At 47.1% G+C, this 72,089-nt stretch overlaps 1 protein-coding gene across 2 annotated transcripts; it reads right to left on the bottom strand.

Moving 5' to 3' along the window:
• Positions 1–12,250: 12,250 nt before the first annotated feature.
• On the bottom strand, positions 12,251–31,359 carry TRIM16 (tripartite motif containing 16). 2 transcript variants are annotated; one of them, XM_081109954.1, is made up of 6 exons: positions 30,749–31,359; positions 24,811–24,906; positions 20,985–21,218; positions 18,183–18,348; positions 17,625–17,720; positions 12,251–13,507 (listed from the first exon to the last, which is right to left on the bottom strand). In XM_081109954.1, the coding sequence occupies exons 1-6, from the start codon at positions 31,232–31,234 to the stop codon at positions 12,924–12,926; spliced, it is 1,662 nt and encodes a 553-aa protein (XP_080966080.1). In that variant the 5' UTR covers positions 31,235–31,359; the 3' UTR covers positions 12,251–12,923. The 2 variants fall into 2 exon arrangements, with proteins under 2 accessions (XP_080966080.1, XP_080966081.1); XM_081109955.1 differs by lacking the exon at positions 20,985–21,218 and having other exon boundaries at positions 12,270–13,507; positions 30,749–31,268.
• Positions 31,360–72,089: the final 40,730 nt, after the last annotated feature.

Here is a 72,089-nt window from a genome sequence, read left to right as displayed (position 1 = left end):
GAGGATTAACAACAACAAAAAGCAGCACCATGGATAAGGGGCTCTACTGTATTGTTATCGTGAGGGAAAATGGGAAAACTGTCATGTTTGAACCATCACTTTCCCATCATGTGAGTTACACTTGATGACCAAGTTAGACGATAACGTCTCTGTCCATGAGAAATCATTGAGTTTCCAGGTCGCCGATTTGCCCGTTGGCTGTGAAAGTAACAGATAAGAAATAAGGGCACTGGCTAGAAATGTTTTCTATCCAGAACGGGGAGAACCGAGAGAGCACAGAAAAGTTCTCAGCCTCGCTACAACCGCTGAATCCCCAAGAAGACAGTGTATCCTTGGGGTGGCCAAGGCTTCTTCCTGTTTGTACTAAAACTTGTGGGCACTTGCTATTGGTGGCTGGAGAGCAGACCGGAATGAAGAGAACAGAGGTAACCAGTGGCTCTCAAACCTAAATGTGCATCAGCTTCCCTGCAGGCCTTGTGAAGGCAGTGCTGGGCCCCCTGGAGCTTCCGAATCAGTACACCTAAGCTGAAGCCCAGAGCTGGCATCACTAATAACTTCTCAGCAGGTGCTGCTGCTGCGGAGGAAACCACACTTTGAGAACCACTGATATAAGCTATGTCTGTGTCTCAATACCTGTAAATATGACTTCACTTTAGAAGTAAACATAATGTTTAACTCTTTCAAAAGGTATTATTGAGTGTCCTTGACTGAGATACTTAACCTTCTGAGCAACCAGTTTCTCACTTTTGTTCCATGAAATAGAGAAAATATTATCTATCTCACAGGGCTGCAAAGATTAAATGAGAAAAGAGATGGGAAATGGTATCTAAAAATGGTACTCCCGATGTTACAGCCCTTTCTTCTCATTAATCTTTAAAAAAATCTAAGCTTTTTGGAAGATACCTATGGACCTCGGCAAAACTTCAGCACAGGGACATGTCAGCCAGAGGTAGGTTTGAAGAGAGAAAGAGGACCCAGAACCTCTGATGTGTCTGACCAGCTCAATACGTTATCATACATTCTTATTCGTATTTGAGGAGTTATCAGAGATGGTGAGGGCTTCTGTGTGGCAGTTGTTTAGTTATTTTTTATCCAGGCCCTAAAAATTCATTTCACAGTAGCTTTCATGGCTTCTTATGGGTTCTGGCTCTATGTTTATCACAGGATGTGTTGGTTAAGGCTACAAAAGTGACTATGAAAAGGGCCAGGTTTGTGCTCATTTCGGCAGCACAGGTACTAAAATGGGAATGATGCAGAGAAGATTGGCATGGCCCCTGTGCAAGGATGACATGCAAATTCTGGAAGCCTTCCATATTTTTGAATTGACAGCAGTAGGGTGATTGCCAGAAGAAAAGGGTGGGGTGCGGGAGGTAGAAGAGGGTAAATGGAGGATAAATGGTGACAAAAGAAGACTAGAATTGAAGTAGTAAACACACAATGCAATATACAGATGATGTTTTATAGAATTGTACACCTGAAAGCTGTATAATTTTATTAACCAATGTCATACCAATAAATTAAGTAAAATTTATTTAAAAAAATTTTAACAAAGGGCCAGCTTTTAGATCTGGATGACTCTAGGAGACATGTGGGGACAGCAATGCTCCCATTTTATATATGGGTAAGCTGAGGCCCAGAATAGTTGAGACAGCCAAATACCACCAGTAGAATGCCTAAGCTGAAGTTCAATGATGAAATCTAGAGTGACAAATTAATACATTTCATAGGACTTGGCAGTCTGGGGTGAAGCTGGAAGTTTACTTCTCTGAGATAGGGCCCAGGAAACCCCAAAGTTACAGTAGCCAGTTTGAGGAGCAGGTCAAAAACAGCATAAATAGAATAAATGAGGAAGGAAAGAGAAAAAGAAAGGATGGTAGGAGAGAAGATGGAGAAAAAAAAGTAAGAAGAGTAATGTTCACCTGGCAAACCTTTCATCCAACTGGATACAGAGTTGGGGTCCTGGCCCTGGCTAGTACTAGCCATGGCTACTGAGATAAGCACAGAATTTATGTGATTAAAAGTAAAAGGAAAACTAAACTGAAGAATGGATGAGAACAATGAAATGAATAATATTGCCAAGTGGAAACACTGGTTGTTGAAGAGTAAGCAAACTTACTAACAAGCAGACTCCATACTTTTTGGGTTATTGTTCCACTTTATATTGATTTTACTGACTAATAGGACAAATGAGCTCATCGCACAGAACCAATCATCCTAGTCTTCCTCCAGAGGGAGCTGGATAAGACAGACCAGGAGTCAGACACTTGAGTGGACCCCTAAGGTAGTCCCCATTTCCCACCACACCTGCCACCTCATACAGGTTTCCCTGGGCCCTTCCAGCAGTGAGGGCCAGCGTGCCAGGGCAGAGCCAGCCACCAGGCACACAAAGCCAATCCCACTGCCTTACCATCACAACATAAAGCCTGGAGCATCCTGTGGGAAAATAAAGGTCAACTTCAAAATTAATCTTTAAACTGACTGAACTGAAGGAGGAGCAGAAAGAAGAATCAAGAGGAGTCTGAGAGGCATGGATGGAACAGAAGAATAACAAGAGTTTTATGTAAACGTCTGGAGAGTGCATTATAATTTGAAAAGGCTGTGAACACCCAATAGCAGCTTGGTAGGATTTTTAAAGATTTTTTTTTTATATGAAACACATACACACACACACACACACACACACACACACACCTCTTTTCAGGTTATCATCAAGGTCACTCTCTATGAAAGTCTTTAACTTAGGGTGAAAATTTGAACCTCAAATGACTGATCACTGCTTTGTCAATCCTCAATCCTTGTTAGATGACCTGTTTTTCTTCTTCCTTTCCAGTACCTGGTCTCCTCCTTTCAGAGAGATGGTGGAATTTTCTCAACAAGGCTATGGAGCAAACCAGAAATAGAGATAAAGACTAAGCATATTCCAGAAAAGTTCAGATGGCCAGTCACTCTACCTGAGCCAGCCACAGTATGTGCCTATCAGATACATTGGGTACAGTGAATGTCCTGCAAGGGCTCCTGCTTCACCACCATGTCTCATAACAGGTGTGTAGTGAGGGGGAAGTCAGTGCTCAAACTGGAGGAAGCTAGGAGAAGCTGGGCATGTGCCCACTACTTTTTCTTGCATCTTCTATTTAAGGCTAATGGGGCTGGATTGGTGGCCCCTGGAATAGGGGCAGTTGGTATAGAAATGGGAAGCAATCAAGGAGTAGGTCAGTCAATGACACAATACAAAACTCAGTCACTGAAGATGGCCTGAGAAAATGTTACATTAGAAGGACATGGAAATCAGGAATTCATTTCATATATTGCTTTATCTATAATTGTCTTGAATAGTAGATTCCTATTTAGCTCTTCACATATAAACACTTTTCACTTTAATTTATACCAACTTCCTTATTATTGTCTTTTTCTAACATATTTTTCAATTTTATATTGTTGACAGTATTACAAATGTCCCTCATTCCCTGCCCTCCCCCATTTGCCCACCTCCACCCAGCTCCTGCCACCCCTCCCCTTGCCTCCACCACTCTGTTGTCTGTGTCTATAAGCTATGTATATATCTTTTTTGGCTACTCTCTTCATCTTCTTTTACCCAATTACCCCCATCCCACTCCCCTCTAATATCTGTCAGTCTATTCCATGTATCCATGCCTCTGGTTCTATTTTGTTCGCCAGTTTACTTTGTTTATTAGATCCCACATATAAGTGAGATCATGTGATACGTCTTTCTCTGACTGGCTTGTTTTGCTTAGCATATTACTCTCCAGGTCCAGCCATGCTGTCACAAAGGGTAAGAGTTTCTTCTTTTTTTATAGTGTGTAGTATTCTGTTGTGTAAATATACCACAGTTTTTTATCCACTCATCTACTGATCAGCACTTGGGTTGTTTCTAGATCTTGGCTGTTATAAATAATTATGCTGTAAACACAGGGGTGCATATATTATTTCTGATTGCTGTTTCAGGATTCTTGGAGTATATTTTCAGAAGTGGGATCTCTAGATCAGAAGGAAATTCCATTTTTAAGTTTTTGAGGAAACTCCATACTGTTTTCCATAATGACTGCACCAGTCTGCATTCCCACCAACAGTGCACTAGGGTTCCCTTTTCTCCACAGCCTCACCAGCACTTGTTTGTTGATTTATTGATGGTAGCCATTCTGGCAGGTGTGGGCTGATAAATTGTCATTTAATTTGCATCTCTTTGATGATTAGTGACATTAGCATTTTATCATGTCTAATGGCCAAAATCAATTTCTTGTGATCAAAAGACACAGCTAGTTGTCTTCTAAGTTACTATATCTTAGCAGCTAACACAGTGGATGTAATTAAATTGATTTGAAGACAGTCATTGCAAAAACATGCTGAATCAAGTTGAAGAGATAGGGGCTTTAAGATTGAGCAAGTATTCACATCTCATCATTTTATCCTGGGTCTTGGAAAAATGTGGGAATTTACTCAGAATTAATAAGCTATCCAGAAGAAAATGGCATATACCTTTGTATTTCAAAAAGTCCAGCCAAGAAGGTTCAGCATGTAAATGCAATACTAACATCCTCTTGCAACCACATCAAAATTACAACTGAACTACAGAGCAACCATCATTGAGAATCACCTGAAATATAGCTGAACAGAAATCTTATAACTGAGGATATAAAGAAGAAGCCATGTGGAGACTAGTAGGAGGGGACAGAGATGTGGATAGGTGGGTCCTACTACCACATGTGACTGCTAAAATTCCAGAGGGATGTTTCAGTTGCACAGTCCCCTTTGAGGAGCAAGACATTCCAACCCCACACCAGGTCCCCAAGCCCAGGATTCCAGTGCCAAGTAGAGAAGTCTCCATAATTTCTGGCTATAAAAACCACAGGGATTGTGGCTGAGTGACACAGAGGGCTTCTGGAGTCACAGATGTTCCTCTTAAAGGGCCTGTGCACAAATTTACTCAGACTCACTCACTCTAAGCTCCAGCACTGAGGCAGAGGCTCGAAAGGGGCCAGGGACATATAGGGAGAATTGAATTGTCTGGCATCAGGGCAAGGGCTAGAAGGGCAGCTTTCTCCCAAACAGAAGTATTGGCAAAGACCATTGTTCCTTTGCTGAGCTCTCACAGAGCTGGCAGGTGGGCACCATATCTGAGTCTCCATCAACCTGGCAAACACTGTTCCCCCCACTCTGGTGATTCCCTGAGACCATACCCCACTCAAGTTGCAGGACAACCCAGTGCCTTTCCATGCAAGCCGCCAGTCTTAGCTCATGTTGTAGACTCCCTAAAATCTCTCAAACAAGCAGCATTTGGCCTTGAAGTGCCCCAAACCACTTGCTAAGTGGCCCCAGGCCTGGCACTAGCATCAGCCAGCCTTGGTTCACAGCTCGGTCTCTCCTGGGCACCTCTAACCTCAGCACAAATAGCAGCCATCTACAGATTGCTTTGTAGCTTATGCTGGATGGCCCCAGGCAAGACACAGGTGTCATCTGACTTTGGCCTGCATCTCCCAGGAGGCCTCAGAGCCAGTGCACCCAGTGAACAGCTCAGACCACACATAAACACTAACCAACCACCTCCACTAGCAACACACTCAAGGGAAGGACTTAGTGGGTATTGGAGCCTACTGAAGTGCCATGATTCTGCAGAGTAGATCCTCCATGGTAGTTTTAGCCAGTCCTCACAGCCAATTTGCCTGAAAGTAAATACCTCCTATTAATGTTCCAGCAGCAACCAACACTCAACTACAACAGGAGGGTGCACATAGACCACATGGAGAGCACACCTGAAGCACCCAGCTCAGGTGACTGAGGGGGCTATGCCAATGGGACCTACAGAACACCTACAACATAAGGCCATTCTCTATTAAGTCTGGGAGACCTAGCAGATCTACCTAATATAGCGAAAAAAAACACAGGGAGGCAGCCAAAATGAGGAGACAAAGAAACATGTCCCAAATGAAAGAACAGACTAGCCCTGGCTTGTGTGGCTCAGTTGTTAGAGTGTCAGCCTATTCACCAAAGGGTCATGGGTTTGATTCCCAAACAAGGGTGTATACCTAGGTTGCAGGTTTGATCTCTGGCTCCAGTTGGAGCACACATGAGAGGCAACCAATTGATGCATCTCTCTTACATCAATGTTTCCCTCTCTCTCCCTCTCCACCTCCCTCCCTCCCTTCCACTCTTTAAAAATCAATGGAGCATGAACTGGTTTGCTCATGGATAGAGCATCGGCCCATCGAAGGGTCCTAGTTTTGATTCTGATCAAGGGCACATACCTCTGTTGCAGGCTTGAACCCAGGTCATGGCACATGTTGGAGGCAACCATTCCATGTGTCTCTCTCACATCGATATTTCTCTCTCTGTGTCTCTTCCCTTCCCTTCCACTCTCTCTAAAAATCAATGGAAAAATATCCTCAGGTGAGGATTAATCAAACAATAAAAATAAATAAAAACCAATGGAAAAAATATCCAGAAAAAGAACTAAACAAAATAGATCAATCTTCCTTTTGTATAGTTCAGAACACTGGTTATGACAATGCTCAATGAACTTAAGGGAAAAGTAGAAGAACTTCAACAAAGACATAGAAAAAATAAAGATGCAGATAGAAAACATAAAGAAGAACCAGTCAGAAATGAAGACTACAATAACTGAAATGAATACATTACAGGGAATCAACAGTAGAGTAGATGAATCACATAATCAAATCAGTGATTTGCAAGATAAGGAAGTAGAAAACACTCAATCAGAACAACAAAAACAAAAACAAAAAATAATCCAAAAAGTGAGGATATTTAAGGAGCCTCTGAGACAACTTCAAGTATACCAATATTTGCATCCTGGGGGTGCCAGAAGGAGAAGAGAGAGAAGAAGGAATTAAAAACCTACTTGAAAAAAAATGGTGGAAAAATTCCCTAACCTGGTGAAGAAAATCAACTTCAAGTCCAGGAAACACAAAGAGTTGCAAATGAGATGAACCTAATGAGGCCCACACCAAGACACATCATAATTAAAATACAAAAGGTTAAAGACAAAGAGAAAATCTTAAAAGCAGCAAGAGAAAGATAGGTAGTTACCTACAAGGGAGCTCCCCATAAGACTATTAGCTAATTTTTCAACAGAAACATTTCAGGCCAGAAGGGATTGCCAAAAAATACTCAAAGTGGTGAAAAACAAAGACCTACATCCAAGATTACTCTATCCAAAAAAGAAAAAGCTATTATTTAGAATCAAAGGACCGATAAAAAGCTTCCCAGGTAAGAAAAAGTTAAAAGATTTCATCACCACCAAACCAGTATTTTAAGAAATGTTAAAGGGATTTATTTAAGGAGAAGAAAAATATATAAAAAAAATATGTGAATAATAAAATGGTAATACATATCTATCAACAATTACTTTAAATGCAAATGATTAAATGCTCCAATCAAAAGACATATGGTGGCTGAATAGATAACAAAACAAGATCCTTACATATGCTGTGTACAAGAGACAGACTGAAAAAAGGGATAGTAAAATATATTTTAGAAAAATGGAAACATGAAAAAAAGTTGGGGTAGCAATACTTACACTAGACAAAATAGACTTTAAAGCAAAGACTATAACAAGAGACAAAGGATGACCCAGCAAATCCACTTCTGGGTACTTATCCAATGAAACTCAAAACACTAAATCTAGAAGACACATACATCATATGTATACTGCATTATTTACAATAGTCAAGATATGAAAGAAACCTAGTGTCCATCAATAGATGAATGGATTAAGAGGAATATATATATATATATATATATATATCTCCCCAGTCGGTTTGGCTCAGTGGATAGAGCATTGGCCTGCAAACTGAAAGGCCCCAGTTTTGATTGTGGTCACCGGCACATACCTGGGCTGTGGGCTCGATCCCAAGTCAGGGACTTGCATGAGGCAGCCGATCAATGATTCTTTCTCATCATTGATTTCTCTCCCCCTCTTCCTTCCTCTCTGAAATCAATAAACATATATTTTTTTAAAAAGCAACATTACTAAACTTATTAAAAAGAATATATATATATATATATATATATATATATATATATGATTTCACTTATATGTGGAATCAAAAAACAAAATTAACAAACAAGCAGAACAGAAACAGACTCATAGATACAGAGAACATTTTTTTAAAATATATTTTATTGATTTTTTACAGAGAGGAAGGGAGAAGGATAGAGAGTTAGAAACATCGATGAGAAACATTGATCAGCTGCCTCCTGCACACCCCCTACTGGGGATGTGCCCACAACCAAAGTACATGCCCTTGACTGGAATCGAACCTGGGACCTTTTAGTCCGCAGGCCAATACTCTATCCACTGAGCCAAACTGGTTAGGGCCAGAGAACATTTTGATAGTTGCCAGATGGGTGGGAGTTTTGGAAATGGGTGAAAAAAGTGAAGGGATTAAGAAGTACAAATTGATAGTTACAGAATAGTCATGGGATATAAAGTATAGCATAGGGAATATAGCCAATAATCTACACTAATAAAAGAGAAACATGGTAATTGGCGTACAACCGCTACCCTTCCCATTGGCTAATCAGGGCAATATGCAAATTAATTGTCAGCCAAGATGGCGGCCGGCAGCCAGGCAGCTTGAAACTAACATGAGGCTTGCTTGCTTCAGTGACGGAGGACTCCAACGTTCCCCGCTGGCCGCTGCAGGCCTCTGAGCCTGCAGTTTCAAACATTGTAACAAATGTAGACACTAAACAAAACCCCAGAAACCAGCTTTCAGCCTGCTGGGATCTCAGAGCTGGAGTTGATACAGAGTTTCGAGAACCGAAACAAACTAGATACCTGTTTTTAGGAGCGGAGGCCTAAGAGCTGGAGCCTCAGAGCTAAAGCTGGCCCAGAATAAAAAAAGAAAAAAAAGGAGCAGTTGGGAGCTTCAGTCCCAGCCTGAAAAGAGCCCTCAGCCCCTCACCCAGTCTGGCCAGGCACCCCAGTGGGGACCCCCACCCTGATCCAGGACACCCTTCAGGGCAAACCAGCCGGCCCCCACCCATGCACCAGGCCTCTCTATATAGTAAAAGGGTAATATGCCTCCCAGCACTGGGATCAGAGGAGCTGAGAGGCCTCCCGGCACCGGGATCAGTGTGACAGGGGGCAGTGCCCAAACCCCCTGATTGCCCTGCGGCTCTGTGTGTGACAGGGGCCAGGGCCACAACCTCCCTATCGGCCCTGCTCTGTTCGTGACAGGTGTAGGCGCCCCAACCCCCTGATCGGCCCTGCTCTGTGGGTGATAGAGGGCGGCGCCCCAACCCCCTGATCCGCCCTGCTCTGTGTGTGACAGGGGGCAGTGTGCCAACTCCCCTATTGGCCCTACTCTGTGAGTGACAGGGGGGAGCTCCCCAACCCCCTGATGGGCCTGCTCTGTGAGTGACTGGCGGGGGGGGGGGGGAGCTTCCCCAACCCCCTGATGGGCCTGCTCTGTGTGTGACTGGGGGGGGGAGCTCCCCAACCCCCTGATCGGCCCTGCTCTGTGCATGACAGGGGGTGGTGCCACAACCTCCCCATCGACTCTGCCTTGAGTGTGACAGGGGGCGATGCCCCAACCCCCCAATCGGCCCTGCTCTGAGCCCGACCAGGGGCTGCACCTAGGGATTGGGCCTGCCCTCTGCCACCCGGGAGCAGGACTAAGCCAGCAGGTCGTTATCTCCCAAGGGGTCCCAGACTGCGAGAGGGCACAGGCCGGGCTGAGGGACACCCCCCCCCCCCCCCGAGCGCACAAATTTTTGTGCACCGGGCCTCTAGTATTGTAATAACTATGTATTATGTCAGATGGGAAATAAATTTATTGGATGATCACTTTGTAAGTTATGTAATGTCTAATCACTGGGTTGTGCACCTAAAACTAATATAATATTGTATGGCAACTGTAATAAAAACTAAAAAAATAATTAAAAAAGAAAGAGTTGACATAGAATACATTTATGTAGTGGCTAAAATCGCATTCCGACTTTCCAGTCACAAGTGATCTGGTGATGGAACCAAATAATCTGGCACCAAAAGGAGCTCTTGATGAGTTCAGTTTTTGTTTGTTTTTCTTTCCAGAATGAGTCTACATAATGAGAGGAAATAAAGGTGGGTAAATACAGAAGAATAACACACACAGTTGGGGAAATGACAGAGAATATAAAATAGGCCTTTATTTTCTTTCAAAAAAATTATTTGTGTGTTTTAGGCAATTTTCAGGTTGGGAGCCAAGAAAAAGAATAAAAAAAGCCTTATCAGTTGAGGCAATGACAGAAAGAAAGCAAATATCCCCAACTCTCAATTTTGCTTTGATCTTTTATATCAAGAAGAAAAGTTTTAGAACTGAGAACAGATGAAAGGAGCTGAGAGGGAACAAAGTTCACAACAGGTAAGGAGACACCTGTTGTGAAGACACCCAAAGGGTTCCTTTCATCTGAGCCAAGTATTCTGGTCTAAACAGATTATAACTCATGACAGACACATCTTGTCAATGTGACTAAACACTAGGTTTTATTCTTTGAGAAATTAAGGAGAATTGGGAACAGGAAAATCGTTTTGATTTTTAAAAAGAAAAATAAGTTAAATTCTGGAAACAACAGACTAGGAAATGATGTTAGCCCACAGCAGAATTCTTAAATGGTTTATTAAATATTTTCTGAGCAGTTAGAGAAGTGACAAGCACCATAGCCCACAGGGGCTCAATAAAACTAAAGCAGGCCAAGCGGATCTCATTTTCTCTTTTGAAAGCATAGCTAGACAGGAGCAGCAAGGACTGCAGACATAGAGATGCACAAGGAATGCTTCGCTTGATCTCTGCCACTGAAAAGGGGTCTTCTTTGGGTTCAGCGGATAAAGGGGCAAAAGTTCTACCGATGCATAACTTACTGAGTAATTAAACCCAAAGAGTGTTGACTGCGTGCTGCAGGATTCTGTATTTGGCCTTACCCTAAACAATGTAGGTATCAACAAGATCAAGACTTAAGAAGAAAAGTACAGCAGCAATTGTACAGGTGACTTCAGGCTAGGAAGGAGAGCTAATATATTGGAAATAGTCATTAATCAAAACCATCTCAGCAAGCAGCAATAACGTAATGAAATTTAAAATTCAAGTAAAAAAATAATTCAAGGCGTAACCAGTTTGGCTCAGTGGATAGAGCGTCGGCCTGCGGACTGAAGGGTCCCAGGTTCGATTCCGGTCGGGGGCATGTGCCTTGGTTGCGGGCACATCCCCAGTGGGGGGTGTGAAGGAGGGAGCTGATTGATGTTTCTCTCTCATTGATGTTCCTAACTCTCTGTCCCTCTTCCTTCCTCTCTGTAAAGAATCAATAAAATATATTTAAAAAAAATAATTCAATAGAATTCAAATTTAAAGAATTCAGTAAAGATGCCAAATCCTACACCATATATATTCTCAGATACAAATAATACAGGGTCTCTGGAAACAAGTCAAGTGATGCTGTAATAATGTACTCTTCAGATAGGAGCATCAGACTGCTCAAAGGCAAGACATAGAGAACAAGAGATGCTCTTCCTGCTCTTATCACTTAGGAAATTACAAGGGTTTCAGGAGCTCTGTGCCAGGAACAGGGGCGGTGGGGGTGGGGGTGTGGGTGGGGGGGGTGGCAGAGACCAAGTACGTATTTCTTATTATAAATCACAATATCACATTTTTGTTTGCTTTTCTCACCTACCTCTTTCCCAGGGGATCAGCAGCTGGGTGAACACGTTTGCTTTGACACAGAACCAGAATTTACATTTTCTACAGGGACTTTCAGTTATATTCTCAGAAACTCATTTAAAAATAGTTTGTCATTTGCCTAAATAAAAAAAAAAAAGTGAATGTTCCCCATAAATCTTATGGATTTCCACATCTGTGGAAAGGAGGGTGAAATGGCTAGGGGAGTGAAAGACCTGGAAACCATGAAGGAAAATGGTAAATAAAATGTAAAAACAAGAAAAGTGAGGAATACAGTGTGAAGAATTTCCTGGGAGGGTGTGTTGTGAGAACCACCCTTAAATATGTGAAGAACTGTCCTTTGAAAGAGAAATCACAAGTCCACATACTCCAGGTGACTTCAGAAGAGAGGAATGAGACCCTTGCCCAGAGTCATGGGCGTCTCAGACTTGGATACACTAACACACTTCTTATCACCCTTGCTGTCCCCAAAACGCACGAGTGAGCCGTCTGCTACAGCACAGCTAGAGTCCCGTCAGAGGTGGGGGCTGCAGAGAGATTTGCAAACGCTGAGAGGAGGGTTTCGGATGCTCTGTTGCCATGTAAACAGGTCATCATGTAGTTTATTCCCTTGTACACAACACCCATGATCTAGTGAGGAAGGCAGCGCGGTATAGTGGTTAAAAGTTTAATGTGACCCCTTCAAGTCTGAACCCCAGCTCTGTCACCTACTCACCATGTGACCGCAGTGACCTTGAGCAAGTTAACTATCCCCCCTGGACCATAGTTTCCCATCTTCAAATTGGGGCTGATATGAGCATCCACCCATGGGATTGGAATATGAGAGCCACTGGGTTGATGCACAGGAAGCACTCAAAACAGTGTCTGAGACCCAGGAAATGCGTGATAAAGTTAGCAATTTATTGCGATTATTCTGTGATTTTTTTTTTTTTTTATCTCCCTGAAGATTCCTGGTTACCAGTTATAGGTACAATGTGCCGCTCACCTGAGCAGACAGGAGCATGTCACGCAAAGACTGGAGACTCGAGTATCACTCAGAAAGGACTTTCACCTGAATAGGACTACAAACTCCAAGACCAGCACAGCATAGAGCAGAAGGGAGAAGCCAGCGACTCTGGTCCTCATTCACAGACCCACATAGTTCTCAAGCCAGAGACCCCTGGCAGAGATTTCTGCCCCCGGAGGGCAAGCTGCTGCCCTGCGGTTAGCAAACAGTTTGGAATGTGGATGCAGCGTCTATGGAGCAGCCTCCACTGAGGCCTGTGCCGGCTTCTCAGGCTCCTCTCCCAGATCCACAATGCGGATGGTGTCTTCCTTCTTGGAAAGCCAGAAGGCTGGGTAGACTGGCTCCGAAAAGTTGCAGTCAAACCTGTGAACCAGAGTCATGGCATCGGACTCCACACCATAGAAGGAGAGCATCCCTCCCGGGAAGTTGATGTAGATGCCCAGCCTCCGGAAAGGGCCGGCTTTAAGCGGGGTCTCCGTGTCGCTGTGCCAGGCCGAGAACTCCTTCCCGTTCCAGTGCAGGCTCCAGGAGAAGTTGTTTCCTGAAATACAGCTGTTGCGCTCCTCCCCTTTCCGGTCAATGCCTTTGCAGGTCAGGCCGACGTAGGTTCCTGCCCCAGAGATCTCGATCTCGAAGTAGTACCTGTGCAGGTACAGGCTCTGCTGGGACAGCACCTGCCGCCAGTGCAGGAACCTGCTGGGGAGGTCTGGGTAGGGATGCTCCCAGGGCGTAGTGTTGGTGACTTTGCGGTTGTCCTCCTGCAGCCGGAGATACCTGTGTGCCGTGTCAGGGTCAAACGCGATATCACAGGCATCTAAGGAGATACGGAAGTCAGGGAGAGTAGGTCAGAAAGCCAATAGAACACCTCAAACCTGACCATCCTCCGGAGTATGAGAATACACCCATCTCTCTGTTCGGCTTACCCAGGCTGCTCTGAACCCTGGAAGAAAGTGCCTGCCCTGTGGTTAGCAAACCAGAAAATGGAATACGATGTGATATTGTGATTTTTAATAAGAAGTACATGCTTGGTCCCTGCCCCCCACCCCCACCCCCTCCTTGCCGGCACAGAGCTCCTGAAACCCTTGTAGTTTCCTGGGTGATAGGACTGACTTTTGTTCTAACGAGGTGACGGGGGTGGGCCTCTGGATGGCTCCTGGATGGGGCAGAGACCAAGCCATGATTAGAAGGTTGGAATTTTCAGTACCGCCCCCACTTCTCCAAAGAAGGGAGCGGGGCAGGAAATGGAGTGACTTGATCGTGCCTACATGAGGATGCTCCATTTAAAAATCCCATTAGTAGGCGAAGAGCTTCCATGTGGGTAAACATATCCACCCTGGAAGGTGACGCACCCCAACTCCATGGGACAGAAGCTCCTGAGCTCCGGACGCTCCCAGACCTCACCATCTGTAGCTCTTCACCTGGCTGTACACCTATGTCCACTATCATGTCCTATAATAAAGAGATCTGTGAGCTGCTACAGCAAATTAATCCAACCAAGGAGAGGTCATGGGAACCTACAATTTGTAGCCAAATTGTATAGAAGTTGTGGGTAACCTATTATTTGTGAACAGCATCTGAAGTGGGGTAGGAGCAATTTCATGGGACTGAGCCCTTAGTCGGTGGGATCTGACACCATCTCTGGGTAGATAGTGTCAGAATTGAATTAAATTATAGCTCACCCAGCTGGTGTCTCAGAGAACTGCTTGTTTGAGAAACCTATGCACACACATGTTGGAAGTGGTCCCAGATCCTTTTCAATAAGTCACTCCACTTCCTTTCTTTCTGAAGCTTGAATTGCTTGGCATTTCCTTATTATTTGCTGAATTGAATCAAGAAATAAAATCCATAGATTCACTTATTAATTCTTTCAACAAATATGTGCTAAAAACCAGGCACAATTCTACCAAGTGTTGGCACATTTTATCCATTATTTGTGTGGGGGAGGTTGGGGGGGGAGTTAATATCTGACCAATATTTAGCCTGGTGAACTCTTAAACAATCCCCACACATCTCTTCCCAGTCCCAGAAAATGATAGCACCTCCATGCACCCAGTTGCTCAAATCTCACTAAAGTTATTTGCAACATTCCTTTTGCTCTCATCCTCACACCCACTTTGGCCCTCCTTACACACACAGCCATCAGCAAACCCTTTGGATGTCACCCACTTCTCTCCAAGGCACTGCTTCACACACACCCTCCATGGATCTTGCCCAGACTATGACTACAGGCTCCTTGCTAGTCAAATTGCTCTCCCATGCCCCCGCCTCTCATATCTTCCCCAGGATGGAGCCACAGTGTTTGTTTCAGGATGTAGGTCAAGGTGAATCATGTCCCCCAGCTTATAGCCCTTAGGTGGTGCCCCTTGCTCTTAGGACAGTGATGGCGAACCTTTTGAGCTCGGCGTGTCAGCATTTTGAAAAACCCTTAGTTAACTCTGGTGCAGTGTCACATATAGAAATTTTTTGAGATTTGCAACCATAGCAAAACAAAGACTTACATTTTTGATATTTATTTTATATATTTAAATGCCATTTAAGAAAGAAAAATCAACCAAAAAAATGAGTTCGCATGTCACCTCTGACACGCGTGTCATAGGTTCGCCATCACTGTCTTAGGATAAAGCAGTGACCCCTCGCCCTGACCTACCTGGCCCTGCATGATGGGTCCTTGGCTGTGTCTCTAGCCTTGTCAACTGCCCTCTCCACTGATCTCAGACCCACCTAATACTGAACCCCCTTAAGGACTTTAGCACAGGCCATTCCTTCCATGATGTCATTGCTGCCCCAGCCGGGTCCGAGGATTCCTACTGATCCTTCCAGGTTGCGGCTGAGATTCCTGTCCTTAAAGAGGCTCCCTGTGACTCCCTGATCCGAATCACTCCCATCACTGAGCACTCTGGCTTTTTTAAACTTCATGGTGCTCATCACAATGTGTAATAATTTGTTTGTTTCATGCTCGTTCTCCTTATCTGTAAGAGGCACATTTTATGTGGGACTCTCTCCTGGGATTCTAGCTCAGAGAAGATGCGCAGTATATACTTGCCAAATGAATGCACATATTAAAGGCTATTTTAAAATCCATTAACTTAAAAAGTTCTCAGTTTAACTCGGAGTTTTCCCAATTCCTTTGGTAAGAGGAATTCTTAGTAGTCAATGAGACTACATCCTGGAATAAAGGACACAGCAGTGCAGGAAATTAAAGGCAAAAATGAGTGTAAACTGAGGACCATCAAAGGCATATAGTCTGCAGCTGTTACTAAAAGTGGCCCCAACAGTATCCGCAGTATCGCTCTTACCCACCACCAACTCCTTGGGCAATCCTTGGCATCCAGATATTGGACAAAGATGTTCCTCTCATTTAAGGGGATGAAGGACTCCCTGGAGGGTAGGTGATTCTATGTCTTGGGACAAGAAAGCCAGAATGGGTCTGGAATAGCCCTAAAAGCAATGATACTTCTAAGGATATCAAAGGCAGAATGCCAATGTTTAAAAGAGAAAGAGGCCAGAGTACAAGTGGCTCCAACTGGTCAAGGTGGCAATTTGAGCCCCAGAACTTTGAAAAGTGAAACATCTGAGTCTACAAAAGTTAAAGGTTCATAACAACACTCACATAGAAATAGTTAATATTGGGTGTACAGAAATATTTGTCATGCAAAAGAAAATAGATTATAATAGGATATGTGTCATTTTTGTTTTAATGTTAAGAATGAAGGGTATTTGGCTTCTTGTATTAATCATATCTGTTTGTAAAATACAGATGTTCTTCTGCCAGGAGAAGGCAAGAATAAACCATAGAAACGGTGTGGAAACCAAGAGATCCTGGGAAAAGTCAGAGCTGTGGCAGGAGTAGGAGGCAGGCATCAGAACCTGAAGCTGCATGTGATAACTGGAGAAAAAGGGGCCCAGGAGTTGGTCATCCAGGGGTCACCCCCAAAAATAATAAGAAGCAGAGTTCAATGGCGTATTCCAAAAAGATGAATTAGCCATGTCACCAAAACGAGCCTTCACATGCAGATGCAGTCCTTCCTCTACTAGGAGATGAAGCCTCATGGGCTTGTTAACCATCATGAAGTGTCGATTGGCAGTGCAGTGTTGTAATGATGCTAACAGAGCAGGTCAATACCACATCATGACAGGACAATGTGTTATGCAATCCTGGCCAAGCCAGACTTCATGGGGAACCATTTGGTATCAACAAGGCTGTACAAAAGTGCCAAGGTCGCGAAAGACAAAGAAGGACTGAGGGACCAGACCAGGGGTGGGCAAACTTTTTGACTCGAGGGCCACAATGGGTTCTTAAACTGGACTCAGAAGAAGGAGCTGCGGCCGTGTTTCCCTACGTTGCCATGTTAACACTGCTGCTGGTGAAGGAGCGGAGGGGAGAGCAAGAGAACCCTCCGCTCTTTCGGCTCCGCGGGCCGGATAGAACAGCCGAACGGGCCGGATCCGGCCCGCGGGCCGTAGTTTGCCCATGACTGGACCAGACCCAGGTTGGGGGAGTCTAAGGAAGCATCGAAACAAACACCTGTGATCCTGGATTGGACTTTAGGTTAAAAAAAAAAAGGACATTGGTTAGAACACTTGGTGAGGCGGGAATACATTTTATAGAACAGTTAGTATCACTGTAGCCACAATGTTTATTCCCTGGTTTTGATCAATGTACTGAAGTTATATAAAGTGTTAACATTTGGAAACGCTGGATAAAAAGTACATGGGAATTCTTTGTCCTATTTTTGCAATTTTTTTTTTAAGTTTGAAATTGTTTCGAAGTGAAAAGGTAAAAACAATTGTAATTAAATTTTTCAAAGTGTACCATTTAGAGATAGACCAAAGATTGCAAGAAGCTGAAACCTCTGTGAGAGAAGGCGTTCCTGCTTCAGCAGAGCACGGCACTGACATCGATAACCAGGAAGAGAGCTGCTCACACTTACATTGGAGGAACTGTTGCCTGGTGCTGGGCTCAGGTTTTGAGGTCCGATACTTGCGCTCGACCACAGCTGACACTTGCGTCCTGATGTCATATTCCTCTAGAAAGTCAGAGAGTTGTGAATGCACACCTGTCCGGGTGTTCAGGAGAACTCAGAAGCAGGTCTTCCCAGCCACCCTTCCCCAGGTTTCCTGGAGGGAGATGGGGCTGAAGCCTCATCACGTCTCAGAGAACCATGCTCACTGGACCACATTTCTCTCATGAAGCAAAATAACCTGAAAAAGATGTCAGACTGGCCTGTAGTTCACTTAAAAGCACAGGCGTTAGCAATCTGAGAGACAGAGAAATGTCAGCCAATGGCATGATGTGACTAGCCCACTTTACCTGGGTCTCAATTGTAAAATGAAATCAAGACCTGTCCATTAGGAACACAGTCTGGCCAAAGGATGGCTTTGAAAATGAGACGTCCCGCTGATTTCTCCTCCTCCCCCGGCGCTCTCTCTCACCTTCCCCATCAGCCACTCTGAGAGACACACACCACAGCCCACAGGAAGTTTCTCACCGTCCTTCGCGAACTCCTGGAGCTTTTCCTTATAGTTGTGCAGCAACTGGACTAGGTGCGCAGTGGAGTCCGTGATGACCTTGCGGATGCCCGAGAGCTTGTCCTTGAGTCCTATGTAAACGCTAGGGAAGGCACTGTCCTCGGCGTTCTTAAACTTGCAGTACTCCTGCAGGGAGGGAAGCACGGCGTTGCCCTGGTTTCTGTGTTTCCTTAACTGGCTGCTCTCCTCATCCTGTCCCCCTTTGCTGCTGTAAAATGGGTGGATGGCAATGTGCACCTCACAAAGGAAGTATGTCAGACGTGCATTCGTCTCAGGGGCTAGCAACACAGAAACCATTTATTTTTTAAGCTGGGAAAGTGGGTTTTTAAAAATCAAGAGGTACTAGAAGCCCATGAGCAGCTCCAATACACAGCCCAGACTGGAGCCAAGAAGACATTTAATGCCAACAGCCAAAGGAAATGATATTCCTGCTACGCTCACACCCTCAGGACTTTTAAAAATAATTTGGACATAAGCCACAGTGGGGAATGGAGGAACCTGTATGGCGCTCAGAGGTGCAGGGATAAGACCTCAGACAGGAATGCTGGCTGCTCTCTCCCTGCCTGAGTTCACGATTCCCGCTCATTCTTGTACTGTGATTCGGAGTTTGAAAAGTGCTTCTACAGAGATAATCACATTAAATCAGTGATGCTTCAAAACAACGTGATGATCAGGAAATGTTGCTTTCAGACGTAACACATTATCCAAACTCAAACGTAATTGAAGCATTGAAGAGCAGACTGGGTACAGCGTAAAACTTAGTGATGGAAGCAGTTGTACCAAAACGGTAAGATAAATCAGTGAGAAAGAAGAAACAGTCCAAACCAGAGAGCTGATAGAGAGAAAGGTAGAAGAACATTGAAACACTGTATATAGATTTTGAACCACACATGATAACAGTAGCCAGCAGGGAAAGGACAGGTTATCCAATAGCTGTTGTCATGTCAGCTGGCTAGCAATTTGGGGAAAAGGAAATTATTTTTACCCAAATTAAGTTAACTTATCTAAGATACTTTGTGCATATTAAAGTTCTTATGTTAAAGTTATAAAAGGAAAATGAAAAGAAATTGTGTATATTCTCTTTGGAGAAACTCGTGACATGAAGGTCAATTTTGAATCATAGTCTCTTCATGTTTTGATATTGGAAAGCAAAGAACTAACAAAAAGACATTCCATCCATATTTTTGTCTTTGCTTCTCTTTCTCTCACTCATTACAAGGTTAACTATGGTTATCTGGGTGGTGTGAGTATGGGCGATTATTTTCCTTCATATTTTTCTGGTTTTCACACAGTAAACATTTATATTTGTTGTAACTAGAAGGGAACTTTTTAAAAAATGCAACAGGGAAAAATTATCTTTATTTAGGGATATTGGATCTAAAGGAACTAATTATGTACTCTGCTCTGATCCTTTGATAAGTGAGGAATTTGGGAAGTTAAGTGACTTGCTAAAAACTACACAGCTACTTAGATCCAAGATGACAGAATTTACGCCCAACCAAGTGATCCTCCTCTGCAATAGCACAGGGGCTCCGTCTCGCTCTAATGGCCTGTGCCCTGCATACTGTGCACTGCAATGAAAGTCTCTCCTCATGGGACCTTCCTCAATCCCCGCACATGTAACAGGCCTCCAGCCTCACCCTGCCAGGCCGGCCTCACCACATCACAGTGGTTCGAAAGCACACTCCTCTCAGTTCATCCCTCCCCCACCTGAAGTCCTCCACCGCTTCTGTGATTCCCTGATGAAGAGCAAAGTTCTCTCACAGCCAGGTGCCTGCCAGGCCTGGCCAGGCTCCTCTCCCATCTCTGGGAAGGCACCTAATCCCCCAAATCAGCATGCTTTCTCAAACCGCCCTGCCTGCATACATGCTTTCTCAAACCGCCCTGCCTGCATACATGCTTTCTCAAACCGCCCTGCCTGCATACATGCTTTCTCAAACCTCTGCCTGCATACAAGTTTTCTCAAACCACCCTGCCTGCATACATGCTTTCTCAAACCTCTGCCTGCATACATGCTTTCTCAAACCTCTGCCTGCATACATGCTTTCTCAAACCTCTGCCTGCATACATGCTTTCTCAAACCACCCTGCCTGCATACATGCTTTCTCAAACCTCTGCCTGCATACATGCTTTCTCAAACCTCTGCCTGCATACATGCTTTCTCAAACCACCCTGCCTGCATACATGCTTTCTCAAACCTCTGCCTGCATACATGCTTTCTCAAACCTCTGCCTGCATACATGCTTTCTCAAACCGCCCTGCCTGCATACATGCTTTCTCAAACCACCCTGCCTGCATACATGCTTTCTCAAACCTCTGCCTGCAAACATGCTTTCTCAAACCTCTCCCTGCATACATGCTTTCTCAAACCTCGGCCTGCATACATGCTTTCTCAAACCTCCCTGCCTGCATACATGCTTTCTCAAACCTTCCTGCCTGCATACATGCTTTCTCAAACCTCTCTCTGCATACATGCTTTCTCAAACCTCTGCCTGCATACATGCTTTCTCAAACCTCTGCCTGCATACATGCTTTCTCAAACCTCTGAATCATTCTTCTGAGCAGTAGTCATCTTCCCTGACTGGTTCTAGCTTCCTACTCTGTGAAGTTTCCCCTGCCCTGCCTGTTCTCCTGTGCTATGCTGAATTAAGACCTCTATGCCCCCCTTGCTCCCACTGATCAGAGGGCAGCTCCATCCCCACATCTGCCAGTTCACTCCTGGTGGTCCTGTGTGGACACCTCTGTCCCCACCCAGACTGTACCTCCAGGAACAGCACAGTGTTGCTGATGGCAGCGATCCTCCCCAGCTCCTGCCTGCTCTTCTCCATCTCTGCGCTGCTGTGCTCCAGGTGTGTCTTGATGCCATTGGCCTGGCTCAGAGCGGCTTGCTCTTTCTCCTCCAGGAAGAGCATCACATCAGCCTGGGCCTTCCTCACGGCTGCAAGGAGCTCCCCAAACTGCTCCTCAGCCACCATCTTCACCTCTGACACTGACACCTGGCCGGGCGGGGAGGGGGACACAGAGAAGAACCTGTTAGCAAGGTGTCCACCGTTATCGAAGCTAAACACACCGAAATGTAAACCTGATAAGCAGATTAAGGAACAATTTTCTATTGTAAAAGGAGGCTTCATTCTCATATGAACCCTGGGTTATGAAAAGAGATACTCTCAGCATGTAAAAGGACTTGTGTACCCGTCATTCACTTAGGCTCTCATCCACTGGATGAGAGAGTGAACTGTACGTGTGCCAGACGCCTTCTGGCTCTGACAGTTGGGCTGCTATTCAAAGTTCTGAAATCAATTTCTCTACCAGGGTAACTCAAGAGTTCAGTGTGTTTTACAGTTGTATTTATTGTAGTTAAACTATTATTTTGGCATCTTTGTACAAATTTGTAGCATGAATTAGCTTTCATAGCATTTGGTTATATCTGTTTAAACAGCCCACTGAGGCCATCAGTGCCAAAAGCATAAGTAAGTTTATGGCATCCTGCCAGGCATGAAATGCTTAGGGTGTGTTTGGTGCAGAGTGAGTGCCACATTCAAATAACAGATAAACAAACTCAGAGTGATAGCTGTCACATGGCACTGTGCATGTGGGACATCTATCCATCCACCTTTCACAGGTGAACATCTTATAAATGCCTTCCTTCAGTCAGTCTCACATTTACAATATCCATCCAAGTTGTGGATGGTTTCCGCTTCTCTTTGGTACTTCTTAAGTACTGGTGCCTTCAGTTCTTCTAGTAAAAAGTTCTTTTTCATTCTAGTTAAGATTTCTTAAAATATAGTAAAAATATTGCATTCTCATGAATAATGAGCCCTACACTCCTAGCCCTAGAACTAGATTCTAGGTCAGGGGTGGGCAAACTTTCTGACTCGAGGGCCACAATGGGTTCTTAAACTGGACCGGAGGGCCGGAACAAAAGCATGGATGGAGTGTTTGTGTGAACTAATATAAATTCAAAGTAAACATCATTACATAAAAGGGTACGGTCTTTTTTTTTTTTAGTTTTATTCATTTCAAACAGACCGGATCCGGCCCGCGGGCCGTAGTTTACCCACGGCTGTTCTAGGTGGTCTGGGTGCTGGATGCCAAGTAACCTAGGATATGGGTCCCAGGAGATCTGGCCACATACAGTGGTCTGTATAATGAATGTCACTTGGATATCAGGTGGCCTGGGTATGTGAGCCTTTCAGGAGGAAATTGGGGTTCCTGGAGGTCTGGTGTATGCAGATGGGGATCCAGGCATTGACACAGGACTGGAAAGTTCAGAAAGTTTAAGTTCCCAGGATAGTTAGGACAAGATTAGAGTCTTGCCTCATGCCTCAGCCTCCATAATGTTAATAATGTTATCAGCTTTGTGAAAGTGACTTCATTTTATATATTTCCTATTTTCACTCTTTCCTCAGAGGCAACAAGCATTTATTTGGAATTAAAAAGAATTGCAGCTCAGAGAACACCAATTCCGGCAGAAACCCAAACAGTGTCCCAATTACAGGATGAGGGCAAGGGGTTATTATGAGGAAAAGAAGGGAATAACTACATGAACAGGAAAAAAAGAAATTCCTGTTGGTCCTAACAAGCTGGGTCACTCTTGAGCTGTACACGGCTGGTTTCTGATTCTTCTTCAGGAAGAGAGTCCATAATTTTCAGTCCTTCCGGCCAGATGTTTGCTTTCCTGTTGCCTTAGCAAGACAAGGTTGGTTTGGCCTGGGATGTTGTGGGAAAGGAGAGGAATCCACTTACTCCCTATAATGATGACATGTAGGTTCCTCATAGAAGCATGATTGCATGAAGCTCAGAGGCATAAAACTAAAGACAACCTCAGGGTCCAAATCCCCCCTCCCTAGAGGGGTCCTCCTGAGAAGGAGCTGTAGACAGGAGGCCCCAAATGATGCTGGTGGATTCGTTCTTCCGCTATTATGTGTAGCCTCTCACTCCTAAACGTTCCCTTGGAGAAGTACTTCTTCCTTGCATGTAAATGGAATGTGTGAAGGATTTAATTTACTGCCCAAAGGATGACGGATAAAATGATGGAAAGGAGGGGCCACAAACATCAAAGTGCCAAAGGTGATGGTGTAAAGAGGATGGTGCACATGTCTGCCAATGTCCTGACTCATTCTTAGGTCAAGGGATCAACAGTCCCAGGTTCACCTGTTCCATCAGTCTGGAGGCCTCAGGCAAGTCTTATCATATCTCTGTCTCCATGTCCCTCATACATGGTGACCTGGTGATAACTACCTCTCCCAGTTACCATGCAATTAAGAAGAGAGCTGGGTAGGGATATAAGTGTCTGAAAATGAAAGAACATTTCAGAAAAAGGCAAGGTGCTCTGTGTGATTGTCCAGATTATGCCAAGCCTGGAAATCAACAATCTCTGAAGGTTTATAAGGCTTCAAATGGGCAATTGTTTTTCTTGTTTTCATTTGATTATGTGGGTAAGAAAGAGGTGTTTACCCTTCAGGAGCTAGTTAGTTGTAAACACTAAGGAGGAGGAAATTAAGTTGAAATGAATACATGCATTACATATGAGTGGGTAGATGGAGGGAGGGATGCATGGATGAGTTAATGGATGGGTGAGTGGATGAGTGGATAGATGGATGGATGGATGGATGGATGGATGGATGGATGGATGAGTGGATGGATGAATGGATGAGTGGATGGATAGATGGATGGATGGATGGATGGATGGATGGATGGATGGATGGATGAGTGGATGGATGAATGGATGAGTGGATGGATGGATGGATGGATGGATGGATGGATGGATGGATGGATGGATGAGTGGATGGATGAATGGATGAGTGGATGGATGGATGGATGGATGGATGGATGGATGGATGGATGGATGGGTGAGTGGATGAGTGGATGGATGGATGGGTGGATGGATGGATGAGTGGATGGATAGATGGATGGGATACAATAATTCTTGTTATACAAAGACGCTGCTGCTGATTCACTGCCACAGGGTAGGGGTACTGAGTTCCCTTCTGAGTAGTGGTTACTGGTTTGCCACTAATGAGAAACATTTGTGGGACTGCTTGGGTCTACACACAGTTTATATGCAAAGTGGTCATAAAACCAGAGAGACTAACACTAAGTCGCCTGCACACCATTGACCTTAACTACTACCATCCACTAACGAGCAGTTTTCAACTCTCTTTTCTGTCTGCCAAGACATGGGACTAGTGACACACATGCAGGTGGAGAAGCAAAGATTATGTGTAATTTCTGGAGCTCTATCTAAACACCCCCTGCAATCCCCCACACCCTTTTCTCCTGCTCAAGAAAGAATATACAAATGTAATTAATTACAGGACTAGTCTTGCTTTTACTCTATATTATGAAAAAGTAACTCACTTGCCAAGTTTGAGCCTTAAACTAATTTCATAAAAAAACCCAACAGCAAGGTTGCCACTCAGCGGGGTAGCTGACTGCATCCGTTCCTATCATTCTCATTTGCTGAGAGACCCCAAAGAGTTCCGGGGCCTGCAGCCCCATGTTCTACAACCCTGATGGGCCTAGCTGAGCCTGCAGCTGCATCCAGATGTGTGCTGAAGCCTGACAGGTGACCCAGTCCAGCCTTACCAAAACGGATTTATGATTGGCTTGGAGCCTGGCAATGGCATTTTCATTCAACTTGAGTTTCCGCTCCAGGTCTAGCTGGGTGCTCCGAAGCTCAGCCTAAGAAAAGAAAAGGACAGCATTAAGTAAGAAGGAGTCCAACGCACACAGAAGGTCCCAGGAGCAATAGCACTCTCCACCTACTTTCACGGAAAGGAGAGTTTGACCTCGGAAGCTGCTCTCAAAGTCAGCCCAAAGCACCCTAAATGGAGGTGCCCAGGGTCATCTGTGTGCTGAACGCAGCACGAATTGGCTATCATATGGGGAGCACATACATGGTGCAGGCTTGTCATTATTTTTAGCAGTTGTACAGATTACCTCATATCAACCTGACCACACCCATATTAGGTTAAGGTCATTATCTCCATTTTACAGATGATAACATGAAAGGTGAACTATGGAGTTGAGTCCAGGCCATCTGACCTAGGCCAGAATAACCTAACAAGGAGCATGGGCTTGGAGCTGATGGAGGGGACCCCAGGCTTTCTACTCGGCAGCTAAGACTTTGAAAAAAATCTACTTAACACCTCGGGACCTCCATTTCTTCACCTGTGAAGTCCTAATTTGCAGGGTTCCTGTGAGAGTCAAATGAGGTAGCCTGTGTTAAGAAGAACTTTGCACAGTAGCTGGAGCATTGTAAATGCCGCATCAATGCCAGGGATGCCGTCACCTTCATCAGTATCCTTAGTATTGTTGCTGCCACAGCTGCTTTCCACCACGCATTCTTGTTCACTCCTGGAGGCAGGTATAGTGAACCAGCGAGGCAAGTGCCCACCTGGGAACCTCGGTTTGACCCCACTGCCCAGCTTCATCTCCTGGGACACCCTAAGCACTTCCTGCCACAAAATGTGCCAAGGGATGAAACATAAGCCTTTGAAAACTTTCAAGGCCCTCTCACTTTCCTGCTTCCACAAGGGCATGAGACAGCAAAAAAGAAAAAAGAATAGCTTTAGCTGTACTTGCTTTTAATAGGTTGTCTGCATTCAAAGCCATGAGTCATCGTGCCCTAATAGGACTCAGAGGCTACAAATGAAGTGCCTCTCCTTTCTCCCACTGAAACCTGGGGGACACCCAGGCCTCCCAGTGAGGAAGCCTTGGCAGGCAGGTACTGCTTGCTCAGCTCTGGGGTGCTGACTTGGAGCCGAGGGAACCCCAGTGACCTCCCTCCCACTCCTGAGACCTGAGACCTGATGCCCAGGAGTGCGGATGGGGGAGGGGATCGGGTCTATTTGGGGGCAATTGTGGAATCTTGATCTGTCTAAAACAGCGGTCGCCAACCTTTCAGACCTCATAGACCACCAGTGGTCAGTGGACCACCAGTTGGCGATTGCTGGTCTAAAAGGTTTACACAACGACCTTTCCCAGAGGAGGGGAAGAAACATGAGCTGCTGTTTAAAAGTGGACGCAGATACAGCAGAACACCCTGGCAATGTGAGAATGTGGTGAAGCAGTGAGCCCCAGCATGAGCCAGAGCCACAGGGAGACCCCAGAGAGTCTCCAGGGAGGCACTTCTCTCACTTCTGCAAACCACCATAAAAGGAGAAAAAGGCTCCTATGAACCTAATGGTGACCTCTCTGAGTGAGTCACCCCAAGAGAAGTCACTCCTGTTTACCACAAAAGGTGGGGTCACTTTGAGAAACCAGTATCTCCAGTTGTTCCTCCTCCTGGAAAATGATGGGGTGGCTCAGACTCTGGCTTCAGGGTTTCCTACGCTGCCAGCCATACACATCTCAGGCCAGGGCGCCCGAGCAGGACGGCAGTGTCAATGGCGGAGACAGCCCAGTGTTGAAGGGCACAGAGTCCTGCCTGCTTCAGCAGGGCAATGACAAATGTGCACGTATCTGGGGTCTGGAGGCCTGGTTGCTGCCTGTACAACCTTCATCAAGTCATTTCATATCCCTCTGGTGCAGGGCCACAGGACTATGTCACAGAATTGTCCTCGTTTCTATCTACAGGGAGAAGGTGGCCACCCAGAGCTCCGTGGCCAGGAACCAGATTAGAGATGCAAATGGGAAGAGCAGAGAGCACGAGAAAAGAGCAGAACATCCTGGATGGTGGTCGTTCCTTGGTACTTCCCACCACAGGATGTTGGTCCTTCGGGAGTGTTTGCATTTGGTTCCCACCTGACTTCACTCCTCAGTCATCAGTCAGAACCGGCCACACGCCAGCCCAGTGAAATAAGACATCCTCCCTGCTCTTGAAAGACATACCGTGCAGCCTGGTGGAATGTTTAAAAAAACAAGTGACATAAGACTGAGTCCAAGGCACTCCTCAAAGTTTCTAGGAGAAATTCTTTTCCTGAGAGGCCTTCGCTCACTGCCTCCCGGATGCCAGCAAACAGGCTGTGAGCAATGCTGGCCCACTGCTTCCCAGAGATGCACTGATATCGGGGCTCTCAGAAACCGGGCTCCTGTTCTACACGGAGGCTGTGTCTGCGGGCAGCACACAGTCCTGAGCTCCTGGAACCAGTGCTGAGGTTGAGTGCGATGGCCCGTCACTAATGGAATTCGAGATCTGAGTCAGGGCCCATATCAGCCTTCCCTCCCTCAAGAACCCTGCCTGCCCTGACCTCAGCGCCACGCCCACGCCCTCTTCGATCGCGTGGCAGCTGTGTTGCCCAGCCCTTTGGCATTCCGGGGAGCCACAGAATGTACCTTGGCTTCCTGTTCCTAAGGACAGACAGGGTAAATAGCATGGTCAGTCATGAGGACACTGCCCAGAGGAAGCACTCCATAATAAGTGATAAACTTGAGGAAAAACAGGAAAGAACCTTGTGCATTTCCCGGGGCAGAACAAACAGGACAGCAGTCAGAGAGAGTGCACACTTTCCCATGCATGCACCTAGCACACCTCGCTGCACAGCTCCCCTGAGATGGGCAGGCAGGAGAGGAGGTAAGACCAGAGGCTCTTAGAAGTGAAGGGGCTTTGGGAAGCTGGTTTGAAGCAAAGGGAAGTGCTGAGGTCCCCATTAGGAAGAGTCTAGCAGAATAGAACAAATAATCAAAGAACTCCCAGAACTCCCCAAACTCGGCGTTTGTCCCCTGGGATAGCTAAAGGCTGTGGGAGCTTCCGAAAGGGCTCCCTTGGTTAACTGAGATGTAAGTTGCTCTGCGCTGATGCTGGATTTCGGCTACTTTGAGTCCTCATGGCTGACCATGCTATTTACAGTTTTCTACGCACAACATGCTTGCTTGAGTAATTAGCCCTTAACACGATCCAAAGTGACCTTCAGCATGTGATGCCAGCAGGTTTGGGCCAGCTGAAGGGAATTTAATTTTGTCTAATAAAACTTTCAAAATAATCCTACTGGCAGTTGCAGCCTCTTTGAGGTACTGTGTCTTCTGGGCTAGTACCTTGGGCCCCTCACAGGAAACCTTTTGGCTCCTAAGATTTGGCAAAGCCATCTAGAGCGTGGCTGCCACTTACAGAGTAAACTGACTATTTGAGCTGAAAACAAGGACCCAGGGTGGGCAGGACAAGAACTCTGTTAGGCAGACCAGAAAGCCGAGCCTGTAAATTGGGGCCAATGCCAAAAATCTGGGGTCTGGGGCTGTCGCACCATTGAACACCATGATTGCTTTTAAGTTCTAAAACCTTCCCTAGAACCCCTACCCAGCTGTCTTTACTTTATCCTACCAGTTCCCTTGCAGCGGTTCTCAAACCTGTGGGTCGCGAACAATGAAAATACATCCTGCATATCAGATATTTACATTATGATTCATAACAGTAGCAAAATTACAGTTATGAAGTAGCAACGAAAATAATTTTATGGTTGGGGGTCACCACAACATGAGGAACTGTATTAAAGGGTCACAGCTTTAGGAAGGTTGAGAACCACTGCCTTAGGGTATCTGAATTTGGGGATCCACACATGCTCTACACAACTTTTTGCTCAGAATTGCAGTTACCCTAAGTCTCTGTAATGCATCAGTGTACACTACATTTAGAAAGCATATTTTGTCTATGCTGCTACAGGCATAGAACATTCCTTAAAGAAAACAGAAGGGCCCTAGCTGGTGTGTTCAGTGGTTAGTGCACTGGCCCACACACTGTCCAGTCAAGGGCACACACCTGGGTTGTAGGTTTGCTCCAAGTCCCCCACTGGGGTGCGTGAGGGAGTCAGCCAGTAGCAACCAATGGACATGTCTCACATTGATGTTTGAGTTCTGTCCGTCTGTCTGTCTGTCTCTCTCTCCATTTCCCTCCTTCACTCCCGCTCTCTCTGAAAAGCAATGGAAAAAAATATCCTCAGGTGAGGATTTAAAAATTTTTTCAGTTAAATTTAAAAAAGAAAACAGAAGAAAGTGTAGATGGTGGCGTTTGCCTCCAGGGAGGGAGATGGAGATGCAGGATGAGGGTGGAACCTTCTTGTATAACCTATTGCAGTGTTTGGTGGAGACTGCTTTTCAACATGTACACACACCACTTTGCCAGTAAAGTGTAAAGAAATCCAGACATATACCCAAGGGAAAAAGCAGTGTACTTTGTCTTACTATTTCTGCTATATGTGCGGTAGGTTGTTAGTACAAAATAAACTCAGGCTGTCATCTTGTGATCTTGGGGTCCTTCCCTCGGGCTCCTCCAGTGGGGTGGCTCCCAGGAGCTTACACTCCTCTCTCCATGACTTAGTCATCTGTGCGAGTTTAGACTAATGTGGAGACAAAAGATCGCCACCTCATAGAGTTATCTGAGGACTGGATGGGAAAATCCACGGAGAGCAGTCAGCACGTAGCAGTGCTCAGTAGAGACTAATTTCCTCAGTTATATGAGCTTTTCCCTTTGACCTGACTATCTGTTCATGCAGAGCCTATTCATGGTTATGAAAATAGGGAGTTTCCCTGACACTGGAAACTCTAGAAACCGCTGTCGAGTGGCTCCCAGAGTTGGAAACGGAGACTCACTGGCATCTGGGCTACAGCGCTTTTCAAAACAATTCCCACTAACACTAATGGGATCTATGCCTAAGAAAGGGCAGGGGGAGGGGCCTAACAAGTAAACTACCCTTCCCAGAAGCCTCCTGACTGACAAGATGGGCCTGCCCTGTGAGCAGAGAGCAGAGCAGAAACTGCCAGCAGTGCGAAGACAAGGAAAAGTGGGACAAAAGCAACTGCACTTCCTCACTGGGAAGTGCAAGGCTGAGAAACCAAGTACACAAATTTGCTAAACCCATTCCCAAGAACTCTAGGCTCTCAGCTTTAGGGCTAGTTGTTCTAGAAACAGTTTTCCTATCTGATGTGAATACAATTACAGGTTATGAGTATGGTGTTTCTATCTCTCCTGATTCCTCTATCTGATAAGGAACTTGTATTTTCCCAGAGTCAAGCGTCCTTGACATTGTGCCTGGAGGTAAGTTTCCAACTCTATGTTATCTTAGCCCTTTTCAAGCTCTTGAATTTCACCCTGGGTACCTCTAGGGGGGCACTTTCTACTGGTCTCCTGTTTTGGGGAGAGGGAAGAAGAGAAATTAGGGGAAAGGTTTGATGCTTTTTTCTTGAATTTATGCCAAGCTTTACATTTCATTGACTGCCACAGAGACCTAGGCAAAAGGGACCATCTCTGCCCCAAGCCCCACAGCTTCTGCACCCCACATCCAAACATGTAACAATGACGTCAGCCGCGTGAAAAACAGCAGGAAACAAGCCAGCATGAGGAGAGAGCCACAGGCAGAGCCAGAACAGAGGCAGCAGGACTTCTATGGGGCAGAGCGACCTATTTCAGTTTTCAAAGCCAAATGAAATAGATACTGCCACTGGGTGCTGCCGCCTACTGGGGTAATGTCCTTCTCAGGTGAACCCAGAGCTCGGAAGTGAAGTGAGCACCCTGGGAGCTGCAGTGTGGCTCAGCCCCTCCCGGGCACAGCACCTCCCCACCTCCCTCTCCCAAGTGGACCCTGGCACTTGCCTCCTTGTCCCTGCGGGCAACATTCAGGGAGACTGAGGCATGGCCCCTGTGCTGGTCCTGGCCACACTCCTGGCAGATGCACTGGCGATCCGGGCGGCAGAAGGCGACCAGCGGGCTGTGGTGGGCAGGGCAGGTGGGCAGGTCCCGATCCTTCACCGGCTCCGTCAGCTGGTGGCTGTGCAGCTTGCTGTTCTCCTGGTGCGGCCTCAGGTGCTCCTCACAGTAGTTCAGCATGCAGGTCAGGCAGGACTTCACCGCCTTCACCCTCTGAGCCCCCAGGCAGAAGTCACATAGGATCTCCTCCTCACCACCGCCACCATCCTGGGAGCCAGCGCCCAGCCCCTCCAACTCTCCCTGGGGGCTCTCCAGGGAGCCCTTGTCCTCTTCTGCTGGGCTGGCTGACCCAGAGTCTGGGCTGAGAGTGACCAGGGAGTGAGCTGCGATCCCGGGCAGCGGCCCTGGGGCCATCAGGTCCAACTCCGCCATCTGGAAAGCACTGCGGCAGAGCTTTCCTGCTTCTGCTCCTGGGCCCAGGATCCTTGAAGCCAAAGTCAGACAAGAGAGCCACGCCCAGGTGATTGCAGCTGCTGCAAGATCTTAACTGTTTCCTCCCTCCCAGAGGAAGCTGGGTTAGTCATTACTCCGCTCAGTGCTTGGACAGCGGCCAGCTGGGGTGGTGTCACAGCAGCTAGATTACTCACACTCAGGACAGCCGCTCAGGGTGCCTTCCCACAGGCACAGGCCCCTCCTTGGGTCTGGTCCAAAATTTCAATTCTCATGTGAATCATTTGTTCCCATAGGCTAAGCCAAAGAGCATGTGTATCTGTGGCTCCTCCGGAAAGGACTAGATATCCCTGAGCTCTGTTGTAAGAAGCCTGTGTTGCTTGACATGGTTTTGCAGGCTACATTTTTCTGGTTTTTGTTTTTTAAAGAAATCCAAAATGCAAGGACTTCAGGCTTAAGGCAGACACATTCATCCATTCTCCTCTCACAGGCAACCAGGAACAAGATCCATGCTTCTGCACCTGACATCCGACCTTTTCCACATCATCTTCTTGCACGTTTCAGTTCAGGTGGGTATTTAGTGTGGGTCAGGGGGGTCAGGGAGGAGCTCCATTCAGACAAACCTCCCATCCTGCCCTATGGTCCTGGAGAGGGGTGTATGCCAAGAAATAGCCCTTTTGCCCACTTAAGAAGGTGTCTGTTCCCAGATACGCTGTATAAGTTTGCTTGGGCTGCATAATAAAATACACGGATTGGCTGGTTTTGTTAATCTGAAAACAAAAGACCAAACTGAGAAGCAACCAGTGTTTGTCTGAGATAAAAAAGGATAGCTATTTGGAAAACGCTGATTCAGGCAGAAACCTGTGGGGGAGGAAGAAATTTTCCTCTACCCTTCTAGGTTCTTCCAGCTGGTCTAATATTCAAAAATAAACATGTGACAGATTAACAAGAGAAAATAACCAAATTTAATTCCATACATATGTATGGGAACACTGCATACCTGGGAGAACCAGACACCCCACATACATGAAAGTTTCAGAGACAGAAAAGGAAAATTATATATTTGGCATTTGGAGCTCAGGATGAGGTAAGGCGCCTTGGGGCTTCAGAGAGGAGAAAGGTCATTCACTGGAGAACAATAAGAAGAGCATATGTTCAGTAATTAGAGGCTTGCCCCGCCCTACTATCTAGATAGGTCATGAATATTTACTTCTGATGGTAACTTATTCTGGGCAAGGACCCAAATGTGAATTATGTAAGGGAGAGGTAAACGTTTTTCATGAAACTGCAGGATCTTGATTACCTTCAGTTCAAAATAATTTACATACCAAAGTGGCACATGTTGAGGAGGCCTGTCCTGAACCTCTTCAAACCCAAATAGTCTTTTGATTTGGGAGTGCAGGCAAGGGGTCTTTATGAGGAAAAGGAAGGGGGATAATTACATGAATAAAGGAACAATTTCTGCAGGTGGTATTAAGCTGTTATTCTTTAGCTGTACATGGTGATGCTAAATCTAAAGAATGCCTTTAATTTGCAGTCCAGTACTCAGGATGCCTGCTTCCCTAGTAACTTGCAAACAGTTGTTTGAAACCCAATGTTGGTCTGACCCAGTCCAAAGATTACTTTTCCAAGTTCAAACATTCCAAAGGTTGGAGGAGTAAGATATGCATGCAAGGCTTCCCTAGCTCTATTTTTAAATGGCTTCAATTATATCAACATTTCACAGTTTGAACAACAGGAATTTATTTTCTCACAATTGTGGAGGCTGGGAGTCCAGGATGAAGGTGTTTTCAGGGTTGTTTTTTCCTGAGTCTTCTCTCCTTGGCTTGGAGAGGCCTCTCCTCCCTGCGTCCTCACAGGGTCTTCCCTCTGTACATGCCTGGGTCCATTCTCCTCTCCTTATAAGGGGACCAGTTTTATCCGATGAGGGCCCACCTGAATGACCTCATTTTACTTTAATGACCTCTTTAAAGACCCTGTCTCCAAATACAGTCACATTCAGAGCTACTACGGGTTAGGACTTTAACTTATGAATTGGGGTGGGGGACAGAAATGATTCAGCTCATAACACAATGCTAGAGGATGAGACAGGAAGTATCTATCCCCTTAGAACAAAGGCATTGCCACTGGATGTGGGGGTACACAGCATACTTAGTATTTGCCAGATGAGCACCCGAGAACCCAGGGTACCTTCCCCCAACTCTGTATTCTGAAAAGACCCTGCAGCTTCCCCCAGATTTCTTCAGATAAACTTGTATGGATTTAGAAAACAAATGGAGTAAAGACAGACTGAGGGAGGAGGCCCTGGTCCAACTCACCCCTGAGATTAGGGATCAGAGTGTCTCCCAAATGTCACACTCCCCGTGGCTCTCCACCCATGGGGTCAATTGTGGAGGATCTGGATTAAACAGATAAACCAAGGGATGTTTCTTGCCAGTGACCAGGACATTTCACAAATGCAAGAAACCCAGCATCTGCTTATAGCTGGAGGGCATAGACAATTATAACAATCTATCTCAGATGTGGCCCAGCAATAGGTATAAAATTTCCCAAGTACCCTGTCCGAACTACCCTCCTCCACTGCTGAAGATCCCCCCAGAGAGATTTCCTTATGTTTCATTTCATGGTAGTTAAATTTCCAGCTGGAGGGAAAGGAGCTGGCTTCTGCTGGTAGGCCTTGGGCTTTCTCAGTTATTTACAGAACAGGGTTGCTTCTATGTCAGAGTGACTTGGTGCTGGAAATGGAACAGGGCCTTTGCTCTTTCTAGGGAGGCAGAGGGAAGGTGGGTGCCTGTCTGAACTACTCCACAGTTTCAAGTGCCAATCAGAGGGCATGGGTCCAGCCTGGGTCTCCTGTGGCCTCTCACTCATCTCCCCTCTCATTCCTCCTGCCCTTTCCCCTTCCATGAGTTGCTTCTCTGCCACACCTTCTTTACTACTAAAATTGTAGGGCAGCTCATGCTGCTCAATCCTTCTTCAGTACTCCATTGGGGCCCTTGAGCTACTGACATTCCACAGCCAAGTGGAAAACAGGAAATCTGAATTTTCAGTCCCAGGTTGGTTTGAGAAAATCATTTCTCCTCTCTTAACCTCAGTTTCTTTGTTCATAAAATGAGCAAGTCAGCGTTGGTAAGAAGTTCCTGGGTTGGCTCTCTGGGAAACTGTTATGTCTAAGTTCATATCTGAGCTGAGTGGGAGAGGCACCACCATCACATACCCTGCTTCCAGGAACTGCAGCGCACCTCCTTACGCCTCAAACCCTATCCACACCTCAGCAGCAGGAGGCTGGGGCTGACATTCTGAGAGTCTCCCAAAATCAAGTTCCCTGTTGAAACAGTCACTCTGCAACCACCGCCACCACCCCTTTCCTCCCTGTGCGCCCTACAACGTCCGATAGTCTGTCTCTTCTAGATAGTTCCCTCTGCCTCCCTGCCTTACCAGGAATGTGGCTTTCCCCCAACACTGTGCTTCTCCTGCTGCTTCTCAACCAGCTCTCTTCCTTCTCTGCCATGTGTGTAGCTCAGAGCCAAGGTGGAGTGGGAGGCTCCTCACCTCCTCTAAAATACCCAGACCGCCAAGCACCCCCCCCCCGCCCCCGACCATCTTGTCAAATCTGCTCCCCTGATGCTCATCCCAGTCGGCAATGCCACCTTCTCCTCTCCTCCGGGCTGTCTTCTGCCAGCCTCCTGACCATGCCCCTTGCTCCTGGAACACTGAAGCCCCTGGATCATAGCCTCCCCTCTCCACCCCAGCTCTCAGAACCTCCACCTCTGAATTTCCCTTCACCACCTCATAGCTGAGGCCCTTCTCAGCCTCCCACCCAGGGGTCACACCTGATTTTTTTTGTTTTTGTTTTTTTAATGTGGTAAAATAAACATATAAAACTTACCATTAACCATTTGTAAGTGGCATGGAGCACATTCACAACTACCATCACCACCCACCTCCAGAACTCTTTCATCTTGCAAAACTGATCATCTGCCCCCATTAAATAACTTCCCATTCCCTCCCCCAGCCTCTGGCAAGCCACCATTCTACCTACTGTCTCTGTGAATTTGACTTTGCTAAGTACCTCATGTAAGTGGAATCATTCAGCAGTTGTCCTTTGTCTAGTTTATTTCTCTCAGCATAATGTCCTCAAGTTCCATGAATGTATCAGAATTTCCTTCCTCACACATGGATTTTAAGTTCGCCAGAACTCTGTCTCCAAAACCATGAATTGATAATCCTACTCTCTGACTGCACCTATGGATCACTTGCTTAAATGCCCTTTGGAAAAAAGGGCCTCTGGTTCAATGCGCCTCTAATGCACTGTTCTCCACCATTTCCTCTGTCACCTTTCCCCTCCTGTCTTCATTTTCTTCTTTGTCCCTTTTAGACTCCATGGTCCACCACAAACATCCTTCTCTTACGGCTGGCCTCAGCCCCCTTGCCCTTTCTAACCTCTATCACGTTCTCTTGACAACCCCAAAACCCTAAGTGACCCCTACCATTCACCTTCCCTGAACCTGCATCTAAAAGCAAGAATTACTGGAGCAAAATCACCAAGAGTAGTGCCACTATAAGTTCAGGATCAGTACCCTTCCGTGGGACCCTGGCACTGACTGTCATTATGCTGTGTTCCTCTCCTCCCACCCCAAGGACTAGGCTGCTCAGTCCTCAACATTCTTACATCTCCCACTTCCACAACCTTGACTCATGCTTTACTATGAAGGCGATCCACGAATTCGGAACGCCCTGATGCTCCCATGGCCAGTCTACAAAGGCGCCAGCATCTGTAGCCTCTCCTCCCGCTTTCCTCTGCTGCAATGGAAGCGGCATCCCTAGATCTGCAAAAGTCTAGTCCCTCCTCCTACACCTTATCAGGGACTCTACTCCTTCAGCGGTACGTCTTCCTGCACATTTACTCTGCCCCGGTCCACTAGAGAGCTCCCATGAACACGTAAATACACTCTAGTATTCCCCATCTTTAACACAATTTTCTCCTAACCCCACATGCTGGTCCAACTCAGATCTACAAGTCTCAGCTTCAATGTCCCTCCCCAGGGAGCCCCACCGACTTCCTGACCACTCACCTTGTCATTCCACTTCCCACTGTTTATCTTGCACCTATCATTTGAGCTATAGATTTGCTAAGTGAATAAGTGAATGACTACATATGGTTCATCTGCTCCTATAGGCTCATTTGGTGTGTACAAGACCCCTTATAACTGTAAGGTTGACAGTTTCTGACATATGTCATTTCCTGTTTCATGCTCCTGAGCCACCATGAGAATCTGAAGCTCTTACTGAAACCATTTGCCTTCCATAGTCACTTAGACAGTCTTGCTTGACCACTCAAGGAACAAGAAGTGACACCAAAGGGTTGGCTGCCATTTTCCTCCCATTCCTGGCTCTATTCAGCTCAGCTCTGACCATCAGGTCCTACGGGGCATTCTTCAATCTGCTAGTTGGTCTTCTCAGCTTCGAATCATTATATGCTAACAATTCACTAAGACCAATTCAGGCAACAGGATGGTCCTGCCAGAGTGAAGGCTTACCTGGTGGTGTTAATCAGACACCACTGACTTCATCTTAACCAGCCATAAACCTTCAGCCTGGTACAAAATGAAGTCTCTCTCTCTCTTCTTCACAAAACAAATGTGATTTCACCTGGATGCCCCTTTCTTAATCAAACATGCCACCAGAATATTAGGGTCAAGTTGTGGTTTGGTCTTCCTTACAGAATTGAGGGAGATTTTTCTACCCAGAATTCTTAGAACTCAAATTCTACCAAGCCATGTGGTAGGTAATTTGTACATAGGAAGCTAATTATTAATCTTTCCTCCTGTTGACTTTGTGCCAAATAATCCCACAAACTAACAAAGCTCATTGTTGATGTACCAGGAATTTAGTACATAAACAATGAATGCTAACAGATCCCCTCCCACTTTGAGGAATCTGGAAGAATTCAAGAAAAGCTTTCTTAACCCAAACATTCTATTTGGCTGTTTCTGGCTCCTCAAGCTTTTCTCCTAAGTAGATAGCTTTTAGTTCATCTCTTCAATAATCACATTGGATTTTTCATTTGCATCTCTGCTGAGCCATGTGGTGCTCTGATTCTCAAACGTTTGTCCACTGGTCTGTAGAAACTCAGGAAAATCAGACCATCTAACTGAGAAAATTAAGAATAATATGATAAACTACTCATACAGCTGAATTTAATGAATTCCAAGGGATTGTACTTTATTGAAACTGTGTCCTTCCCTCTTTTCTGGTATTAAAAGTCTAATATTTTATGAAACTATGGGGATAATAGTATGTGTGTTGGGGTTGGGGAGTTATCTGGAAGTTACATCTTAGTGCTCTGAATTCACTGTGCAACTTTTCTGGTAAGATCCCAAAGTCTGGGAACCTCAGAACTGGAAGCTGCATCACTCCTTCAGAAACCAACCTGGAATTTTCCTGGTACCTAGGGGGCATTGTCCCAGTGGGTTTTTGAACCTGGGGTTGCTATTAGCAAATTGGTCCTCAGCCTTGCTTTTTTCGTAGAATGCTCTGGTCATTAATTATTGTTAGCGAAACAAGAGAATTAACTGATGGAGAGGAGAACAGAGATTACCCACTCAAAAGATCACTGCTCCTAGTCTCAGAACACGATGATTGTACTCTACTCCCCACACATATCTCTTTGTGGGATAATGACTGGCCTGTTCAAGAAGGAGGGGTTTCCCTAGGGCAGTGATCGGCAAACTCACTAGTCAACAGAGTCAAATATCAACAGTACAACATTTGAAATTTCTTTTGAGAGCCAAATTTTTTAAACTTAAACTATATAGGAAGGTACGTTCAACTTTAAATTCAACTTTAAATTCACGGTTTTCGTCTTCCGCTTTTCTTTGCTTCTTCTTTGTAGCCATGTCAAACAGGGCACCTAAAAAAATGTTTCATTTTATAATAATAAAGCCACCAACACAAAAGAATTACAATTCTTAAATTGATGACAAAAATACCTGTAGGATTTGCAGCTGGTTGGAAAAATACAGGTAACTTTATGCTTTGAGTAGGTACTTTTGTCACCTGCGCACGATTTGCAGACGCGAGTAGCACTAACCACTGTACATGAGACTGCTGACTGACTGGCTTACTGAACTCATGCATGAGTCGCACGCGCCTTCCCCGCACTGCATATCTCACGGCCCGCCTGTGCCTGCGCCAGGTCTCCTGCCGCCCGACTGACACCCCCCACTTCTTCTAACGCCACTTCTTCAAAATAGACTTGCCCAGGCCGAAAACCAACTTCTGTGCATGGGCCACAAAGTTTCAATCGCACTGTACGTGTGCGTCCGCACGTGGTATTTTGTGGAAGAGCCACACTCAAGGGGCCAGAGGCCGCGTGTGGCTCGAGAGCCATGGTTTGCTGACCACTGCCCTAGGCCATTGCAGATGCCCTCTCTTCATAAAGACTGGGACACATGTTCAGAAGATGAGATTGCAAGCTCTTGTAGGGTCTAGCTGCCAGCATCTATCACAATGCTTAATGGACTCCTGCTGGTGGGTGAACATTGGCCGGAATCAGCTTCAACAGCACCTTTAGCTATGAATGTCCTCCAACTAGGAAAGTGTGCTGGGGTCATTTCCTCCATAAGCCATAGGAGGTCTAGTCCTGAGTTGCTCCCAGGTTCCCTTCTGTGTGCCAATGAGGTGTGGTCATGGTACACTCTTGATCACTTCTTCTTTCTAACTACACAGGTATGCCCAGGGCCAGAACGAGCAGCTGGACTACCCAGGAGCCTTTGATGCCCTGGAAATGGAGTGGTCAGGAATTTGACCACACTATCCAGACCCAAGGGCAGGACATTTTTATGAAGCAAATAGTTCACACATATCATTGATCTGTGCTCTGTTGAATCACCATTTCAACCCTAAGAACCATAGGTGTAATAAAACCCAAAGTAATTTCACAGGTTAAACTTCAGTCATTTTTTTTGAAGGGTGGAAACATATTTTTATTGTTTAAAGTATTACAAATAGTTGTACCTATGTCTCCCTTTCCCCATTGACCTCCCCCCAGCCTCCCCTACCCCCCAGCACATGCCCTCACTGCCCCCCCCCCACCAGTGTCTGTGTCCACTGGTTATGCTTATACACATGCATACAAGTCCTTCAGGTGATCTCTTACCCCCTAAAGCCTCCCCTGACTTCCTGCTGTAGTTTGACAGTTTGTTTGATGCTTCTTTTTCTCTATATGTATTTTTGTTCATCAGTTTATAATGTTTTTTATATTCCACAAATGAGTGAGATCATGTGGTATTTATCTTTCTCAGACGGGCTTATTTCACTTAGCATAATGCTGTCCAGTTCTGTCCATGTTGTTGCAAATGGTAAGAATTACTTCTTTTTACAGCAGCATTCTATTCCATTGTGTAGATGTACCACAATTTCCTAATCCATTTATCTACTGATGGGCACTTAGGCTGTTTCCAGACCTTAGCTATGGTGAATTGTGCTGCTATGAACATAGGGGTGCATATATCCTTTCTGATTGGTGTTTCTGTTTTCTTGGGATATATTCCTTGAAGTGGGATCACAGGGTCGATTGGGAGTTCCATTTTTGTTTTTTGAGGGAACTCCATACTGTCTTCCATAGTGGCTGCACCAGTCTGCATTCCCACCAGCAGTGCACGAGTATTTCTTTTTCTCCACATCCTCTTCAGCACTTGTTGTTTGATTTGTTGATGATAGCCATTCTGACAGGTGTGAGATGGTACCTCATTGTTATTTTGATATGCATTTCTCGGATGATTAGTGACTTTGAGCATGTTTTCATATGTCTCTTGGCTTTCTGAATGTCCTCTTTTGAAAAGTGTCTATTTAGGTCCTTTGTCCATTTTTTTTATTCGATTGTTTATCTTCCTTTTGTTAAGTTGTACGAGTTCCCTATAAATGTTGGAGATTAAACCCTTATCGGTAATAACATTGGCAAATATGTTCTCCCATGCAGTGGGATTTCTTGCTGTTTTATTGATGGTTTCTTTTGCTGTGCAGAAGCTTTTTATTTCTGTTCGACATAGTACTAGAAGTATTAGCCATTGTAATTAGACAAGAAGACGAAATAAAAGGCATCCAAATTGGAAAAGAAGAAGTAAAAGTGTCCTTATTTGCAGATGACATGATATTATACATAAAATACCCTAAAGACTCCATAAAAAAACTATTAGACTTAATAAATGAATTTGGCAATGTAGCAGGATACAAAATTAATGCCAAGAAATCTATGGCATTTCTATACACCAATAGTGAACTTACAGAAAGAGAGACTAAAAAAAAAAAAATCTCATTTACCATCGCACCAAAAAAATTGAGATACCTAGGAATAAACTTAACTAAAGAGGTAAAAGACCTCTACTCAGAAAACTACAGGATGTTGACAAAAGAGATAGAGGAAGACATAAACAGATGAAAGAACATACCATGTTCTTGGATTGGTAGAATCAACATCATTAAAATGTTCATACTACCCAAAGCAATCTATAAATTCAACACACTTCCCATTAAAATACCAACAGCATATTTCACAGACCTAGAACAAAATCTCTAAAAATTCTTCTGGAATAAAAAAAGACCCCAAATAGCTGCAGCAATCCTGAGAAAGAATAAAGTAGGTGGGATCACAATACCAGATATCAGGCTGTATTACAAAGCCACTGTTCTCAAAACTGCCTGGTATTGGCACAAGAACAGACATATAGATCAATGGAATAGAATAGAGAGCCCAGAAATCGGCCCGAACCAATATGCTCAATTAATATTTGACAAAGGAGGCAAGAACATACAATGGAGCCAAGATAGTCTCTTCAATAAATGGTGCTGGTAAAATTGAACAGATACATGAAAAAAAATGAAACTAGACCACCAACTTACACCATACACAAAAATAAACTCAAAGTGAATAAAGGACTTAAATGTACGATGGGAAACCATAAAAATACCAGAAGAATCCAAAGGCAACAAAATCTCAGACATATGCCGAAGCAATTTCTACACCGATACAGCTAGGGCATTGGAAACTAAAGAGAAAATAAACAAATGGGACTACATCAGGAGAATAACTTTAACGAAGGGAATCTGATAGTAAGAAGGAGATGCATGACCAGGCAACAGAATTACCACCCCAGAGCTGTGGCATGCATGCTCATGGCCCAAGTGTCAGAGGACGTCGTATCCTCACAAAAGGGCCTGGTGAGGCATGTCCCCAAAGTAGAGAATGCCCTGGACTTTTGGTATCACACTGTGGAGAGCTCCAGCGAGAGTAGTCTAGACATGGAGGACGATGTAAGTGTCCCCAGCACCCCAAAGCCCAAACTCAGGCAATACTTTGACAGCATGTCAAGTGATAGTGGCTCTGACTCAACGGCCCACAAAATTCGGTCCCCTGGAGAGCAGCTGGAGGACAGCCTGGAGGCAGAGTCCTCCATCTGGGGTTGGTTCACCAAGAAGCTGCCATCCATAGTGCGCTTCACCAAGTCTGTAGTCATCCCCTCCAGCATGTACAAGGGGAAACAGGCTGGCCACAGGGGCTGCAACACAGCCCTGAATGAGTGGTTCAACAGCCTGGACAATGATGGCCCAGACCTACAGAACCAGCGGCGGATCCCCAGGAAGCCTGTCCGTGACCGGCCAAACAACACCCTCATTTCCCAGGACAAGCTGCCCAAGAACATCATCCTGGTCAACACCTCAGACTGGCAGGGCCAGTTACTTTCAGACATCCTGCAGGGGCAGACACTGCCCGTGGTGTGCGCTTGTTCCACAGTTGATGTCCAGGAGGCATTTAGCATCATCATCTCCTGGATGCAGAGATATTGCAACTGCAATTCCCAAGATCTGATAGCAGTTTCCCCACCTACCACCCCAAGAGCTGGACTACATGTGTTTTCAGGTCATCCTGCTGGGTTCCCACCCCCTGGCTAGATACCTGGGTTCCATGGAATGTCGCTACAACAACTTCTTCCAGGACCTGTACTGGTGGGACATGTTCAACAACCTGGAGTCCCAGAACACCTTGCAGGACACACAGGACATTTTGTCGAGAATCACAGAGTAGGTGCCAACTGTGTCTACCTGCTGCCCATCGCAGAGGCCATGCTCAATGAGTAGCAGAAGCGCCCCAATGAGAAGTCCTCACAGAAGCTCATTCCCTTAGTGGGGGCAGTGAAGGTTGGAAGAGTGAATCGATCTTCAGCCATGTCAAGAGATTCAGATCATGTGGACCCCTCATGCTCCAGTGTTCTTCCTGCCAGGAAGGCCTCACCCAACACACTCTCCCCTCTGTCAATGAGTGGGGGCCTGTCCTCCCCAGCCAGAGTGTCCATGAAGAGATGGTGGAGCTGCAGGTGGATTACTGAACAGCAGCCCAACCAATAGACACGAAGAGAATTGTGGAGAAGAAAGACCTGCCTACAGCCAAAAGCACACTCAAGTACTTCTTCCCTGGTGTTGGGAAGAAGCTGCCCAGCAGTGTTGAGGCCACAGCAACATCCACCATGTCCATGACAGTGGTCACCAATGAGATGAAAAAGAAGGTGCCCAAGAAAACCAAGAACAAGGATGTGGAGTCCACAAGCCAGTGCATTAAGGGCATCCGTCACCTGGTTTGCAAGGCAAAGAACCAGCAGAAAATGCTGCCAGTCGTCATTGATGGCACAGAGTCGAACGATGTGACGTTCTTCCAGCTGGCAGCCCAGTGGTCCTCTCACATCAAGCTCTTCCCCATCTGCATCTTTGGACATTCCAATTCCACATTCTACCCCTGCCTCTCTCCCTGCCCTTCACCCTGCCCTTGCCAAGCCCAGAAGGACCCAGCTGCTTTTCTGTGAACAGATCAGTTTACTACAGACACAGACCCTGGAGACACCCAAAGAGAAACTGTTTTGAGTTCGAATGTACTCAGAGCCTGGAACCTAAGGGGGTTGTTTCTCACTGGGAGCTCCTAACTGCTCTGTTCAATAACCAGAACGCTCTGGTATGTGGAAGGTCAGGAGGGTAGTGTTGAGCTAGAGAATCATGAAAGATGTGTCTTGGCCTCAGGATCCCCAGCATTCTCAGTGAGAAGGGTTCTGGCCTTGGAGACCTGCCCTACCTGGAAGCCAGGACTCTGCTTCCCTTGGAGCCAGCTCCAGCCTGTGCCCAGACTCACAGCTGGGCAGCCAAAGATCAAGGGCTAGCCTCTGATTGCAGCATTCTGAGCAGGACATGGAGGCCGATCACCCCAGCCCTGGGAAACAGCTGCCAACCAGCCAACTGGCCCAGCACCACCTACTCAGGGTTACCAGTGAACTTCAGTCTCACAGGCAGAAAGAAAAAAGTCCTGTATTGTGCACATCGCCCTGGCACACTGGCTAGATAAAGTGGTCGAATACCTGAGCAGGGAACCCACCTTCATTCCTGTCTGTTACTACAGAACATTTGCTACCACCCAACAGCTGTGGGATCAATTATTTACCAGGTGAGCCCCTCCCCCTCCAGAGCACATAGTCACCAAGCCACCTGTTGGCTGTTTGCCTTCAGGTCACTGCAACTCTCTGAGTGTTTGTTCCTCTGAAACCCTCGGTAAACCTGGGAGCAGGCTCATAGGGTTATTGTAGGGACTCGCTGGTTTCCTCCCTGGTAAGTGTTCTCTGGGAGCCTAGGCAGTGGAGAGGTCTGCTGGAGGGTCTGTGATGGAACCAACTGGTCATTTTCTCTTTCTGTTGAAGAAGTCACTGCCAAATTTGTGATTCATTTCGGGGCTTTGGGCTAAGCTCTTTTCTAATATTCCAAAGAGATTGGAGATACTATTAGAGTCTCTGTCCCAGGTGAATCCAGGTTAGAGATTCCAGGGTTGAGCAGTGGGGCCCCAGGGTCACCCAGCTATCTGAGATGGGGCTGGTTTGGGCTCATTCACTCAGCTAATACATTAGAAGCCCTGCCAGGTACAGAAATGTTTCTAGGCACTGACCATAACCCAGTGCTCAGAGCAGACACCAAGCCTGCACTCCAGAGCTTCCTTCTGGGAGGGAGCGATTCAGTCCCACTAGGCTGCACAGGCTCATAGTGTCCACAGAACACCTGATGTGACGTCCTCCTGGCCTCCTCTCCCTATGGCTGCATCTTCGCGCATTGTGAAGAGGATGGTAAACCTCTGTTCAGCAGAAAACATGAGTCAGTTTTGGATCAGATCCATGAGGGGAGTATGGGGACTGTGAATTCAAGGTGCTGGCAAAATCCTGGATCCCACTCATGGTGGGATTTCTGCAAGAGGCAGAGGTCGGAGGGCTTCCCTAGAAAAAAGGACATGAGTCAGAGAGCTGTGCAAGTGGATATGGGTGGTGTGAGCGAGTGGGGAGGTCAGTGGACAGACAGCCCCTCAGACAATTCATAGCCTTCCACTCCTAATTCTAGCCCAGTCTGCACCCCTATCCCGGGACCTTGCTCCCTAATCTGGTAGAACCTCCGCAGTGGCAGCTTGGTGTACCCCGCCCTGTGGGAGCTGAGTTTCAGTCGGAGGCAAAGAACCATACAGGACAGCTAGTGAATGAGGCAGCATGTAGGTGCAGGAGCCAAAGATTGAGGTGATAGGAAGGCCCTGGGGTTGGTTTGTTTGCTCACTGGTCAGTATTCCTGAAGCACCTGCTCAGTGCCAATGAGTGACATGAACTGGGTGGACACCAGGCCTCTCAGTCCTAATGGGAGGGAACAGGGACACTGCGAGAGCATGTCAGGTTCCCCTTAAGCAGGGGACAGGTGGTTCCCTCATTGATCCCGAGCTGTCAGGTAGGAGGGCTTCATGCCAACCATTCCTGGGTGACCAGGCCCATCTCTGCCAGGACTGCCAGACTGAAGGTGGACAAGGAGAAGGTCTGGCTTCTGGATGGGCAGGAGCAGCAGGCATAGGACCCCAGGCTCTCTGGGTGGTGCTGTGGGAGGGCCGTGTGGAAGGGAAAGGCAGGCCTCACATTCTGCTGCTCACCTCTCTCTCTCCCCAGGGCCATCTCCTGCATCCTGAGCATCTGGCTGGACCAGCACCTTCAGAATTTCCCAGCCTGATGATGCTGTTGGCTTCCATAGAGCTCAACTTGCAGTCTCCTACCTGCCAAACAAGGCCCAGTGCCTCCATTCACAGTGGGAGCCCCTGAGCCCACTGAGGCCGAGACAGGAGGAGGAGGAGGAGGCCTCCGAGGGTGGTGTGGGTGAGTGTGTCTTTGGAAGGCACACAAAAGGCAGTGAGGGTGGTAACCTGTCCTCTTCTTGCATCTACAGAACCAGCTCCAGAGCAACATCAGGAAAACCCTCAAGAGGCAACGCCACCCTAGTGGCCTCTCCAGGGCCAGAGCCGGATCTAGGCCCAGCTTTCACTCAACTTTAAGAAGCAGAACCACCTGCAGCATTTGAGCAACTCACCCCAGTTCCTGTGAGGCCTGTGGTGCCAGATCCCGGGCCACAACGCTTGTCAGCTGCCACGGCAGAGAGGGCACCGCCTCACCCCCATTTAGACGCAGTGTTAAAAGTTTTCTGTTTATGTTACATATGCTTATGATTTTACTATATTTTTATGATATTTAATAACATACAGTGTACTGTAGAGAACACTTACTGAAATACTCCTAAACATAACCTTAACTTAGATTCTATAAAATTTAACCCTAAAAATCCTCAGAGCTTTGAGCAAGTCTGTTTTTCTGGACCCTGACCCACCCAGGGAGAACTGTCCTCACCTTCTCCACCTGCCTTTCCTGGATCCAGGACTCTGCGTCCCAGGGAGCTGGCTCCACCCTGTGCTCAGACTCAGAGTTGACCTCCCATTGGGGGCATCCTCAGCCCAACACGGAGGCCAGTCAGCCCAGCCCTGGGCCTCAGTTGCCAACCGTCCAAGTGGCCCCAGCACTACTCACTCTGGATTTCAAATAAACTTGACCCTTAGAGGGCAAATATATATATATATATATATATACCTGTACAGTGCAGATTGCCCAGGATCACGGATTAGACAAACTGGTCAAATCCTTGGTGTCCAGTTTTCTGAGCAGCATCCCCACCTTTGACCCCACCCACCCTTCTGTGTTAATACATAATATTTGCTACTAACCAACATGTGTGGGACCAACCATGTACCAGGTGAGGCCCTGCCCCTCCACAGCACAGTGGTCACTCAGCCACATATTTGCTGTGAGTCTCCAGGTCACTGCATCTACCTCAGTATTTGTTTCTCTAAACATGGGGAGAGTCTAGGCTCAGCCTCATCGGATAATTGCAGGGACTTGGGGAGGGGGGTTCCCTTGGGAAAAGGCCTTCTGGTTTCCTGGACACTGGAGATGTGTGCGGGAGGGCCTGTGGTTGTTCTAATTGGCCATTTTCTCTTCTTTTAAAGAAGCTTCTGCCTTATTTGTGATTCTCCTCAGGCCTTAGGCTAAGGTCCCTGTAGTGGATCAAGTCAGATTAGAAATTTCAGGGATGAGCAGTGGGAACTGAGGCTCACCCAGGTATCTGAGATGGGGCTGGTTTGGGGTCATTCATTCAGCAAAGGCCCTGACCCCAGGACTGCACTCCAGTGCTTCCTTCTAGTCAGGAGTGATTTCAGTCACACTGGGCTGCACAGGCAGGTAGCATCCACAGTACACCCCATATGACTTCTTCCTCAAAGTATCGCTGATATACAAGGTACTGTGAAGCAGAAAGTGGATCTCTAGACCAGCAGAAAAAAATGAATGTGCTTTCGATCAGAGCCTTAAGGGGAGTATGGGACTGTGAATTGGAGAAGCTGGCAACACCCTGGATCTCATGCCTTGTGAGATTTCTGCCAGAGGGCAGAGGTCTGAGGGCTTCTCCTAGAAAAAAGGGAGGGAGTCAGAGAGCTGTGCGTGTGGATTGGGTGGTGTGTGAGTGGGATGGCACGTGGCTGAACCACTCAGAGAAGATCTCCCAGAGGCTGGGCTTAGGCAGGAACACAGAACTGCTCAGGTCAGTGCCCAGTGGCCTGCAGTCTGGAGGGCTTCCTGGGGTGGGTGGTTGAACTGGGACTTCAGTGATGGAGATGGGAGGTTCCTTCCTTGGAAGGCACACAAAGGCAGCCATGGTGGTAACATGTTCTCTTCCTGGATCTACAGAAGCAGCTCCAGAGCAAGATGAAGAAACACCTAAAGAGGCAACGCCTACTCTGGTGCCCTAACCTGAGCCAGAGCAGGCTCCAGCACAGCTGTCACTGAACTTCCAGATGCATAACCAGCTGCAGCTTGTGAGCAAATCGCCTGAGCTCCTATGAGGCCTCTGATGATAGGTCCTGGGCCACAAAGTGTGTCAGCTGCCACAGCAAATGGAGCCCCAACACCCCCTTTATATACAGTTATAAAATATTTGTGTTTATTTTCTATATGCTTACAATGTTACTGTATTTTTCTCATACTATTCAGTAAACTACAATCTATTTTAAAGAAAATGTAATGAAATACTGTTAAAGATAATTTAATTTCTATTCTACAAAATGTAACTCTACAGTCCTTCAGAGCCTTGAGCAAGTCTGTTTCTTCTGGGCTTCCATCCTGTTACTATGAGTCATGGACTAGGAAGAATTAGCCTCTCAGGAGCCATCTCCTCTACGAATGATGCTCTTGAGGCCCAGGACAATTGGACTTTAGTAGAAATTGACTGAGGAGCATTGGGGCAGGGACCCTTTATATCAGGGCTGCCTCTGGGAACCCACATTTTGTTTGACTTCATCTCCCACCAGCACATGGAAAAAGCATGGCCTTAAGCGCCCCCTGGCATCCACGTTACAGAATGCTGTAGGGCAGTAGTTCTCAACCTTGGCTGAGAATCTTTTTAAAATCCTCATTTCTGGGCCTCATCCTCCGGAAATTCTGTTTCTTTTTTATGGGGTGAGACCACAACATTAGTAACAAAGAAACAGAATTTCTGGAGGATGAGGCTCAGAAATCAGGATTTAAAAAATGCTCAGGTGATTCTAAAGAGCAGCCAAGGTTGAGAACCACTGCTCTAGGGTTTAACCAGCAGCAAGCAGTTCCTGAACGCTGACTTCCACCTGCACCTGCACAGAAACCCCACCTGCTCCACACGCACTGAACAGCTTTCTGAGTCTCCGCTGTCGGCCCGCAGCACTGAAGAGGGGACAGGGCATGTCCCAGGGCCCGGGGTCCACACTCATCTCCTCCACAGGCACCGCTTCCAAGTCTCCTCTGGGGTCAGCGCCTCTCTCCGCCCTCAGCCCCTGAGCTCTGGTTCAGCTGGGCTTTTTCCTGAGGCTCTTCTGTCTCACCAGAGCCCAGCGGCAATTCTTTCTCACGCCCCAAGGCTGAACAAGGTTGTGGATGTGGCCTGGCTTCTCCCTTTACATCAGTCCTCTTCACCGCTCCAAACCACCCTGTAGAGAAAGGAGTGACACCCTTCTTGGCACCATGCCCTGGAAAAGCTGCAAAGTCTCTGAACAAATGGGAATAAGCTTTGTACCAGGCATACAACCCATGCCCTCAAGATGAGCACCTCTCTGGGCTGACAGGGGTACTGAAAAATTCTAGTGGAATGTGATTTGACCTATGGTTGCCATGGCACCATAAGCACTGAGAACAGGAGCCCATCTGGGGACCATACACAAGGCTCTTTAGGATCGGATTCCTAAAGCAAACCGGAAGATGCATAAGGATTTGTCTACCCACTTTATCCTGATTTTTCATGCGCCAAGGCAATTGAGGGAAGCATTGTGAGATTAAACAAAGGCTGGAGAAGTAAAGGGAGGGTAGGTCTACCTTAGAGACCCTGGGCTTTTGTACATTTAGGATTGCTGTTAACAATCTTAACATTCAGTAGTTGGTATGGACCAGAATTTGAACAAATATATTTAACAACAACAAAAAAAATGGTTTTAGAGTAAGTCCTGTGTGCTGGAGCTGCTAAGTACTAGGGACCAGCGATGCTAGTCTTTTCATCACGATTCTTGTTGGAATACAGATATATGAGAACAATGAAATCATGTGGTTCCCATAGTACAAGTAGGCTTAGGGTGACAGGAAGAGGACATTTCTTTGTGGAGAAGTATTGTGTGTCCACTTCCAAAGAGAGTCCCTATAGAGAACTTTCTATTTCTAGTCAGTGGAGATATATGATAGTAACCAGGCAAGCCAGGCATTGAGAGACATTTCAGGCAGAGGGAAGAATTAGAAAAATAGAATTGAGTCAGGAAACAATAAGGAATGTGGGGGTGGGCTTGCAAGTACTGGGATCATCAGGAGGTTGGTTCCCAGGACTGGAACAGGGATGGCTGAGCAGAGAGCAAGTCAGACACCAGCTCTGGGAGCCCTGGCATGATGGTCTCTAGCAGTGACTCGCAGTCCTGGTGCAGGAGGAGAGAAGGGAAGCAGATGTTCCTGAGTTTGAGAGCAGGTGGAATGAGAAGCAGAAGGGCATGGACAATAGTAAGGAGAGAGTGAGGTGTAGGTGGTTAGATGTCACACATGTCCTAAATGATGAAAAGCTGCAGAGTATGGTGAGGACAGATGTCCATGAGGTGGAGGGAGGTGATGGTCTCAGCACTGAGGTGCTAATGAAATGGTGGGAGTAAGAGGTGGACGAGGCAACCTCAAGGACAATCTCGAGTTTCCTGCAGGTGAGACAGAAGGAGATTTTGGAGACTGTTGCCTACTTTGTCCCTAAAGAATGTGGCCTGATTGATGGGTTAGTAGAAGACTGTGGCAGAAGGTACTGGTTACCCACCTGGATGATGGAATCTCAAGAAGGGGGGGGGGGGTGGCTCCTGAAGCAAAAGAAGCATGTCTGGAGGAGGCCCTGAGTCTACAGGTGAGTGCTGACTGGCCTGCTGGTGCCATGGAGACACCCCCAGCTGTGGGGACAGTCAGCGCTGCTCAGGGAGCCCCTGTGTCCTGCTTGTTTCTGAAATCCTCAGCTGCTAGCACCCTTTATGATCTTGAAAAGCCCAAGGGTAATGACATGACCCTTCAGATGACAGATAAAGGGCCTGGTTATTTAGGATGCTCAGCATAGCTCTCCACTCCCCCCTCAGTGCCCTCTCCTCCCTGCTCCCCTTCAGTCCTGTCTGCTCACTGGGAACCCCGAGGTTGTCTGCAATCCAGGCCTAGTTTACTCCTCATACTTGGAGCACCATCACCAAGTGGTTTTCACAGACCACCAGCTCCTGGCTTTTAAGAAACCATTGTGGGAATCAGCTCACCTCCATAGGGACACGCACACAGTCTTAAATACACACAGATGCACACTGAGAGAACACAGCTTAGGAGCCCATGACACAGGACTAGGGAGCCAGGCCTCTAGGCACAACTGAGTGTCTCATTCCTAGTGCCCACATGTCCCCAATGCTTTCCACAGAACCCCTGTTTCACTGGTGCCCTCTTCCCTATGTCCTCCGCATCATGCTGGGCAAAAGCTGGTAGGCGTGAGGTGCTGTGTTGATACCTGGGCTCCTGCTCACTCACTGAAGTCCCTTGATGCTTAGATGCAGATCCAGACTTGAGGAGGAAAAGCGTGGCTGGGCCAGCAGAATGCTTTGTGCTGCTCACCCCTGGGACCTGGCACGTGGGCTGTACCAGGGAGCAGGGGCAGCTGTGGACAAAAGGCCCTGCTGAGAGAGAGGGTCACTTATGCTGGAGGCCAGCGGGAGGGTGCCCTGCTAGCACCTTCCTGGGTAAATCCCCTCTGCAAATTTCAACAATTAGATTTACCAAGAAGTGGCCATTTTAACAGCATATGTAGGCAAAGAAAAGCAGCAAAGACGCCATATCTGGGAGAGGAGACACTTTATTGATACTCGGGGTATCAGAGGCCTGGGGTTGAGCTGGGCTCACTGACTTCTCCCAAAAGGGTGCTGCTCCGTGACTCTGATTGTGGCAGTCCATGGCTGTGTCCCCACCAAGGACAGAAAATCAGAATACAGGACATGTCTTCACTCTTTTCCCTTTCCTCAAAGATATGGGACAAGTCATTTTCTCAGAAGAGCCCCAAATCTCAGCTTAAGGTGACAGAGTCAGTGGATCATGAAAGGGTCAAACAAAGTAGTAGACAGTGAGCAGAAATTCAGGTTCCAATAGGGACAGAGAGGGGCCAAGTCAGAACAGCCTCATTCCTCTGTGGACCGAGCAGGCGCTGAGCTGAGGGTGGGTGGGCGGGACGATGGTGACTGTCACAGACTTCACGTTATGGGACAATTGCTGAGACTGGAGGTGAAGCCCCTTCAATCACACACGTTTCTCTTCCCATAAATACTAAGATGCCTGCTGTGCCCCTGCAAAGCCTTGGGGGTTGTACCGGTGAAAAACTGACCTGCAGGTTCCTGTCTCAGAAGACACACTTGTAGAGGGTATAGACCTCCCACAGACACACACCTCTAACCGAGATGAGCAAGCAACCAGCCTGGTTCTGCTGAGATCTCCTGCCAGTCACTGTCCTCAGGTCTCCCAGGTTTCAGAGACAGTTGCATGTCTTAATGGTAGGACCACTTGCTACCTAAAGATCATTATCACCAAGACAGGGCTACATGATTGACAGATATCTCTAATACGTCACTTGTAAGGTCAGAGATACTTTACAGAGAAAGATCTTTATACATGGCTGGAGGGAGAGAGGTAGTTAAGGAGGTGCATATACAAGATGGGACACATGATTTTACATGTCTGTGTCACAAGTGACAGCTGCCAGGGAGTTGATCTTATTATTTTTGTTACTTCGAGAGGATTTACATTAACTTCCAAATTAAATTGAAGGAAAAAATCAAATGAATATTTCTTAGAGAAATCCTTGAAGTTGATGAAGCACCTTCTGAAAAAAGGCGAACTTGTCAAAGTTGGAAGGGGGTCAAGGCCATTGTCATGAGCTGCAAATGCACTGCCCTCCAGTGGACAAGTGAGACATGGCACACATGGTTCTGACAGCAATAGAAGCAGACACCAAACTGAGCCTTGGCCTCGGCTTGCCTTTAGAACAAAATAAAATCAGTCAGAGTCAATTTTATGGGGTGCCTCCTGGTAGAAGTCATTGTCCTGTCACTTCACACTAGGAAGACACAGGCTTTGTCCCAGGTCTGGTATTTCAGGGAGTCTGCATTGAACTCCTGAGTCAGGCCCTGCGTTCCCGGACAGAAAAGCCAGACAAGGTCCCAGTTCCTCGACTCCAGGGCAGGGGCAGGGAAGTGTGGGGATAATGGGCCTTCATCACAATGCAATTTGTCTGGTTGAAAACAATATACATAAGCCAAAGCATGTTGATGGAAGCTGCCCTTGTCAGTGGAGAGGAAAGGGACTGATGACCGACATGGCAGACTTGGCAGATACTATCCCCCAGCATGCACTTCTCTATGACCTGTCCCATCGTGCTGATGGAAGCATATGAGGTGAGGTCCTAGGGATGAAGAAGGCTCATGAGGGAAGAACTCTGGGTTCTTGAGTGACCACAGAAGGATGCATCTCTCCAATCTGAGCATCCTCCCCACAACACCGGCACTGGTATGACATGCTATGAAAATTTGGGGGGATTTTTCCATAATTCAGCATAAGTTAATCCCCCCTAAGAGGTTTAAGCCACAGGATGAACTTACATGATTATCCTTCTAGGCCATTTAAAATGACAAAGTCAATTTGGCTCTAAGAACTGAGCTGATCTGTAATGGATGGATCTGCCTTTCTGTTCCCTCAGCAACTGTGTCCTGAGCACTCACACTGGTCCATGAGGAGAAACCATAGGGCCTGCCCTCTAGGAGCTCACAGGCTGCAGGCAAGGTAGACACAACCATGCAGAAACAGTCACGTGATAGGGAAGAGCAGTGGCTGTGTAGAAAGGAAGCAGGTGCTGAGAGGAGGGCTGGAGGCTTCTGGGTGAGGGGCTGAAAGCCTGCACTGAGGTGGCATTTATTTTCACATCAGCAGGACCAGAAGGATCCAGCCCTGCACACACTCAGGTGTAGTTAGCCTGGCGGAAGGCACAGCTAGCTGTGCAGACACTTAGAGGCAGAAAGTGTCGGGATAGAGAGGAGGTTAGAAAGATGGACGCATGGCTGGAGGGAACTGGGAGGAGATAAGGGAGGGAGGGAGGGCAGGCTCAGGGCCTGGTGTGGGATGACTGTGCTAGTGATCTATTGCTGAGAGTTACCCCACACTACAGACTTAACCAACAGACACGTATTAGCTCACAATTCTGTGACAAGGAATCCCGCATGGCTCAGCTGGGACTACAGTGGTCTCACCTGAGGCAGGATCTGTCACTGAGGGTCTGAGCTCACTCGGCGGCTGGGGGTCTTTAGGATTCAGTTTGGATGGAAGGCCTGACTCCTCTCTGTCTGTTGGTCTCATTCAGTGCCAGGCCATGTGGGTCCCTCCAGATAGCAACTCCCAGCACAGAGGCTTATTCCTCAGTGTGGCCTGAGAGACAGAGAGGTAGAGAGACAGACAGACAGATGGACAGAGAGAAAACAGTTCAGTGTGAGCAAGTGTGAGGCACCGACTTTTTGGAAAACAAAAATTAATTGATTTTATAGAGCACGGAAGGGAGAGACAAGTAGAGAAACATGCATGCAAGAGAGCAGCATCGATTAGTTGCCTCCTGTACCCGCCCCAACCAGGGATTGAACCTATAGCCTAGGCATGTGCCCTGTCATGGAATTACACCAGCAGCCTTTTGGTGCACAGAATGACACTGAACCAACTGAGCCTCTCTGGCTGGGCCAGGCACTGATGTTTAGAACCAAGTCACTGAGGTTGTGTTGGATCCCTTTGGTGTCTTCTCTGCAGGCACTACTGACACCCACACTTAAGGGGATGGCACACATTCACACCACAGGAGGAAGGTGAAGACCATGGGGAGTCCCTGAGGAGAGAACTGCTGACCTGAGAGGTCCATGCCTTGCCCAGGATCACAGACGGTCAGAATGCAGAGCCTGAAGTAAACCCAGCTGTGTGTCCTCAAATTTGGGATCCTAGGTGCACCCAGGTTTTCTCAGGGGCTCTGGTAAAGGCTGTGCTGGTAGAATCTTGTGCAGACATGCAGATGGCATGGGGGAGATGGTGGGCATTTGGCAGCCTAGACAGTATTTGTCTGAAAAGTCGCTCAGATCTGGAATCACGAAGGTGCTCCTCTGTCCACAATCCACCCACAGTGGAGAAAGCCAGGCCCCCTTATGTTGAGCTCATGCTTACGCAGTCCTGAAGCACATCCTCATTGGATAACTGGGAAATGGAAGCCCGTCGTCAGGCAGAGATTGGCCAGGGCACATGGCATTCAGGGTCCAGAGTTCAGGAAAGTTCAGACCTTCTAGGCCAGTGATGGCGAACCTATGACACGCATGTCAGAGGTGACACATGAACTCCTTTTTGGTTGATTTTTTTTTGTTAAATGGCATTTAAATATATCAAATAAATATCAAAAATATAAATCTTTGTTTTACTATGGTTGAAAGTATAAATTTTTTTATGTGTGACACGGCACCAGAGTTAAGTTAGGGCTTTTCAAAATGCTGACACTCTGAGCTCAAAAGGTTCGCCATCACTGTTCTAGGCCAAGGCTCCCACCGCCCCCACAGAGTTGGTTTGGAAATTAGAAATCCTGACCTATTTGACAGCTCCTGCCTGTTCCTCCCTATGTGGGGGCCGTTTTGTTCTGGGATCCAGAAAGGGAGCACTGGTATGCGTGCGCGAACACACACACACACACACACACACACACACACACACAACACACACAGAACACACACACACACACAACACACACACACACAGTCTAGATCTGATGATCTTGGGTGGGGTTAGAAGATAAGCAGACACAGAGGAGGTGACAACAGGAATGAAAAACAGGTTGGAGGCACTACCTACATGTGACAGTCCTCCTCCTACTTTACAGCTCCTCCCCCACAGGAGCCTGAACAGCCCTAAGAAGCACTTGCTGTGTAACCCATTGTGCAGGCAGGAGAGAGATGAGCACTGACAGGCACAATGACTTATCCAGGATCAAGAAGAGTAAAGAATGAGAGGTTGAGTCTGAGCTCAGGTCAGTTTCCTCAACTCTGGCACCCTGGCTGCACCCAGAGCTCCTAGAGAGCTGAGGGTGTGTTGGTGTCACTGTGTACAGATAAGGGGCTTCATGGAGAAGAGGGGTCTGCAGACAGCAGCCCACAGGACTATTTGCATCGCTGTCATGAGATGAGTGGACTCAGGGAAGACAATCCCAGGTATGAGGTCACTATCCAATAGAACTTGGAACCCCCGTAACCAGGCACCCACATTTTAGCCCAACAGGTAGCTCACTTGCCAGGAGGCATTTGCCCATGCAAGATGTTCTCTTGTTGTTTTCCCCGTGATTGGTGCTCTTGCTTCGGGAGACCCCGCAGTGAGAGCTTTTGGAGACGGTGCCGACGTTGGTTCAACCCTCGTTCCAGACGTATCTGGCCTTGTCCAAAAACATGGCCTCAGGTAACACAAGGTGGCCTGGGTCAGACCCATTCAGACCAGGCCACCTCTGTGCGCCATCCCTGTGCAGCCCACATCCCCTCCCCTTGATGTGGTGGGAAGAAGGACCTGAAGGGAGAAGCCTGGGGCAGGAACAGCTTTTGGGGCAGTGAATCCCCTAGAGGTCCTGCTGTGATCAGACCCCAGGACAGGGCAGGCAGGTGGAGATGGGCTTCCAGAGGGGTCCCTTATCTGTGCCAATGACACTCCTAGCCCTCTGGCTGTCAGACATTTTCCTCTGCAGGGGAGGTCTGAGTTCATCACACTGTGTGTGTGTCGGCAGTGGAGGGACACAGGGTCACAGAACCAGCAAACCAGGGCCCTGAGGCTTTCCCCCTGGTGACTGGGAACTGTCTTCACAGAGCCCCACGCAGGAGAACGGCGAGGAGCTGAAAGACGGGGTCCTCACCTCCATGCCCCTGCAGGAGGCACAGGAGCCCCATACAAGCTCCAGCGAGCAGCATGGCCCCAGGGTGAGTGCAGGTGCTGAGGTGACCCAGACTCCAGGACCCCATGCAGTCAAAGGGGTCCCTGGGTTCCAGAAGCTGCCCTGTTATTCCCTCAAGATCCATCCCGGATTCCAATTTCCAAAGTAATCTGGGTCTCCATCTCCTCCTCCCAACCCACTCTCACTGTCCGTCATCTTTCAGATGAGATGCAAAGTCACTGCCCACAAAGTTTTAGGAATATCAGAAGAGAGACTTCGTACCATTTCACCTCATGCTCAGTCAAGTGTATTTTTGCATTTCTCTATAAACGCTCCCTTTTTAACACCCATCTCCAACTGTCCACGTCGGCCTGACCATCCTTACACACCTTCTCCCACTCTTACACATCATTGTGATTAGTGGCGATGCTTTTCCCAAAAGGACATGGGGCTCAAGGTACCAAGTCTCTTGCTTTGCCCTTTGCTGCCCCGAGGACCACATCCCTGTGGTCCTTCCAGGTCAGGAGCTGGGGCCTCCCAGGGCTGCACAACATACCGAGAGGGGGACCTGTTATCAGGGCTGGCGATCCAACTGATCACTCCTGTGGGATGTGGACATGATCACCTCCTGTGCCATGTCGAGGGTGCTGCCCTGAACACCCCACTTGTCCTAATATCCAGACCCTCCCACCCCTGGAAAAGCCTCTGTGTTTCCCTCTCAGAATGGGATGTTCTGTCAGAAATCCCAGGTTGACATTTTTCACACCAGGAGGTGCTGTCCATTCTTTGCTAAGAAAGTGACTAAGGTACTAATGTGTCTCATCATAACTCTACTCCAAGTTGATTCTGCCAAGAACCTTTTCTCTTGTCCATGTAGAAAACATGAAAACCTGTGAAGAATTTTTCAGAGTTTCTCTGAGCTAAAGTGTAAACAATTGCGCTGAAGCAAAATCTCAACCGAATGAGATAGTAATGCTCCAGAGAATGGCAGCTTTGCACCCTGATTTATACATTACAAAAAAAGAGAGACTTGTGTGGGTTGCATGAAATCCATTGGTGATAGATTAGGGAGGCAGGAGAAATCAAAGCAGGGAATCTCTGGGGTTGGATAAAAGGTAAAATGATAGACACGTACTTCTTTTACATAGGTGTGAGCAGGATAGTTAACAGTCAACAATGAACTCAATGACAATGAGCGGATTTGTGGTCTTTGCAGAATGATGCCTGTGCTTTGAGTGTTCTGAAAGAAGGAAAATTACTTTGACATTACAAAAATATGTTGCTGTAGATTCAAAAAGACAATAGACAAGCTCAGTTAAGGTAAAGATTGACCTTTGTCAGGGAAGATGACAGCCTGGGACATGACTACCCACCATACACTGCTTTTACAAGTAGTTTAAAAAACACTTTAATTTCGGATCATCCTTTGTGGTTACTTTAGGTCTCTGAGTTTGCAAGGCCACCAGGTTAGCATGTGGTCTCTGTGATCACTCTGGCCCCACCTCCAGCTACCGATCCCTGAGTGCTTGGGGTTCAGTCTGAGCTGTAGCCCCCAACCCACCAGGCAGTTTATGAGCTGACCCTGATGCTATGTGCCCCCTCTGTCCCAACACAGGGTGGAAATAAGGCCTCTATAGGGCCTGCGGCTGCAGGCCTGGACAGTATGCCCGCTGCACTCAACACTCAGGTGCCGGTGAACATCTTCGCTACCTGGGCGGTGGACTGCTCCAGCCCCACCTGTGTGCCTCGGCAGTGCAGCCTCACCTTAAACAAGCTGCTGATCTACAAGGAGCTGGAGAAGGAGGTCAGGGGTGTGGTCATCAGTGTGAAGATCCAGGGCTGCCAGACCATCTTGAGGTCAGATGAGATCCTGCTGCCCCCCAGTGGTCAAGTGCAGACCAACCTGGCGCTGACCTTCTCCCTGCAGTACCCTCACTCCCTGAAGAAGAAAGGCAACACCTTGCAGATCCTGCTGCAGCAGAAGCAGCGCCTCAGCACCCAGGCCCTCGTGGGGTATAAGACGCTCGCCATGGGCACCATCAACATGGCTGAGCTGATGCTGCGACCCCTCCAGGGCGGCCAGATGCTGAGCCTCCATAGCACCATCACGGAGACATCTGCCCATGTGGCTGAGGTCAGCATCTCCTCCTTGTCCAGCCAGCCCATGGAAGTGGAGGACAGCACCCGGCGGGCTGGCCCCAAAGCCAAGTCCAGCTTTAGTTACTCTGACCATCAGGCTAGCCATGGTCCCAGGCTCTGGGAGGACCAAGAGGAGGAGGATTTTGACTTTGGGGAGTCCAAAAAGCAACTCCAAGGAGTAGGAAGTGTGCCACCCACGTCAGGGGAACAATATGCCATCGAAAAGGTTGGGGCGTGGCTGAGTGGGGCGAAACTGTGGGAGGAAGAACTGAGCCTGGAGCAGGAGTCTTGGGAGAATGTCATCAAGGAGGACCTCAATGCGCTGTATGATTCGATTGAGAACTTTAGCGACAGTAGCTCATGAGAGTGTCCTCAGCACCCCAAATCCCTGGCTCAGGCCATTCTAGGAAGACCTATGTTACCCCGGCTCTCAGAGGGAGATCTAGACCATCCACAGTGCCGGAGCCAGAAGGAGAGGCCAAATCCAACCAACGTGACAGGATGAGATGCTAGAAAGCAGCGGGCACATCAGCAAACCGAGTCTCTCCTCATCCCCTCCCCCAGATCCTCTGGGCAGCAGGTGGGCTGTTGGGGCTGGAGCCCATCCCAGAAGGAGCGACAAGTGGCACAGCCACACAACAAGCAGGTCAACAGCCTGGACAAGCACTGTCCTCACCGACCGAGCCAGCTGCAGATCCCCAGGATGACAGTGTATGATCACCTAAACTGCACCCTCATCTCTGACAGCCAGCTGCCGGGAACATCCTCTCCTCAATGCCTCTGACTGGCAGGGGCAGTTCCTGGCTGAGTCCTGCAGCAACACATGCTGGCGAGGTGTGCACCTGCTCCAAGCCTGAGGTCCAGGCAGCCTTCAGCACCATCATCTGGAGGATACAGGCCACTGGCCTCATCTCCTTTGAGGCTTGTGGTCCCAGGTCCTGGGCCACAGCATGTGTCAGCTGCTATGGCAGGAGGGCTTCCCCTCCCTGATAACAGCAATATAAAAAAAAATATTGTTTATCTTACACATACTTCGAATTTTAGTGTATTTTTCTTATATGATTGAGTAAAAGAATACTTATTTAAAATAAAATTTATTTAAAATAAATTTAAATTATATAAATTTTAACTCTATGATCCCTCAAAGTGTAAATTCCAAATTCAAGTACATTCACAATTTTTCACAACTGTCACATCACATCACAAACACACTCTAGTTCTGGAACATTTTCAGAACCCACAACCTAGGTATGTGCCCTGACCAGGAATCAAACCTGCCACCTTCTGGTCTATGAAATGACTGTCCAACCAACTGATGAGGCACCCTGTCCAGGGTGTGAGAGAGCAATATTTTCATTTGAATTTTTCATTCTGGTTTATACTGCAATTGGATACCTTTTCACATACTATTTGGCCTGTTTCTTGTTTTGGAATTCCAGTTGGAGGGCTTTTGCCCTCTTTCCCATTGGATTGTTAGGAAATCTCAATTGCTGTGGATATCAGCTTTTTGCCATGTAACTTCCAAATGGTTTCTCTAGCTTGCCATTGTCTCCACTTGCTGTGTGTTTTGTCAGGGAAATGCCTTACATTTTGATGTGGTCAAATCTGTCTTCTCTTATGCTTTTGAGTTTGTTTCTCACTTTGAGGGGAAAAGATGATTTCTGTCTCATCTGGAAGATAGGCCAGGTTGTGTTGTGCTAACACAGCCCTAAACCTCAGTGGTTTGCAGCAGCAAAAGTTAGTTTCATAGTCATGTGACTTCAATGAACTGATGGATTTCAAAAGGGTTCCTTTTTTCAGATTGTTCACCTGTTCTTAATTTTTTATAGTAAGGATGAAAGTAAGGACTTCCAACTTCCTATATGTCAGAGTGGAAACCAGAAGTTGACGTTTTATTTGGCAATGGCCTGTGATGGACATGACGTCTATTTCCCCCTTTTCTTACAGCTGCCTGTTTCCACATCCAGGTGGTTCTGGGGAGTGTGGTCCAGGGCCCTGGAGTGGAGGTATCAGCACATCTAGCTGGCCTGTTGCCTTTTGGATCAGATGCTTTTTCAGTGGTTGTATGTGGACATAAGATTCTTTATACTAGTGACCAGAAAAAAATTCTGGATGTTCTCAATTAAATTAGAGCAGTCAGAGAGTGAAAGAGACAGAGCAGTCAGCCAGTAGTAGCGGGGAGCCAGCAGTCTGAAGGGTCGTGGGTTTGATTCCAGTAAGGGCACATACCTTGGTTGCAGGCTAGATCCTTTTCCCTAGTCTGGGAAGAGCAGTAGTCAACCAGTTGATTTCTCTCTCACATTGATGTATCTCTCTGTCTGTCCCCCTCCCTTCCATTCTCTCTAAAAATCAATGGGAACTCATCCTTGGGTGAGGATTAACAACAACAACAACAACAATTTAGTGAGAAGAATGGCACTGCCACTTGCATTAAAACCTCAGGCATGTTAGCTGAGTTCTTTAAGGCTTGTTCCTTTCATGTGGAAAATGAGTTGCAAGGATAAAATTAAGTAAAATGTGCTTAACATAAAGAATAGGCACATGGTGGACACTCAATATATATGGTCCATTACTTTATTAATACATATGTATGTAAACAATTATCAGGTGGAAATGTAAAGTGTAATGTCAACAAAACAATCTAAAGCATTAAGATGTTAACAGGAATTGCCCAGGGCCTTCCAATGCTCTATTTCTCCATTTAATCCTAAGTGGATGGACTTCCTAAATTCTAGATAGAAAGATAATATATTGCAAGGGCACATAGTCTCATGAATTAATCTACAATTTACTTCTTTGAAGTAAAAATCATAACAGGATTTTGGGGAAACAAAAACTATTCTAAATTTTATCTAAAAATAAATATGCAAACAAATCAGGAAACATTTGAAAAGAATATAAGAAGGGTGTCAAGTAGAAAGGACTCTCAAGCAGTGCGGCCCTGGTGCTGGAGTGAGCAGGTCGTGGGAGCTGGGCAGCGACATCAGGAACAGGGCCGAGCACATGTGGGACTGAGTGGATCATTATGGGGCCCTTTGGCAACAAATAGCACTGGGACAGCTGTTTATTGCTGTGGTTCTCAACCTTGGCTGCACATTAGAATCACTTGGGAGTCTTTTTAAAATCCTGATTTCTGGGCCTCGTCCTCGGAAATTCTGTTTCTTTGTTATGGGTTGGGGTCACAACATTAGTAACAAAGAAACAGAATTTCCAGAGGATGAGGCCCAGAAATCAGGATTTTAAAAAGACTGCCAAGTGATTCTAATGTGCAGCCAAGTTTGAGAACCACTGATTTAGGGGAACATATTAGATCAGTATTTCAGATCTCACCAAAAACATTTAAAATGAGTTTAAGATGAATACATTTTACTGCACCTTTTTTCCCCTTGAAAGTCTAGTGCAGGTGGAATGAAAAATTTAAAAACAAAAAATGAGAGAATATAAATAGACTCTATTCAATTCCATGATGTAGAGATAGATAACACTTTCCACATGTTGATGTTTTTTGGGGGGAGATGAGATGTAAAGGAGGAAAAAGGTCAGTCCTATGAAGTCCTGAACAAAGAGCCTTGCAGACACAGATGTGTGTGCAAAGGCCCTGAGGTGGGAAAGAGCTCCCGGGGTTTTAGGAATGAAATACAGGCCAGGGTGGCTGGAGTAAAGACGAGTGTGAGACAGAAGTTGTGCAGGTCAAGGGGTCCAGAGCCTGCAGTCTTGTTCAGGTTGTAAGATTTATTTTTTTATTTTATTTTATTGCTTAAAGTATTACAAAGGGTATTACATATGTGTCCATTTCCCCCCCCCCCCCCGCCCTAGACAGTCCCCTAGCCTCCCTAACCCCCAGTGTCTTATGTCCATTGGTTATGCTTATATGTATGCATACAAGTCCTTTGATTGATCTCTTACCCCCCTACCTCCTGCCCCCCAACACTCCCCGGCCTTCCCGCTGCAGTTTGACAATCTGTTTGAGGTAGCTCTGCCTCTGTATCTATTATTGTTCAAAAGTTTATAATGGTCTCTACTATCCATGAATGAGTGAGATCATGTGGTATTTTTCCTTCATTGACTGGCTTATTTCACTTAGCATAATGCTCTCCAGTTCCATCCATGCCGTTGCAAATGGTAAGAGTTCCTTCCTTTTTAGAGCAGCATAGTATTCCATCGTGTAGATGTACCACCGTTTTCTAATCCATTCATCTACAGATGGGCACTTAGGCTGTTTCCAGATCTTAGCTATGGTGAATTGTGCTGCTATGAACATAGGGGTGCATATATCCTTTCTGATTGGTGTTTCTGGTTTCTTGGGATATATTCCTGGAAGTGGGATCACAGGGTCAAATGGGAGTTCCATTTTCAGTTTTTTGAGGAAACTCCATACTGTCTTCCATAGTGGCTGCACCAGTCTGCATTTCCACCTCAGGTTGTAAGATTTATTCCAGGTGCAATAAGGAGTTTTAGAGGATTTTAAGTGAAAGATTTTAAGTGAAAGATATTTAACAACTATCTATTTGTATTTTACAACAATATTTTAATAATCAGATATGGCTGTTGCATTTTGGATTGGATGCTTTTTCAATGCCTGTCAATTTCATTAACTTTTATAAAGATAGCTTTTTAAATTTTAGAATATTCATTCTTAGGTTTAATTTTCTAAAAAGCCTACAACATCTGAGAAATTTAATTATTTTTATTTTAAATTTATTTTTAAGAATAGTTGATATACAATCTTATATAGTTATAGTGTTTCAGGTGTTTGATATTGTAATTTGACAATTTTATCGGCTCACCAGTTCTATCCTTCTTTCTTTCTTTCTTTCTTTCTTTCTTTCTTTCTTTCTTTCTTTCTTTCTTTCTTTGTTATTAATAACTAGAGGTCCAGTGCACAAAAATTTGTACACTTGGGGGGAAAGGGGGTCCCTCAGCCTGGCCTGTGCCCTCTTGCAGTCTGGGACCCCTCAGGAGATAACGCCCTGCTGGCTGAGGCCTGCTCCCGGGTGGCAGAGGGAAGGCCCAATCCCTAGGTGCAGCCGCTGGTCGGGCTCAGAGCAGGGCCGATTGGGGAGTTGGGGCACCGCCCCCTGTCATGCACAGAACAGGGCAGATTGGGAGGTTGCGATGCCACCCTCAGTCATGCTTAGGGTAGGGCCGATTGGGGGGTTGGGGCGCCGCCCCCTTTCACACTCAAGGCAGGGTCAATAGGGAGGTTGCCGCGCCACCCCCTGTCACGCACAGAGCAGGGCCAATCAGTTGGTTGGGGCGCTGCCCCCTATCACGCACAGAGCAGGGCCCATCAGGGGGGTTGGGGCTCCATACCCTGTCACGCACAGAGCAGGGCCCATTAGGGGGTTGGGCAGCTGCCCCCTGTCATGCACAGAGCGGGGCTGATCAGGGGGTTGAGGAGCTCTCCCCTGTCACTCACAGAGTTGGGCTGATAGGGGAGTTGAGGCACCGCCCCCTGTCACACACTGAGCAGGGCAGATCAGGGGGTTGGGGCACTGCCACTGTCACACTCAGGGCAAGGCTGATGAGGAGGTTATGGCTCCCCTGTCACACATAGAGCAGGGCCCATGGGGGGGGTGGTTTGGGCCTGCACCCTGTCACACACAGAGCAGGGCCGATCAGGGGGTTGGGGAGCTCCCCCGTATCATGCACAGAGCAGGGCTGATCAGGAGTTTGGGGCACCTTCCCCTGTCACGAACAGAGCAGGGTGGATAGGGAGGTTGTGGCCCCGCCCCCTGTCACACACAGAGCCGCAGGGTGATCAGGGGGTTTGGGCGTTGCCCCCTGTCATGCTGATCCTGGTGCCGGGAGGCCTCTCGGCACCGCTGATCCTGGTGCTGGGAGGCATAGTACCCTTTTACTATATAGGATAGAGGCCTGGTGCGTGGGTGGGGTTGGCTGGTTTGCCCTGAAGGGTGTCCTGGATCAGGATGGGGGTCCCCACTGGGGTGCCTGGCCAGTCTGGGTGAGGGGCTGAGGGCTGAAGCTCCCAACTGCTCCTTTTTTTCTTTTATTTTTATTCTGGGCCAGCTTTAGCTCTGGCTTCAGCTCTGAGGCCTCTGCTGCTGAAAGCAGGTATCTGGTTTGTTTGGGTTCTATAATCGAAACAATGCATAACTCCAGCTCTGAGATCCCGGCTCACTAAAAGCAGGTTTCTGGGGTTTTGTTTAGCTTCTATATTTGTTACAATGTTTCAAACTGCCGGCTCAGAGGCCGGCAGCGGCAAGCGGGGAACATTGGAGTCCTCTGTCACTGAAGCAAGCAAGCCTCATGTTAGTTTCAAGCTGCCTAGCTGCTGGCCGCCATCTTGGCTCGCAGTTAATTTGCATATCGCCCTGATTAGCCAATGGAAAGGGTAGCAGTTGTACGCTAATTACCATGTTTCTCTTTTATTAGATAGGATAGCTACTTTATTCATATATATATATATATATATATATATATACACACATATACATATATATATATATATGTATGTATATGTATATATATATATTTATTGATTAAGATATTACATATGTGTCCTTATCCCCACGTTACCCCCATCCCCCCACTCATGCCCTCCCCCCGACCCCCTGTGGTCCGTGTCAATTGATTAGGCCTATATGCTTGCATATAAGTCCTTTGGTTGATCTCTCCCCCTTACCCCCAACCTCCCCTACCTTCCCTCCAAGGCCCGACAGTCCAATCGATGCCTCTCCGTCTCTGGATCTGACATCGTTCATCAGTTTATGTTGTTCATTATTTTCCACAAATGAGTGAGATCATGTGGTATTTATCCTTCTCTGACTGGCTTATTTCACTTGGCATAATGCTCTCCAGTTCCATCCATGCTGTGGCAAATGGTAAGAATCCCTTCTTTTTTACAACAGAGCTACACATATAGTGGAAGTGCTATAGAAGGGGGAGAATGGGCGTTAGAATTTATTAGCTTCAGGAGAGTTCAGAGATAATCTCTGAAATTTCTTATTAATTTCGTTTTTAAAGAGAATATATCTGTGCTTCTCCTTAGAAGTTTCTAATTTCCAAATCAAGATGAACTTCCTATTCATTCAATCAGTTTAATTTTCAGGCGGCATTTTTCTAATGGTGATGTTTGTATTTCTTGCCTGAGAAAAATTAATTAAGGCACCCAAAGACAACTGTATATTGGCCATTCTTTAGTTGATATTTTCTAGTTAAATCTTCTCATTTCTGTAAAGCACTTGCAAGTCAAGGTGTCCTATCAGGAACAGTAATGAGGGCTGGAGTCTGGGAGTTCCCAGCCATGGAGGCACAACTTCCAATGTTAATTATAGGTGTGTTTGTGGCTCTTGTTTTTATTGTTGTTTGGTATCTGCAGTCTCTCAGCAAATTTTCTAGAGGTGTGATGTAGTGGGTTGAGGTTTGTTTCTTTATGGGTTGAGCTGCATGATGCTCACTTTCCCAGAGTCTCAATCAACCCTCTTATGTGCCTCGGTTTCTCTCCCTTTTGTCTACAACAACCAGAAGGGCCACAAGGGCAGGTGGACCAAACCTGGTTAGTGCTCCCCTTGAAGAGCCAGGTAGTTAAATTACAGTTGTGTGAGAATTTATGGGGCTCCTGCCTGTCGTGAGGACTGACCTCTGACACAGCAGCACACATTCTTACTCGTCTAAGAACACCTGAGATTCATGCAGGAAAGAGCATGTAATTTGATATTGAATTAAAATATTAAGTGAAAAATTTTGACAATCAAAATCCCCTTCATCCTCTGAGATGAACAAGACCAGCTGTCATTTGTACAGCACAGGTGTTTGCCCCAGACTCTCAAATGGCAATTCCAATGGAAAAGCCAGTGGTCAAGTCCAGGCCCATTTTCCCTCCTGTCTCTCCTTAGCCTGGGATCTGTCAACCGTTAACCTTAGTTCCCCCAACAGTATTAACAATACGGCTCAAATAAAGTCCGCAGCACAAGCAAGGGAAGGTCCTGGGTCCAAGAGACAACTCACACAAGTTCACAGAACGGGCAGGGAGCTGGGAGGTCAACGGGCCCTTTGCTGCATCCTGGCACCAGGTGTAGGTCTGCACAGTGGTGCTGGGTGAGCTTTCCCGGGATCCTGCTGTACTGTGCCAAGTACATGTCAATGTAAGAAGCATTCAAAACTGTGAACAATTGTTGAGATTTTATCTGAGCCCACCTGTCAATTGCCATGAAGCAAAATCTGAATGCATTGAAATAATGCTCTGGAGAATGGCCGTGTTCACCTTATATTAGATATTACCATCAAAAGTGGAGATGTTTGTTTGTTGTATCAAATCCGTTGGTGATAGATACACACATACTTCTTCACACTGGTGGATATAGGATAGAACAGCCAACAATGAACTTAATAACAATGAGGGGATTTGTGGTCTCCACACAGCACGGTGTGTCCAAAACAAGGAACATTGCTTTGACATTCCAAAGCTATGTTTTTGTGGATTCCAAAAGACAATAGACAGACTCAGTTAAGTTAAAGATTGACCATTTTTTAGAGAAGATGCCAGCCTAGATGTAGCGAAACACCAAAAACTGCTTTTGATTAGAAATGTTTTAACTTCAGGACATCCTTTGTGAATACTTTAGGTCCCTGAGCTTAAAAGACCAGCACCCAGGCATTCTCTGACCTAATCACAGGTTAGTGAGTGCCCACTTTTTGTGTGGCCACACTCTCCTTTGATCACTCATGCCCCACCTCTTGCCACCAATCATGTCCCTCCTCTGTTCCACCACAAGAGGACAAACCATCAACTCTGAGTAGGAAAAGGTCTGGTAGGGTGCCAGCAGCTGCAGCTTCCTCACGAAGTGTGGGCCAGGCCAGCTCATCCACGGTGCTCAAAACACAGGTACCCCAGAACCTGTTAGCTACCTGGGAGGTGGACTGCTCCAGCCCCAGCTGCGTGCCCAGGTGGTGCAGTCTCAGTTTAAAGAAGCTAGTGATCTCCAAGAAGCGGACCAAGGACCTCAACTCCGTGGAGTTTTCCGTGAATATACAGGACTCCAAGGGCATCCTGTGGTCCCAAGAAATTGTGCTGCCCCGCAGTGGAGCTGTGCAGACCGACTTGGCGCTGACGTACACCCTGCAGTACAACCACTTCCTCAAGAAAGAAGGCAAGAAGCTCCAGATCATGGTGGAGCAGAGGAAGCGCTATAAGAACAGGACCGTTCTGGGCTACAAGACACTGGCCATGGGCTCCATCTCCATGGCTGATGTCATGCAGCAAAACCCCAAGTGTGACCAGATGATGAGCCTCTGCCGCAGTGTCATGGAGTCCTCCACTAAGGTGGCCGAGACCTGGATCTCCTCATTGTGAAGTCAGCCCATCAACAAGGACATGGCCATGCAGAACGAGCCCCAAGGGCAAGTCCACAGGTAACTACACTGAGGGCAGTATAAGAGCTCCTTTTCTGAGTTGTAAGCAAGCTACAGTGGAAAGCACAGACAGGACCTGCACAAGGATGACTTCGAGAAGAGGAAGCCAAAGAAGCTGCAGTGATCAATAGAAGGAATCTTGAAGCAGAAAGCCCTGGCGCTGTTTCACAGGTCCAAAGTATCAGAGAGGGACATTCAGGCTGACATGATGGGGAACCGTAGGAAAAGTGACCCCTACATGGAGGATGATGAGATCATCTTTAGTATCCCCAGGCCCAAGCTCAGGCCATACTTCAAAGGCCTGTCAGGCTCCAGCTAGCAGATGGAGATGTGAGGAAGCCACATTGCCAGAACCAAAACAGAGCCTCTTACTCTTGCCAACATCACGGAGAATGTGTGGGCCCTGGGATGAAAACAGCTAAGTGACAGTGACAATGAATTTGTGGGCTACAGCACACCCACCAGCAAGGTGGACAAGATCCATACCTCCTCCCTGTCCTTGCCATCCATCAACCATGAGGACAGCGCCAGACAAGCCAATCTCAAGGCTGAGTGCCCAGAGAACCACTCTAAGGGCAAGTCTGTGAACTTCCTCTCGAAGCTAGAGGCCAGCTGCAGTGCCAGCCACAGGCAGGACCAGGAGGAGGATGACTTCGACGAGGGGAATCTGATAGTCAGAAGGAGGTCCATGACTCGGCAACAGAACTACCACCAGAAAGTCTTGTTATGGCTGCACACAGTCAAAGTGTCAGAGGAGATCCTGGACATTGGGCAGGAAGGACTATGTGGAGCATTCCAGGAGGTGGAGGAGGACCTGGACCTCCTGTATGACATGCTGGAGAATGCCAGTGACAGTGTCCAGATATTGAGGACTATGACAGCGTCCGCAGCACCCCAACACCTCAGCTCAGGCAATGCTTCGAAAGCCTGTCTAGCAGCCCAGACATGACGACAATCACAGTGTCCTCAGCAGATCCAATCCCAAGTTCAGGATATATATCGAAGGCCTGTCAGACTCCAGCTTGCAGATGAAGATGTGGGGCCTCCACAGTGCCAGCATCTGAAAGGAGCCACTGAGTCTGGCCCATCTGCCTGAGAATGCGTGGGCCCAAGGAGGCAAGCAGCCAAGCCACAGTGACTCCAAATTTGTGGCTTACAGCACACCCACCCGTCAGATGGAGAAGATTCTGGATGGCCACGCTGTCCAGTCAGCCCATGCATCATGATGTCGGTGCCATACAGGCCAGCACCAATGCCCAGACCTTGCATAACGACTCTGCCAACATGTCTGAGAGCTTCTACTTTCAGCAGGCAGCTAGCTAAAATGCCACCCACAGTTCATCCCAGGGGAATAACTTTAACGAAGGGAATCTGATAGTAAGAAGGAGATGCATGACCAGGCACCAGAATTACCAACCCAGAGCTGTGGAATGCATGCTCATGGCCCAAGTGTCGTAGGAGGTTGCATGCTCACAACAGGCCCTGGACTTTCGGTATCACACTGTGGAGAGCTCCAGCAAGAGTAGTCTAGACGATGTAAGTGTCCCCAGCACCCCAAAGCCGAAGCTCAGGCGATACTTTGACAGCATGTCAAGTGATAGTGGCTCTGACTCAATGGCCCACAGAATTCGGTCCCCTGGAGAGCAGCTGGAGGACAGCCTCGAGGCACAGTCTTCCATCTGGGGTTGGTTCACCAAGATGCTCCCATCCATAGTGCGCTTCACCAAGTCTGTAGTCACCCCCTCCAGCAGGTCCAAGGGGAAACAGGCTGGCCACCAGGGCTGCAACACAGCCCTGAATGAGTGGGTCAACAGACTGGACAATGACGGCCCAGACCTACAGTCTTTCCAGGCCAGCAGGCTGCCCAGCAGTGGTGAGGACACAGCAACACCCATCATGTCCATGACAGTGGTCACCAATGAGATGAAAAGAAGGAGCCCAAGAAAACCAAGAACAAGGATGTGGAGTCCACAAGCCAGTGCTTTGAGGGCATCCGTCACCTGGTTTGCAAGGCAAAGAACCAGAAGAAAATGCTGCCAGTCGTCATTGATGGCCCAGAGTCGAACGACGTGACGTTCTTCCAGCTGACAGCCCAGTGGTCCTCTCACATCAAGCTCTTCCCCATCTGCATCTTTGGACATTCCAATTCCACATTCTAGCCCTGCCTTTCTCCCTGCCCTTCGCTCTGCCCTTGCCAAGCCCAGAAGAACACAGCTGCTTTTCTGTGAACAGATGGGTTTACTACAGACACAGACCCTGGAGACACCCAAGGAGAAACTATTTTGAGTATGAATGCACTCAGAGCCTGGAACCTTAGGGGGTTGTTTCTCACTGGGAGCTCCTAACTGCTCTGTTCAATAACCAGAACGCTCTGGTAAGTGGAAGGTAGTGTTGAGCTAGAGAATCATGGAAGGTGTGTTTTGGCCTCAGGATGCCCAGCATTCCCAGTGAAAAGGGTTTTGGCCTTGAGAACCTGCCCTTCATGGAAGCCAGGATTCTGCTTCCCTGGAAGCCAGCTCCAGCCTGTGCCCAGACACAGAGCTGGGTGGCAAGAGGTCAAGGGCTGGCCTCTGACTGTGAGCATTCTGAGCAGAACAGGGAGGCCGGTCAGCCCAGCCCTTGGATCCAGCTGCCAATCAGCCAGCTGGTCAAGCACCACATTCTAGAGATTTCCAATGAACTTCAGCCTCACAGGGAGAAAAAAAACACACAAACAAACAAACAAAAAACCTGACCTGTATGGTACACATGGCCCTGGCATACTGGCTAGACAAAGTGGTCGAATACCTGAGAAGGGAACCCACCTTCATTCCTGTCTATACTTACAGAACATTTGCTACCACCCAACAGCTGTGGGACCAATTATTTACCGGGTGAGCCTCTCCCCATCGAGAGCACATGATCACCAGGTCAACTGTTGGCTGTTTGCCTTCAGGTCACTGCAACTCTCTGAGTGTTTCTTCCTCTGAACCCTCGGTGAACCCAGGCGCTTGCTCATAGGGTTATTGTAGGGACTCACTGGGTTCCTCCCTGGTAAGTGTTCTCTGGGAGCCTAGACAGTGGAGAGGTCTGCTGGAGGGGCTGTGATTGAGCCAATTGGTTATTTTCTCTTCCTGTTAAGGAAGCCACTGCCAAATTTGTGATTCTCTTTGGGGTCTTGGGCTAAGCTGTTTATGCATTTCATAAAGAGATTGGAGATACGATTAGGGGTCCACTTCCCAGGTGAATCTGCATCAGGTATGCGTGGGGTGAGCAGTGGGACCCCAGGGTCACCCAGCTATCTCAGATTGGGCTGGTTTGGGCTTACTCATTGAGCAGATATATTCGTCGCCCTGCCAGGTACAGACATGTCTCTAGGCACTGACCATAATCCAGTGCTCAGAGCAGACCCCAAGCCTGCACTGAAGAGCTTCCTTCTAGTCGGGAGTGATTCAGTCACACTAGGCAACACAGGCGCGTAGTGTCCACAAGACAGCCAATGTGACATCCTCCTGGTCAACTTTACCTATGGCTGCACCTGCCTATATTGTGAAGAAGACAATAGAACTCTGTTTCAGCAGGAAACGTGAGTCAGTTTTGGATAAGAGCCATGAGGGGAGTATAGGAATTGTGAACTCTAGGTGCTGGCAAAACCCTGTATCCCACACATGGTGGGATTTCTGCAAGGTGGCAGAGGTCTGAGGCTTCTTCTACAAAAAGGGAAGGAGTCAAGAGAGCTGTACATGTGGATTTAGGTGGTGTGGGAGAGCAGTGGGAGCTCAGTGAGAGAGTCAGACCCTCAGCAAATTCATATCCTTCCCCTCCTAATCCAAACTTGCCTGCACCCCTATCCCGGGAACTTTGATCACTAATCTGGTAGAACCTCCTCAGTGGCAGCTTGGCAGGTGCACCCCACCCTGTGGGAGCTGAGTTTCAATGGGAGGCAAAGAACCACACAGGACAGCTCCTGAATTATGTAGCATGTAGGTTCAGGAGCCAAAGTTTGAGGTGATAGAAAGGCCCTGGGGTTCGTTTTTTCGGTCATTGGTCAATATTCCTGAAGCACCTGCTCTGTGCCAATGAAAAACATGAACACGGTGGACACCAGCCCTCTCAGTCATAATCGGAGTGTCGTGAGAGGAGCAGGGACACTGGGAGAGCATGTCAGGTTCCCCTGGAGAAGGGGACTAGTGGTTTCCTCATTGTTCCAGAGCTGTCAGTTAGAAGGGGATTCTGCCAGCCCCTCCTGGGTGACCAGGCATTTCTCTGCAAGGACTGCCAGACTGAAGGTGGACAAGGAGTAGGTCGGGCTTCTGGATGGGCAGGAGCAGCAGACACAGAACCCCAGGCTCTCTGAGTGGTGCTCTGGGAGGGTCATGTGAAAGGAAAGGCCAGGCCTCAGACCCTGCTGCCCACCAATCTCTTT

This window comes from Myotis nattereri (assembly GCF_964212035.1).
Source record: "Myotis nattereri genome assembly, chromosome: 16".
Taxonomy (NCBI): Eukaryota; Metazoa; Chordata; class Mammalia; order Chiroptera; family Vespertilionidae; genus Myotis; species Myotis nattereri.
Note: the sequence above shows the minus strand (reverse complement) of the source record. Positions and strands in the feature narration are given on the sequence as shown.

Bases quoted from the DNA above. Each gene is read 5' to 3' on its own strand.
- TRIM16 (XM_081109954.1), bottom strand. From the start codon at position 31,234: ATGGCGGAGTTGGACCTGATGGCCCCAGGGCCGCTGCCCGGGATCGCA. The intron at 21,219-24,810 runs GTAAGGCTGGAC...CCGCCCGGCCAG, and splicing joins CCAATCATAAATCCGTTTTG to GTGTCAGTGTCAGAGGTGAA. The intron at 18,349-20,984 runs GTACAGTCTGGG...CCCTCCCTGCAG, and splicing joins ACACTGTGCTGTTCCTGGAG to GAGTACTGCAAGTTTAAGAA.